This window comes from Gossypium hirsutum, chromosome D06 (genome assembly GCF_007990345.1).
Source record: "Gossypium hirsutum isolate 1008001.06 chromosome D06, Gossypium_hirsutum_v2.1, whole genome shotgun sequence".
Classification (NCBI taxonomy): domain Eukaryota; kingdom Viridiplantae; phylum Streptophyta; class Magnoliopsida; order Malvales; family Malvaceae; genus Gossypium; species Gossypium hirsutum.
Genome location: NC_053442.1, coordinates 52,395,261 through 52,467,349, shown reverse-complemented (window position 1 = coordinate 52,467,349; position 72,089 = coordinate 52,395,261). Strand labels below are relative to the sequence as shown.

General features: G+C 33.7%; 3 protein-coding genes and 2 non-coding genes across 5 annotated transcripts in view; 2 read left to right on the top strand and 3 right to left on the bottom strand.

Moving 5' to 3' along the window:
- Positions 1–959, bottom strand: part of LOC107900396 (uncharacterized) — a 1,341-nt gene extending 382 nt beyond the window's left edge. The window contains exon 1 of the mRNA XM_016826010.2: positions 1–959. This exon is cut by the window's left edge and continues 382 nt beyond it. Within this exon, the coding sequence (XP_016681499.1) occupies positions 353–811 (459 nt within the window). The 5' untranslated portion in view covers positions 812–959 and the 3' untranslated portion in view covers positions 1–352.
- A 6,117-nt stretch (positions 960–7,076) lies between these two features.
- Positions 7,077–7,182, top strand: LOC121218875 (small nucleolar RNA R71). Its single transcript, XR_005915356.1, has one exon. It is a non-coding gene; the product is annotated as a small nucleolar RNA R71 (small nucleolar RNA).
- Positions 7,183–17,461: 10,279 nt separating this feature from the next.
- On the top strand, positions 17,462–17,567 carry LOC121218944 (small nucleolar RNA R71). The gene has a single exon (XR_005915425.1). It is a non-coding gene; the product is annotated as a small nucleolar RNA R71 (small nucleolar RNA).
- Positions 17,568–28,230: 10,663 nt separating this feature from the next.
- Positions 28,231–30,842, bottom strand: LOC107901877 (F-box protein At5g46170). Its single transcript, XM_041095486.1, has 2 exons — positions 29,328–30,842; positions 28,231–28,982 (listed from the first exon to the last, which is right to left on the bottom strand). Exon 1 carries the CDS (start codon positions 30,516–30,518, stop codon positions 29,340–29,342), a length of 1,179 nt encoding a protein of 392 aa, XP_040951420.1. The 5' UTR covers positions 30,519–30,842; the 3' UTR covers positions 28,231–28,982; positions 29,328–29,339.
- Positions 30,843–58,011: 27,169 nt separating this feature from the next.
- Positions 58,012–65,375, bottom strand: LOC107901879 (ornithine aminotransferase, mitochondrial). Its single transcript, XM_016828046.2, has 11 exons — positions 65,188–65,375; positions 64,578–65,088; positions 63,832–63,940; positions 63,384–63,614; positions 62,812–62,971; positions 62,589–62,644; positions 61,798–61,950; positions 60,671–60,768; positions 60,362–60,442; positions 59,636–59,869; positions 58,012–58,379 (listed from the first exon to the last, which is right to left on the bottom strand). Exons 2-11 carry the CDS (start codon positions 64,730–64,732, stop codon positions 58,220–58,222), a joined length of 1,437 nt encoding a protein of 478 aa, XP_016683535.2. The 5' UTR covers positions 64,733–65,088; positions 65,188–65,375; the 3' UTR covers positions 58,012–58,219.
- Positions 65,376–72,089: the final 6,714 nt, after the last annotated feature.

Sequence of the window (72,089 nt, the reverse complement as noted above, 5' to 3'; positions counted from 1 at the left end):
ATTTAGTCACACAAAATACAAATCGACCATTATGTCGTTAAATGGTAAAAGAAAACTAATGGTGCATTTGTACGAAAATATTTTAAGATGGTCGAAAGAAGAACAATTCTTATTTAGAGTGACTAATGTAGAAATACACGGTTAGTCTTTTGTTACTATTTAATGGTAGAGTGACCAATTTGATCAATTTCTATTCTGCGTGACCAAATTAAAAAAAAACAATTTTGAGTGATCAAAATAGGAAAGAACCATATTTAGAGTGACTAATGAGATACTTTACCTTAAATCATTTCATACCTCACGAACCATCGATCTCTCATTTCAGTGATTCAATAGACGAAGAATGTTTAGTTTAACACCCGAAAATTCTTCCCCAAGCACCACCTAAAGTGCAAGCAAAAAACTGATAAATCGGCTGAAAGCAAGCCTTTAAAGGCTCCCTAATGTAAACATTGCAACATGAATAAGATGTTTCAACGTTGTTCTTAAGCTTTCCCCACAAGTTCAAGAGCCAACCCTCATCCCGGTTAATCAGAATCGCCGCTGATTGAAGGTAAGCGGAGGCTGCAGACTTGACCAATCGGTTCTTAATGACGATCTTGGAAGAATCGAATTCATTGTTTCCTTCTTGAGATATGGATGAGCGGCCGGGTAATATTGAGGATGACGATGAGCGTAGAATAAGGTCTTTTAAGCTGGTATAACGGTGTTCATCTTCATCGATTTCAGGGTCAGTAATATTTGAGGACGAGTTTGTAGTTGATTTCAGTAAAGGAAGTTTTTCTGGCTTTTGCAAGTCTGTATTGTCCATTATTAGCCATGAGAGGTTGATGAGGAAGATATGGGGGGCATGTTTTAGCAAGAAAAAGAATAGTTTATTTGTCAAAGGTGACGAAATCTTTTTTCTTTTTCGTTTCTGGTTTTCTCGATCAATATGAACATGGAAAAGATGAAGGATGAAAACAAGGCAGCTTCAGAAAGATTTTATGTTGGCAACAAACATTTATGGGTCAATCCTTTTTTGTAGGAAATTGACACGGACAACTTTATATTGGGTTGCTTTCTTTGAGCTCCTATGCAGTTTCTTCTCCACAAGAACATTGGAAGGGTAAACCACAAATTTAATCACTTAAAAAAAGTCTAAATTACTTGAATTTTAAAAAATAATTATTTGATGAATAATATTATAGTTTTTTTTATATTTTTATTATCGAGTAATTAACTTTCATTATAATAAATTGACGTCGCTTATTATATCATTATTTTAGACAAAAATATTAGGTCAAACTATTCAACTTGCCTCTATATTCTTTTTAGCAATTTAATTTACTTAATTATTTTTTTCCCTGCTTTCGTCTCATTTTCTTTATTTCTCTTCTCGTTATCATAAACCTAGCCATTACTTGTATCTGAGATTCTTTTTGAAATAACAAATTGTTACCTTCTTGGTTTTATGCATTTTTGCATGCCGTTTTTGGTCACTCCATTCGAGGGAATATGCAGAGCTAAATATGCTTCCAAGTTAGGAAGCACTGACATGGCTCATCCCTCCTTATATCGGTATCGTACGTGTGTTCGACATGGACACTCGTCGGACACACCCGAATACATATGGGACATACCAGAATACGTAAAAATAAATAGGTTGGACATGGTCCCTGTCCAAAAATCGACACATGACAGACGCAAGAAAAGTTGATGATGGCTGACGGACGGTGGCTGAAATTTTGGCTTTCAGAAGTAGCAGATGCAGAGTCAGCAGCGGAACGACATGCCTTAAACCCTTTACCATCTAATGTCAAAGCTATTAGATCCGTGAAGAGGGAGTTGAAGCATTGGTTTAAGTTTTCGGACTTTTAAGAGGTGACTTGAAAAATCTAAACCATCGATGTTAAAGTGAAGAAGTTGGGCTATCGTTTGGTGACGTCATTGGTATGAGAGAAGTCAGAGTATGGTGGAGCGGCGACAATGGCTTGTGAAAACTTTTTAATTACCTTTTTCCATATTTGTAAAATAAAAAAGTAGAAAAAGAAGGAAACGTTTTAATGGGATAAAAGGATTTTGCCAAAGATGAAGTGGTTAGGGATCGAAGATGAAAGGCTTTCTGTTTTCTTCTTTTGAATTAGTGTGGGGAGGTTTGGAAGGGAAGAATCTGGAAATGTGACTGAGGTAGGAGATGAAAGGGTTGAAGGCAAATGGAAAAGGAAATATCGGTTACTGAGGGGCCTTAACTACTGTTGTTGCTTTTCAGGAGAATTAATTCTTTATTTTAATTGGCTGAAGCGTCGGTTGCTTCTAGAGCTGTTCTCTGTTTTTGTTGCTGGTTTGAAGGTGTACCTAGGCTCAATTTGATAAACATGTTGTAATTGGGTTTTATTTTGTTATATTTTAATAAAAAGCCTAGAGTTTTTTAAAAAGGTATTTTAAAATAAAAAATACATAAAAATATTTTTTTATCGTGTATCCTACTGTATCCGGGTCCTCATTTTTTAAAAATTATTGTATCATCACATCCGTACCGTATCATTTCGTACCCGTATTGTGTGTTCGTGTCCATGCTTTATAGCATCCAAGACTATATACATATCTCCCTTCTTTCTTTTCTTTATAACTTGCTGCAACCATTCCAGTGCTTCGTGTTTTTCCAGTTGTTTGCCTCAGTTTCTAAAAACCAAATCCCTTGTTAATAAGATTCTTGCAAGAAACATGTACAATGTTAAGCCATCACCTTGCAAAATTTAGTCATTTGAACTACCACTTTGTGATCTCGTTCTCTCTTTCATCTTTTCATGCTGCTATCCCTCGCATTTTTCTTTCTTTTTGTCTAACTTTCTAGTGCTCATTGACATATAATATTTTACTTTAAATCAACAAGTTAGTGGAAATTGTTTGTTCTATAGAAAATGCCTCACATTGATAAACCATAAAGAGAACTATGTGGTGTCACTCAAAGGAACCTCTAAAGTGGTCTATGAATCAGAAGAAATCACCCAAACCATCATCAAAAGTGAGGATAGATTTGGGGATGGAAAAAAGAGTTTAGGAAGGAGAAGAGGTAGAGGGTATAAAGTAGATAGGTTTCAAGCTGGAAAGCTTAGTTGAAACATTTTTAAATATTTATACTATTTCATTAACTATAAATAAAAGGGTGTAATGTTTTTTGGTTATTGATCAAGAGTTATATCACTAGATTTTTGACAAAGAATTATAACTATACAAATAATATTACTTGAATAGTTATGTCACATCCCAAAACCCGACCTAGTAGTTTTGGGTTAGTAGAATCAGGTTATTATCGAAGAGTGGAGTCAAATATCAGAAAATAGGGTCGTGGGTGAGTATTTAGGGATGTGAGTGTCTTAATCAAAATTTTATTTTATTTGTTAACTCAAACAAGATTCAAATTTAGGTTTAATTTGAAAATGATGGATTTCAATTGATTTTGCGCCTAATTGGAAAAAGGACAAATTAGGAGTGACCAAAGGGCAAATTGCCCAGTTTTTTTAAAGTTGGTCTTCTACATCAAGCCATTCACATCTTCTTCTTGTTTAAAAACACCCAATCATCCAAAATTTCTCAAAACCTAAATCAAAGAATTTCTTTAAAAATGATTGATTCCCTCAAATTTACTAACTCCCTAAACACCAAAACAACCCTCTATTTCATGCGAAAAACATGTTTTGTTCCCCAAATTCTCATTGTTCTTCTTGAGTTCAAATCCTGAATTAGAGTTGTAGATTTTTGTTTTCATCAAATCAAGGTAATATTTGACTTTCTATGATTAAATAAAGAGTACTATTAATTCAAATTATGTTTTAAAAAATTATATTTAGATTTGATGTTTTTAAAGTCTATTTGGGTTTAAAAATGGCAAATCTCATAATCTGGAGTAAACCCGTGTTTTCAAAGTTTTGTTTTATTCATTTTAATCCAATTAGAAGGTATTTCATTTTAATTTGATAGTTCATAATCGAATTTCCAAGAATCAAACGTTTCCCCCTTTTTCATGTTCTTGAAAGCTTGAAATTTTTGAAAATTTTAGGACCACGGTTTTAGGTGAAATTAGTGATTTAGATATGAAATTAAATGTTATTAGGATGTTTGCAATCATAATTGAGGATTAAAAATGAGATTAGGATGTCAAAACTTCAATTTCGACAAAACTAGCTAGTTTTTGGTAATTGAAAAGGAAAGGCTTGAATTGTGTTTTCTTTGTTGTTTGGTTGTGTTCAAGGTAATTTTTAAAGAGGTTGGAATGTGTTTGTTATGTGTGTAAAGTGTCGAATTATTCGGGAGCCACTACGACCAAGTCTAAGGGCAATGAAAAGCTAGTTTGAGCTTTTGGCTAGTAAGTAGAAGCATAATTGGTGAGTGCCTAGAGCCATTACTGGTATGCGTGATTCATAGTGCTAAATGGAAGCTTAAGAATAACCTAAACCTCTATCCTAAGTTCCAAGTGTAAGCCTTTCTTATACTTTTTGCCTTCTGAAAATATGTTTAATGTATAATAGGTTGTGGAATATGATGCTATTATGACAGGTAATGTTTGTGTGAATACTTATATGTGATATGTGATAATCTGATTTTAATGCACACATATGTGGTAAAATATGTGATGGCTCAATGAGCATAGTTGTGGCACTTAAAGTGCAATTTTATGTGAATCTGATAAGCATGTATTGTGTACAAGTTGTGATGTGAATTGATGTTTACGAACAGGAATTGTGTGCATTAAAATAGTAATTAAATGTGTGAAATTTGCAGATATTTTGGCCTTGTGATCTATTGAAATCGTTGGATATAGTTGGCATGCCATAGGATTGTGAGTACTCACCTTTGTGTTTTGTGACTTGGGCACTGAGGCCCCGGGATAGATTGGAGAGATAAGGGAATGTCGAGCTAGGCTCTATTCATCGAGACAGGTTGGTGTGTTGGAAAGTGTTAGCTTTATTCTATGCTTATGAGATATGTTAGACTCTTTAAATCATTGGGGTGATGGAGATCCGTGTATCCAATATGTGGTGATAGAGCCCACTTTTATGTTTCATGTTACCAAGTTGCCAAATTACCATTAATTGATTAATACATGAAAATGTTGTGTATAAATGCATGTGAATATGTAAGTTAGACTTGTGGGTCATTAAAGCATGAATACATTGTCTTGTTTTCATGAATTATCGATAAATAAATCATATAGATGAGTTGTATGTAATTGCATGTGAGATTATTTATTGGATTTATGAATTAATAAAGCATGAATTTATTATTTGGACTCGTAGTAAATATGGTTGTGCATGTATCTAGTTGCTCTTGCTTAGCATGCGACATTATGTATGCTTGTGGTAATTTCGAACATCCACTGAGCTTGTTTAAGCTAACTCTCCTCACTAAATCTTTGTAGATAAGTAGTGTTTTCGGTGTGAGTGGTGTGGCCAAGGAAGTGATCTAAGGAAGGCAATAAACTCTTGAGTAGGTGGCTTTATAATTATTTTTGGATTCTTTGAATAAATGCAATTTGGGTTAGAATTTCGTTTGGCTATCATTATTTTTTTTTGTTTAATGTTATGATTTTGGATTTTGGATTTTTGGTATTGCTTGGAATTATATTTATGAATGAGTTGATGATTGCTTTTGGACTTGATTATGGATATTTGAATGCATGAGATTGTGATTTAGAATACATGTGAGGAAGATAAATTTTTTAAGCATGAATACTTCTTTGTTTTACATTGTTTTTGCAAGTCTTAGCAAAGGTATCAATATTCTGGGCATAAGTATCAATGCCTCGGTGTTGAGTCGTTTTTATAAGAAGTCAGTAGCTCAATTCAGTATCGATACCCATTCACAAGTATTGATACTCGGGGTTAAAAATACTGATACCTTGCTCATGTATTGGTAAAAATGGTTTTTAACAAAATTTGGTAGAATGCTTGTTTGGTATTGATTTTCTGACATGTATCGATACCTATCTAAAAAAATATTGATATCTACGAACTTGTATCGATACCTACGTTGTTTTCTTTGGAATGTTAAAGAACGAACTTTAATTACGAATAAATTTATTCCTATTTTCGTTTAAATTTTTAAATTAGTCACAGACTTTTCTTTAAATGTTAATTTTAGTAGTCATTGCTCTTATTCAAAATCGTATATGTATGTGATTAACTTCTGTTGGTTGATGTAGTATCCTGTAACTCGGGTCTGGTGACCTGTATAGCTGAGGGGTGTTACAGTTGGGTTTGACATTACCGGATCAAACATCGGTTTGGCTACCTCTTCAATTGGCTCGTGGTGCTTGGCTTGCTCCTCTTCTATGGATTTGTCACCCTCTTCACGAACCTCCTCCTCCTCATGGATAGGCGTGGTTGGTGGCTTTAATGATTTGTCTAATCGTAATGTGATCGTCTTTGCATGCTCTTTTCTATCTTTTTGAGGGTTGTTCTCCGTGTTACTAGGGAGATTTTAACCATTTTGTTTTTGAAACATTGTTATGAGCTGGCTCATTTTGTCGCAAAGGTTGTCCATTTGAGATTCAATTCGTCTGCATGTTGCTTGGACTTGTCAAATATTCGTCTTCCTTGTTTGCATCCCCGGCTCTAGTCGGTCGAATCTTTGACCACATGCAGCATGGTTGTTTCCTAGGGCTTGATTTATGACTCTTTGGTTATCTCCCCACTTAAGGTTTGGATGATCCCTCCAACTGGGATTATAGGTATTAGAATAAGGATTTCCACCCCTATTATTTACATAGCTTGCTTCCTCCGGTTAGTTCTCAATAGTGTGGCTCCGTTCTCGTCGGCTTGACTGATGTCTCCAAATAGTTAAGCTTTTCAAGGATTCTTTTGAATCTATCATCGTCGTTCTCTTCACTTACCACTGTCACCATTGGAGGCTTGGATTGGTACATAAATCTCTCATTAGGCCACATGTACGAATTCATGGCCATGTCCTTTATAATTTTATAGGCTCATTCGTACGTATGAAACATGAGAGATCCACTAGATGTTCTGTCTAAGTTAGATCTAATATGTCTTTTAACACCATTGTAAAAAAATTGTATCTGCAACCAGGCTTACAATCTGTGATGTGGGCACTTCCTTAGCATCGTTTTGAAATGTTCCCACGCCTCATACAAGGATTCACCTTCAAATTGTTTAAAATTGGCAATTTCTTGCCTCAATTGAATGTTTAGACTAATTGGGAAAATTTTATAGATAAAATTCTTCACCTGATCATTTCAGGTGGTAATGGAACCTAATTCTAATCAGTCTAACCAATCGGTCATGTTATCACATAATGAAAATAAGAATAACCGAAGACGCATGGCATCATCAGATACCACGTTCTATTTAAAGGTGTTGCATAGTTGAAGGAATCACTTTAAGTGTTGATTCGAGTCTTCAACCATGTTCCATTTGAATGGCAGTGTGTTTTGGATCATTTGAATTGTGTTCATCTTTATCTTAAAATTATTTGTATTAATTGCTAGTCATTCTATGCTTCCTCGCATCGCATCTAATGTGGGTAGGGCATACTCGCGCAACATACGTTGAGCCATTAGGACTTCTCCTCGATTATTTCCTTGTTGCTCTCATGGCTCTCTAAATAATGGATTTCCCCAAGGTAAGTTAATTACTACAGGTGGATTGGTGTTCATCATTTGACGATTGTGCCTAATAATTTGCTCTAGATTTGGGTAAGGTTCAATTGGAGTGCTGGAGCTTCGGGTCATAAATGACCTGAAAAGAAAATAAAAATAAATAAATAAAATTAAAAATCGTATCTATATGTCCTAATGTTCCTACTTTTCTTATTAATTGTAAAAAAATATATATTTTTACAATTTATTGTCAAAACCTCCCTGACAATGGCGCCATCAACTTGATCACCTATAAACATGTTATCATTTTAGTTAAATATAACACCAAAAATATAAGAGATAAGAACAACGATGTCCGCAAGTGCACGGGTCAAATTGTAATATAGTTGTACAACAAAATACCGGGAAGTATTCCGAGGATCGTACCCAATGGAGGATAGAATAAACTATGAAAATGTTTTTACAATAATAAGTCTAAATAGTACTAATTAATTCCTATATTACGATTAACCAAAAATAATTTAAGAAAAGAAAAAATAAAGAAAAAAGAAGAAGAAAAAAAATGAATTAAATTGATAAACCAATCAAGAAGATTAACTCATTCTAGGGTTTGTAATTAACTTTGGATTAGAGTTTTATGATGGATTAGCTATCGATTAACCAATTATTACCTCCTGGTCTCTAAATAACTAATCGATTCGTTGATACCCACTTATCTCCCAACCTCACTTTCTCAATTACGATAAATTACGATTTAGTCAGTTCGACTTATCTCCTGACCTTATCTAGCCTATGATAACTTCCTAGGGTTGTCCAAACTAGTGGTTTAAGCACACGTAATTCATACCAACTAATCCCTTTCAGGAAACCCTAAATTCTCCGTTAATCACGACCCTATCCACTCATTAATCTCCCCTAAGGGATTTAGCCACTCATGTTATTCATAATCTCAACTTTGATTGAATAAATCATGTGAGGAACACGATCGATTCGAAAGAGAAAAGAGAATTGAATAATTGCGGATGTAATATCGAATGGGGAAAAAGTACAAAAGAAAATAAACTTAAATACTTTGATAATATAAATAAACTCTTGAATCAAAACTAATTTCAAGAGGAAAAACAAAAGAGTTAAGAAAAACCGAAAATAAAATATAAAAATTTACTCCTAAACTACTAGGGTTTTTTTGAATCCTTCTAGGACGACTTAGTTACATCAAACCCTAACAAATTATTTATAGAGGTGTTGGTAGCCCAAATTAGGTCTTCAGCACATCCTAACAAGTTTGATTGCGCGGACAAGATTAACCTTGATAAATTTGGGTAGGACATCCTCGTGTGTCGTGTCACACCCATTGCGTGGTGCGACACGACACGCACTTCCGACCTTCTGTTGTTTGTTTTGTGCCTTAACATCCTTGGAAGCTTGTGCATTACTAGTCCCTTGCTTCCACGTCAATTGGGCATTTATATCTTTATCCTACACACTCAATTGAACCTATTAGCACAACCTAAGGATCGTGTCGACCTTTTGGGTCACAACATCTACAAAATCTATTAAAAATACTTATTTTTATTAACTTTTAATACTACGACCTAAATACCAAAAACGTAAATTAAAATACTAAATTGCTTAGAAAATAAACTCCTTAAGTTCAGAATTAATCTGAATTGACAACTACATTTGACAGTAGGTCAATGTGCAATTAGTACCTCTTTGCCCCGAACAGTAACACAAGTGATCGTCTCACCCAGTTGCTTGCGGTTCTCCCTATCCTTCAGGGAGGCATAAAATTCATAAACGATGGCATCAATCGCCGATTCAGTCAAGGTTGCGTATAAAATTGTTCCAACTGTGGGATCGTACCAAATCTTAAATATCATCGCAAGCGGACATGGTTGCATCGAACCCACATTCCTAGATAAACGAACGCCCACTCATTTGGAGGTAGAACCTCTCGACTTTCAAGTTATAAAATCGATTGGCATCGAAATTTCTCAATGGTGCGTTAGTTTTTCCTTGGTGCCATTTTTCAATTTAAAGCAAAATAACAACAACCCAAACAATAAAATTGATGAAAAACAAAGTTAGAACACAAAACCTCATTTAGTTGCCGACAAAATTCATTTCTTAATCGATATGGACTATAAATATGAAATAAAAGATGAGAACTAGAAAACTGTGACGATATGAGGATAAGAGAACTTACATATGGAAATCAGAGGTGGGGATTGTGAAAATTTGAAGCTAGATCTTGGGGAAGAGGTGCGGCGGCTAGAGTAGGGTGTTTTATCTTCTTTGAATGTTTGAGATGTGCGTTTTCATGGCTAGAACCAGTGGGTATAGATAGACTTTCAATGGTTTTTAAGCCTGAAATGGCCCAATTTTGGCTGAAAAACACAAGCGTGTCGCACCATAACTTATGCATGGCGTGACATGACGCTCTAACACCCCCCATTTTGGCTTTAAAGTACTAGTGTCGCACCATAGCTTATGCATGGCGCAACATGACACCTTAACATCAGGTAATTTGGCTTCGAAGTTCGAGATGTATCGAAGTCCTCCGGTCATCTGTTTTTTCCCCACTTAGCTTCTCTTTGCCCCATTGTGTTCGGAAACCTATTTGCTCCTAATATTAATAGGAAATTACATGTTAATTATCTAAAATCTAACTACAAACGAAAAATTGAAACTAATTTATACTATTTACAAGTTAATTAAAGTTCATTGGTTTAACAACTATGTCATGTTACCAGACTTGTCCCACAATTCTTTAAACTTCACCATTAACTTCAATTGTTGTTCACGACCATTATAGTCCTTTCAATCAATCCCATTCCTATTGGGATCTCGCCATTTGTCTCATTCTTTTGCATTACGAGTACCTACACTTGCAACGACCATTATAGTCCTTTCAATCAATCCCATTCCTATTGGGATCTCGCCATTTGTCTCATTCTTTTGCATTACGAGTACCTACACTTGCACAACTCGAAAAATACCTTTGATCGACTATTATAGATTAAATTGAATAAAACGTAACAATCTTACCTAAGTAATACCTCACTTTGGGAATCGTGGCCACATTTGAACACTTTTATCTCGTCATCGATTTTTATAATTAGCTCATTACACTAGAGATTGATTTTCAATTTAGAAGTAGCCATGAATGGCCTACCTAACAAAACGAGATTTCTTGATCTTCCTCAAAATCGAGGACTACAAAGTCGACAAGGATTATAATCCCTGTCCTATGACCAATTCATCCTCGAGTACACCTTGTGGGTGTACCAAGGATCTATCAAGTAGCTGTAGCATTATCGAGGTGTTATTTAGTTCACCATGTCTGAGTTTTTGATAGATTGATAAGGGCATTAAATTTATGCTAGCCCTTAAATCGAAAAAGGCCTTGTTAAAATATTGATCCACTATATCTATTGGAATCATAAAACTACCTTGATCTTTCAATTTTAGGGGTATCCTTTTAGCGATTAAAGCGTTACACGAGGCATCAATGTCAATTCACTCACCCTTTTCTATTTTCTTATAATGTGCCATTATTTCTTTTAAGTACTTGGCATATTTAGGGATTTTATCAATTAATTCTAATAGCGGCAAATTGACATTGAGGGATTTAACTAAATTGAGAAAATTATAAAATATACCTTATCCCTCTTTTTCTTTTCCTCTGGTCATGTCGAGAATGGTACCTTTGTTGTGCTCAGATTGGTGATTACCAAATTAGACACTGGTTCGGCTGACTTTTAGACTGGTTCGTCATGCTCGACTTCCTCCATAGGTTCGTTAACAATTTCAGATTCTTCCCCCTCTTCATGGATGGGCTCTTTTGGCTTTTCAAGTGTCTTCCCCTATAGCAAGGCAATCGCCTTTACATGTTCCTTCCCATCTCTCCGAGGATTATTTTCCGTGTGATTGGGAAGACTATAGTTAGTTTTCTTTTGAAACATAGTCATTAACTGACTCATTTGGTTGAAAAGGTTGTCTATTCGAGATTCGAATCCACAAATAGTTTGGACTTGTCGAATGTCTGTCCTCATTATTTGCATCCCCTTCTTTAGCCAATCAAATCGTTGACTATATGCAGTATGTTCATTCCCCACGGGTTTTTTTGTACATGCGAAGGTTGGTAAGAAGGGTTTGGTCAGTTTTGCACTTGATTTATGTAACACCCCTAACCCGTCTCCGTAGCTAGATTAGGGTTATAGAGAATTACTATACAAAGCAGAAACTTTAATTTTAAGACACAAAAATAATACAATTTAATACTTATTAAAAATAACTCCATGCAATCATAACAAATATGCACATCTAGGCCTTAAATTGAGCCTTCGAGACCCTAAAAGCAATTTGGGAATAATCAGGGGTCAATTTGAAACAAATCAAAAAGTTTGGAAAAGTTTGAAAAATTGGGAAACAGGGGTCACACAGCTATGTGGCCAGGCCGTTTGACATAGCCCAGACCGTGTTGATATTTAAAGTTAGGACACATGACCGTGTCCCAGCCCGTGTGTCCGCTCGTGTGGGTATTCGAAATAGGGTCATACGGCCGTGTCACCAGGCCATGTAACACTTTGAGTCTGTGTGGTTCATTCTGCACCTAGTATTTTAAATGACACACAATTGTGTAGGGTGACCGTGTGAGGGACATGGCCGTGTGACAGCCCGTGTGCTCCTTTAACAACCCTTACAACAAGCCATTTCTTACCCGTTAAGCCATACTATCTATAACTACTATTACATGCATAAATCACATTCAAAGGCACCTAAAACATGTAAAAAATCCTTCAATATAAACTTAACCAATGTGCCTTCATAAGACACCACAGTTCATTTACCTAAAACACATCAATTTCAACACCATAAGTCCATGACCAAAACATACATCACATACACATCATTTAGTTACTTCATTCTCAAATCATACCTCTTAGCTATACTTTTTCATAAGACATATTTAAGTGACCAAATTCACCTATTAACTCAAGCATATACCAACTAATGTCAAGACATATACATATGCAAATAAGTTAAGCCTAAGCTTAAAACATATCACATGGTCAAGTTAGCAACACATTCCTATTACTTTCAAAACATACCAATCAACCATCCAAAAACATATCAATCAACCATTTCTTTCCTAATCTCAAAGGACCATTCACAACTATTAAGAAAATGTATTAAGGCATACCGGAGCTTGGCACAATCCAAACATACCAATTTAATATACAACCCTATACATGCCATATGACACCTTATACTTGACCCATTTGTTGGATCCGAATATAAAATGCCACATTTCATTGCTGAAGCAACTCACTTTTCTATTTTTTTTAAACAAAGGAAACGTATTGGTAAATTATTTTATAAAAATTTTGGCAGAATTTCCGTTTATTTTACATAAAACTCCCTACAAAATTTAGATTTTCAAAAAATATCCACATTCAAATTATCTCTCAAATCAATTCCCAGCACTACGATTTCTCAAAACATATCAATAAACTAGATTTCTACACTTTACTATTTTATCAAAACATTAGTTATAGACTACTAGCAAAGAAAACATAATGAAAATATTTAAATTCAATTTACGACATAATATTATATATATACAAGCCTAGGTACATGCCATTTACATCAATTATAAAGTAAACTCTTCACCAACATTGTTTGAGCTAAACTTTGGTTCTTCGGATGCTGCTAGAACGATCTCGTGAATCTAACTACCTGCGCATGGAAAAATAGACAAACCTTACACTGAGCAATTTTTATGCTCAATGGTGCTAATATCATATAAATCATTACATAAGTATTGGACACAAATTAATTGATAAAAATAAACTAAAACATAATTATAAATATCATTAATAACTTTAGAATAAAAGAAAATACTAATATTAATAAACTTTAATATTTTGATATTGACAAATCAAATAAAGAAAATAAGTTTTTTAATTAAATTCAAAATCGAGTAATTAATTTAATTTGCACAATATGAAAATTCAAATAGATTCAAGTTTTGTTTTTGCTATTCTTTCAATTTAGACCCCGTGCTAAAGTTTAGACTCATAACCAGATATAGGAATCTGCCAACCCGAGTTGTTCGAGAACAATGGCTATCAAAGTAGTCCACGACCCTCTGGAAATTGGAATTGCCCACGACCCTTTGGGAATTGGGGCTAATAATAATAACAACTGATCGACTTGGCCTTTTCTCGCTCGACCCTCTGGGAATTAGGGAGATTTAAATTCTCTGATACAAAGACTTTATGGCATGCCAACTATATCTGATTTAGTCTAACTTAGAAAAAACGGAGTAAAATCCAAACTTCATGATCCATTTCAATTACATTTTCATATAATTCTCATTTCAATTCCATTTCATGTTCAAATCACATATTTCCTAATGTAAAATAGGCTTCCAATTTGAAATATATTTAATATTTTCTTGCTTAATTATCTAAAATCATAATACAAAAATCCAAATCATAACCATGAATTTTCTAATTTGATCATATGAAAAACATAGTATTCATCTCGAAATATAATTTTATAAATATTAACTAAATCATTCTAACTCATCCAAAACTCATAAAAATAAAATAAAATAAATATACTTAGTCATATTAAACTAAATATTCTAAGGCTTTATGTAATGAAAATAAGATATTAGCACAAACCGAAGTTTTAATCGCTTTACTCATTTTCTTCACCTCACTTCGTTTTTAGCTTATACTTGAATTTGATGGAAAATAATGGAAGCAATTTTTTTTTCTTTCCACCCTTTCTTTGATGTGAAAAAGAAAGAAATATGAGAAAGATGTTATCTTTCTCTCTTTTTTTTTCTTTTTTTATATATTATAATATTAATTATTTAAATATTATTACTTAATAAAAAACCATTTAAAAGCCATCATGAAATTATTGATTTTTTTAAGTAATGGTAAAATTGCCATTAAGTCATTTCCACCAAAATAAAATAGGATAATTGCACTTTAGTCTCTATACTTTTCTAACTTATTCAATTTAATCCTTGAACTCGATACCGAATTTTTAACTTAATCACATATCCCTACTAATAATTCTCTATGTTTTCATGTTTGACAGTTTTCTCTAAAAACGATCACAATTTCTTATACTACTATTTATTTATAGATCACTTATTCAAGGACTTCTACCATAAATATTCTTCTTCTCCTTTTTTTTTTTAAAGTGGGAATGTTACACGCCATAACCATTTCAATATATTCAAAAGCTACCAAAGTGGATTGATGGATAGTGTGATCATGCTCTAACAAAGATTCCAACCGTTTAAGCTTTCTGATGATCTACAAAACATAGAAAAGCAACTACACAAGCAACTAGTGCTCAATAAGCTTGTATAAAGGAAACTTAAACTTACCGTACATATTGAATTAGGCAATCAAGCATAATTTCATTTAGTCATAAGCCAATTTTCCTTTCCTATACATAACACTTCACATGGTTAGTTGTTGAAGCAATGCATATAAAAATCCAACCAAAACATAATATATAACATGTCAACATTTCCCTTTCATAATTCATCACTCATACATGTACAATGAACCATCTTTTCCTTTTAATTATACATAACATTATAATTCATTTCATTATCCAAAATCATGGTTCATTTCATATATCTATATACTCATTTAAGTTTTATTTACCCTTTGAATCAAATAGAATAACATCGGATACCCGGGAATTGCTCACACATAGTGTGCTTTTTCATGTAACTATAATCATATCATTTAGTGCTCACACGAGTTGTGGGTCGAGATGTTAGCTACTCGATGCTGCTCACACGAGTTGTGGAGTATCCGCAACAAATGCAAGACCTCAGCCATCCGTAAGACATCCAGGACCAGTACCTAGAACCATATAATCCCTAATGACATGTCATTTGTATCCTAAGTATTCACAAACGAAACCACTTTGCATATCCAAATCCTTAATTTGCATTTAATTTTATCCTTTTCAAAAATACATTTCCTTCATCATAATACCATTTTGAATATCTCATTCAAACCAAAGCATTATATTAATCAAATTCATTAGCATCAAAGCATTATATCACTCAAATTGATTAATATCCAATTTTGATCCATTTTACCAAAATATTATACAATTACTAATCTAATCTATTTGTAACATAAATATTCATTAACATTACGTACAAACATTATATAATATTTTAATCCTTATACGAACTTACCTCGATTGAAACAGCTACTAAAACAGAGTTGACAACTAGTCCGAAACTTTAGCTTTTCCTCGATTTAAATCCGATTACGGTGTTTCTTGATCTAAATAATAATTCAACCCAATTCATACATTTTTAGCATTCTAACAAGTAGTTTTATGCAATTAAACCCTTCCATTATCAATTTACAAATTTTCCCCCAACATGTTAACTCTTATACAATTTAGTCCTTAAACCCGTAACATGAAAATTTACCATTTTTAGCTAAAATTCATGTTATCCAATTTTTACCTAGTCTCATAGTAGCCCATATTTATCATCAATTCACAATATTTTCCTAGAATTTTACCATTTTCATAAATAAGTCCATAAAGCTTAAAATCATCAAAAATTACTTAACAAAATACTTATATTTAACTACCAACTTTAACAGTCTATCAATTAAAATAAAGAACACCTTAAAATTATTCATGGAAAGTCCCTAAATTTTTAACAGTTTAACAAATTGACCCCCGGGCTAGCTAGACTAAGCTTATACGAACTCAAAAACATAAAAATTACAAAAAATGGGGTTAGAATCACTCCCATGCAAGCTTAATTGAAATGGCTGAATATCAAGCTTCTTCCACAGTTGCCTTCTTTTCGAATTTCAGTGAGAAGAAATTAAAGAAGATGATAGTGTTTTTGCTTTATTTTTTTATTATGTTAATTTATTATTTAATTATCCTTTTGCCCTTATAACTATTAACTTAATACTTATCAAAACATGTCTATAATTGTCCACCAACCATCTATATGATTATTTACCCACTAAGTCCACTACCTTACTTTAACATAACTATTTAATCTCTTTTACTAATAGAAACTCACTTTTGCAACCTTTATGATTTAGTCCTTTTATTTAATTAACTATCTACACATTAAAATTTCTTAACCAAAATTTAATATGACCCTAATAACACTCTGTAAATATTTATAGGCTCAATTTATAGAAATGAGGTCCCTACTTGACTTTAGGAAATAACCACTTAAACTTGATTATACGACTAATTAGCATAATTTATTAAATCAAAACTTCAATAATGTAATACTTGACTCATAAATATTAATTAATAACATTTACAAATTCACTTGTCGGATTTGTGGTCATGAAACCACTGTTTCCGACACTACTGAAAAATGGGTTGTTACAATTTGCACCTCCTTGGTTGCCTTCCCACTTTAGGTTTGAATGATCCTTCCAATTGGGATTGTAGGTGTTTGAATAGGGATCTCGACCCTTATTACCTATGTAGCTCACTTCTTCCGATTGGTTTTCGTAACATGGCTCTGCTTTCGTCGGTTTGACAGTCGACCCCAAAACGATTAAACTTCTCTAAAATTTGTTGATATCGATCATCTTCGTTATCTTCATTCACATATTTTACTTTTGGTGGCTTCAATTTGTACATTATCTTTATTTAGGCCACATGTACCAATTCATAGCCATAACATTAATGATTTTATAGGCTCGTTCATAAGTGTGGAACATGAGAGATCCTCTAAGTCCTCTATTTAGGTTGGATTTAATATTGCTGTCAACACCGTTATAGAAAATTTTTATCTGGAGCCATGCTTGCAATTCATGGTGTGGGCACTTTCTTAGAATTGACTTGAAATGTTCCCACGCCTCGTACAAGGACTCACCTTCAAATTACTTAAAATTGGCGATTTTTCGCCTCAACTAAATGGTTCGACTAATCGGGAAATTTTAATTTTTTCGCTAAATCATGCTATGTTGTAATGGAACCCAATTCTAATGATTCTAGCCAATCATCTGTGTTATCACATAAAGAGAATGAAAATAATCGAAGACGCATAACTTCATCGGATACCCTATTGTACTTAAAGGTGTTGAAGAGTTCTAAGAACCGCTTCAAATGTTGGTCCGGGTCTTCCACCATATTTCCTATAAATTGCAGTATATTTTGGATCATCTGGATCATGGCCATATTTATCTCAAAATTATTATCATTAATCACCGGTTGTTCTATGCTGCCTCATACCGCATCTAGTGTAGGTAAGGCATACTCGTGCAGCGTTTGTTGATCCATTGAGACTTCTTCCCGGATATTCACTTGTCACTCTTGTGGATCTTCAAATAACGAATTCTTCTAGGGTAAATTAATCACCATGGGTGGATCAGTGTTCATTGACTAACGATTGCACCTAATGATCTACTTTAGATATGGGTATGGCTCGATTGGGGTATCACAACTTCAGGTCATAAATAACTTGAAAAATTAAAAAGAAATTAAACAGATAAAATAAATAATTAAAATTTAAAAATATCGTATCTATAGGCTTTAACGTTCCTATTTATCTTATTAATTGTAAAACTATTTTCAGATTTAATGTCGAAACCTCCCCAGCAACGACGCCATCAACTTGACAGCTTATAAATGTGTTATCGTTTATAGTAAAAATATCACACCAAAAATATAAGAAACTAAATTGGCGGTGCCCGCAAGTATACGAGTCAAATTGTAATATAGTGCTTGTGTTTACAGCGAAGCGCATGAAGTATTCTGAGGATCATACCCAAGGGGGGATGAAATAAATCAATTAAAAATCTCTTTACAATAGTAAGTCTAAATAGAAATAATTAAATCATATACTATGTGTTAAAGTATGCCCAAAAGATCAATCATGAGATGGTTGTAATAACATACTTAATTTATCATGTTTATTAATATAAGGTGTTACCATTATTATTTCAGTTTCTTTTCTGTATGTATAAATAAAATGTTTTATATTAATGTCCTAAGAATAATATGATTATTCTTAAAAGGTTCTTAGTCAAGTATTATTTTTGGCTAGGACAACAATAATGCATTAAGACTAACATGTAGTTGATTGATGATAAAGAGTTGTCATTGATATGGAGTGTCAAAATCAATGCATGAATATGTATGTTAGAGAACAACATATTGGACTGACATGTTATGAGTATGTTTTTTGGATTATTATGTAATTGTCACAACATTACTCATAGTGATTAATATGTATATAATCCTCAGGCTTGATATCATCATTATCCCAACATCGTGAGTTGTATATTTTGATATAGTCAAACGTACACCGTAACTAGTTGTTTTATAAAGGCTGATGTTGGATATACCACGATCTATCTAGATCGATAAGGTTGATCGATATAGGATAAGTCCCTCCTACATAATGGGAGTAATATCTTAGGCCACTTAATTCAGTGAGACTAGAAATGCATGGCCATGCTCAAATAAGCTGATATGAGATGTCATACTTATTTGTATATCATAGTCTACTCAAGATATCAAGGAACATGAGATGGACTATGCAAGTGTGACTATTCCATGACTTGTGTCCAACCCAGAGATAAAGGACTTAAGGATTAATGCATGAAAGGTTAATCGCAAAAATGTTATGTCGAATCATGATTTCTTGTAACTTAGGTAGTAATGATGCATTGCTAGATGCCACTCATTGTTTGTAACATTAGAATCATTCTAGTATTACTACTAACGTTACAAGAACCTACAGGGTCACACCTTATGGTTGAAATGAACGGAATAAAATATAGTTGGTATTGTGTTTAGTTGTCACATGAATTAAATTAATTGTAGAATTTATTTAATTGGGTAATCAAATATCGAACATATTATATGTACAAGGTTGTTGTACACATATTGAGAACATAGTTCTATTAATATATGAATTTGGTTCGTATATAAATTCAAATAGATATAGTTTACCGAAATCATTATTATAATTAATGTAATTATAATTTTCAGTTTAAAACATTGTTATATTTATTTAATTTCAATTATGATTATTATGTTCGAATAAATATTTAATGAATTATGATTCATTATATATAGATATCAATTATAAGAGGGTTAAAAAAATGTGTTTTAAAAAAACCTAAAAAAATTAAAAATCCCGTTTTTCCTTTGTTTAAAAAAAAAAGGTCTAGCAGCCATCAAGAAAAGTCTTCTCAAAACAGTTTTGGGGATTTCTTCTGTTCATTGTCAACTAGGTGGATTACGTAGAGGCTGGAGTCATCAAAGGTTACGGCTTGGTTTGATAGTAGATCAGAATACTCGTTGCCGAAGCATCACTGTCTACTCAGTTTAAAGATTCGGTAATTTTGAAACTTTTATTTCACCCCGATTCGTTGCTCGCACATGGATCCATGGTTTGGATCGTCGGATGAATTAATTTTTGCTGCGCCGTGGAGGTGTCGGTGTTCCAAAAATATGACAAATCATAAAAGGGATGAGTAATAGAAATTAAATAACTAAAATAAATAAACAATAAAATAGACAAACGACTAAATCGATAAAACCAATCAGGAAAATTAACTCATTTCAGGGTTTGTAATTAACTTCATATTAGGGTTTTATGGTGGATTAGCTATCAATTAAAAAAATTATTACCTCTTTTCCTCTAACTGATTAATTGATTGGTTAATATTCGCTTATCCTTCGACCTTACTTTCTCAACCAGGATAAACTACGATTTTCTCGGCATAACTTATCTCCCGATCTCATTTAACCCATGATTACTTCCTAAGGTTGTCAAGCTCAGGGTTTAGGAGAGAGTAATCTATACCAACTAATCCTTTCAGGAAACCCTAAATCCTTCATTAATCACGTCCTTATCCATTCGTTAATCTCCCCTAAGGGATTTAGCCACTCGTGTTATTCATAATCTTAATCTCAATTGAACAAAAAATGTAAAGAACACGATTGAATTGAAAGAGAAAATAGATTAGAATAATCTTGATTTGATATCGAGTAGAGCACCGAGTAACTAATCTCTCGATTGGAATAAACGAATATCATCGCTTATGAAAGAGAAATAACTGAAATACTTCAATTAAATAAAAGAACTTTTGGATCGAAACCGATTCCAAGAGAGAAGAACAAAGAGTTTATGAAAAATGAATGAAAACTAAGTTTAACCCTCTTCCTAAACTACGAGGGTTTTTTAAGGCATCTAAGATAACTTAGTTACATCAAACCTCTAAGGTTTTATTTATAGGAGTGTTGGCAGCCCGAATTAGGTCTTCGACATGTCCTAGGTCTTTGTATAAAGTTAATTGTAAGGATGAAAATATCCTTCATATACTTGGGCATCACATTGACCTATGTCGCACCATACAATGTCTATAGCTTGACATGACATACAAATTATGCCTCCTTGGTTTCGTTTCATGCTTTGACTACTTAGGAAGCTTGTACGTCACTCATCCATTGCTCAGATGTTAATTGGGTCTATAAATCATCATCCTACACACTCAATTACACAAATTAGCACTATCTAAGGCCTATATCAGCCTAATAGGTCACAACACTCACAAAATATGTTAAAAACACTTTTTTATGAACTTTTACTACTGACTGCTAAATACCAATGTAATAATAAATACTAAAATGGCTAGAAAATAAATTCCTTGAGTGTGAAAATGGACCGAAATTACTACTACATTTGACATCAGGTCAAATATAATAAGAATATTATTAGCCTTAGTAGCACAAAAAAAGTTGGAAAATATTTCAAATTCATGTTAAATAAACATTTTTCAATGGCATCAACTCATTGTTGTTAAGAAGATTAATTAGTAGGGGAGGTTGCACTATGAGTGTGAGTGTGATTCCTATTCCTTTGATAAAGTGAGTTTGCCATATTTTTCTTTTTCGCAACATGTATAAGAATTCTCCCCTACTTACGAAGTAGAGATCTTTTATATTTTAAAAAGGTTCAAGTTGATGTCTATGGGTTTTCGGAAACTGCTAGTTCCAATCCTATTCAACTTTCATTGAATCTCTCTTTAATGATTGATCGCAACATGAGCTTTCAAGTACAACTACTCCGATCTCTAGAGAGAATAATAAGTCTACATGATACTTGAGGAAAACAGGCGAATCTAGATGTTTTGGATGAAAGAAGCTTTGTTTCAATCTTATATGCGTAATTCTCGCTTCATGTTGCAGACATGTCTTTTGCTTGTGACGAGTACGTGGTGGACCTTGCTTTTAAAACTATTAATGACGTAACCTCTGGCTTCATGTTCCACAGGCTATGCACAAGCACTAAAAAGTCGATTAGTGGCGAAGATTATCCTTCACAAAGTATATAAAGAGGGTATTCATGCCTTTACATAGGAGGCATTCCAAATAAAATGGAAGCATTTACTAATACTTGAATTAATAGGTCTTAGGCCTCTCTCTATATATAAGCCATAGGTAAGGCAGAAGAGGTAGGAGGCGCTATCATGAGATCGCCTTTGTATTGAAATAAATGCTTCCAAGCACTACGACCATGATGCTACTCAATTGATTTTTTATCCTTTTTCATGTCTCACAATTGACCTTGGGAAATCCTTTCCTTCTTTTAGGAACCAGTTAAGATGGAGATCAAATTATTTCTTAATAATTTCCTATTAATTCCCTTCCTGCTCATTCCTACATACAACTGAACTTAATTAGAAGAATTTGAATTCAAGACAAAAGAAAGATGAACCCATCAGTCTTTGTTGAAACATTTCTTAAATCTAGACCTAACTTTGGAGCTTACAAGTACTCATTCCACAATAAGACCAAAAATGTTGCCCTTGGGATTTCCAAAAGGAAAGTTTTGTCTCTTTTGTGAATTGAATGGGTCAACAAGTGTCTACTCACAATGAAATTTCTGTTGATCCTTTTGAAACTGAAGTTCATTTATTCTGAACTTTAGACAATTCTTCTCCACATGTAGAACAGATACAATTTTGGAGTTCAGAGTGGGCAGCTAGTAAACTCGCCCTTTTGTGAGCCCTTCATTAATCACGTATTTAATCCTGCTCTTGCAATCGATTATCTTTATGAGGAGATCTACATTGAAAAACCTGAAGGTTTCGTCCCTAAAGGGAAAAAATACAATTTTTCTTCTAAAAATGCTTTATATAGATTGAAACAAGCCCTAAGAGCTTGGTATTCTAGAATAGGTGAACATTTGTTGAGTTTGGGTTTCAAGAAAAGTCCTAGTGAGTGTACATTGTCTTCCAAGACTACTAATAACAATGACTTATTGGTTGTCTCTCTATATGTTGATAACTTACTAATAGTAGGGAGCAACTTTGCAACAATTCAAAGATCAAATGATAGTCTTTGAAATTATGAACTTTGGAGAGATGTCCTACTTTCTTAGGATCAAGATTTCTCAATCCAAACAAAGAATTTTCATTTCTCAACAAAACTATGCTAAGTAAATGCCAAAAAAATATGAGGAGTTGCAAAATTGTTAGAACCCTATTAGCTCAAAATGAAAAACTCAACTAAGGCAGTAGCTTTACTAAGGTTGATAAAATCAATTACAGAAGACTAATTAGTTGGTTGTTGTATTTGAAAGTAACTAGACTGGACATAATGTTTATTATTAGTCTTCTTTCTAGATTTATGCAAAACGGTCATATGTTTTTCCCTCCTATGAGCAAGTTGCCTCCGCTCCAAACGAGTTGACTTAGACTCCATAACGAATGAGGGATGTCTGGTTTCACCGGTCACTGTAGAACCTTCTAGAATATAAATACTATTGATCCTTTTTACCTTTTTACCTTTCAAGTCTAAAATACTCAATGAGATGAGATTATTTCATAAATCAGGTACATGTTTGACATCTGAAAGTGTATTAATCATCCCATCATGCATTCTAATTTTAACAGTACCAATACCGATTATCTTACTGGATGAATTGTTTCTCATGCACACGACTCCACCCTCAATCAAATTGTATGTGGAGAACCATTCTCTGTTGGGACACATATGGAAAGAACATCCTGAATCTAGGATCCACTCAGATGTAAGCTTAGAGCTATCCTTCGTTGACACTAACAAGAAATCATCACCGCTTTCATCGGCCAAATTAGCACCAACTACATCTTCCTCGTTACTCTCAGCAGCCCTTTTTTTCGCAGTTTATAAAAATATACTTTGACGTGACCTAACTTCTTACAATAGCGACACATTTTGTCTCATTTCTTTGATGCTACCAAAATAAAAGCTTGCCTATATACCTTGCTATCTGAACCAAACTCGTTATCGAGTTTGTATTTACTTAACAAATGACCCTTCACATCCTCGAATGAGAGTTTGTCTCTGCCATAAATCAGGGTCTTCCAAAAAGACTTGTATGAATGGGGTAAAAAGCATAATAATAGCATAGCTTGATCTTTATCGTCAATCTAAACGTCAATGTTCTTTAAATCATTCAAAAGAGTAATAAATTGAATAATGCGATTTCTAAAAAGCTCACATTCGTTCTTGCAAAACGTAAATAGACGTTGTTTCAATACTAAACGGTTAGCCAGAGACTTAGTCGCATAAAGAGTTTCTAACTCTTTCCACAAGGCGGATGAGGTTTTCTCCATCAATACTCCAACAATATCCTATTCATGAGGCACAACTGGATTGTAAACAGGGCATTTTTATCAAGCTTTTCTCATTCTGTCTGATCTAGATTCTTAGGCTTTTTCCCGGTAACAACCTTTTTCAGGCCGGTCTGAACTAAAATTGTCATCATCTAAACTTGCCATAGATTGAAATTTGTGACACCATTGAACTTCTCAATGTCAAACCTTGTTGTCATCTCTAAATGGGCTAGTCTATGAAAATTGAGCTAGCCCTGATACCACTTATTAGAGATTGACCCAATTAAGAAACAAACAAGTAAAAATAGCGAAAAAAATTTGAAAAATTTAACACACAAATTTAACATGGATAAACCCCTCCAAAGAGGATAAAAAACCATAGGCGAATATAATTTCTTTATAATGTTAAAAGAACAAAGAATACAAAAGATGGAGATTAAATACTAAACTCCTAAACCCAAAAACAAAGAACCCTCAAAACGTAAACACAAAATCCTCAAAAAGTGTTATGAGTTCTAATCTTTAATGGATGTTTTTCTAAGGTTGTAAAAGAGCCTATTTATAGGCTAGATTCGTAGGTCAAATAATAATAAAATAATCTAGACTAATCAAAGTTCGACTGAAATAAATAAATAAATAGAGTTTAATTGGGAGATGATCTCTCAATTTTGACTGAAATATGAGTCATACTCAACAATAACTATGGCACAACCGCCAGCAAAAAGCAAAAAATATTGCAGTTGCAACCACTGTGAATCAAACAATTTGGTTGAGGAAATTGTTGAACGATTTGAGCTTGACTCAAAATCAGGCAACTAAGATCAAGTGTGACAATCAATCAATTATGGCAATGGCAAAAAATCCTATTTGCAATGAAAAAACCAAGCATATAAAAATCAAGTATCATTTTGTTCGAGAAGTTATATCAGAAAATAAAGTTGGTCCATTGCAGCTCAGAAGACCAACTTGCAAATATTTTGACTAAAGTTTTTCTTATGGCAAAGTTTGAAGTCTTAAGAAAAAATCTTGATGTTTCCATTAAAAATAACAAGGAGGAATGTTGATGATAATGCTATTTTTAATGTTTAAAATATTGTTACTTTTAATTTATGTTAACTAGGTTTGTTTTTTTTTTTTAGTGATCAATTATAGTTACTTTAATTGATTTTGGATAGGCCTTAGGATAAGGAGGATGACTATGATTTGGATGAAGGTTATGTTTTGAATAAGAATGATCAAAATAGAGTTTAGATAATATTTTTTTCACTGTAAATATGTGTAAGATGCTTTGCATCCAAGTAAAGAACAACAAAGCTTATTCTTACTTTAAAATTCTTGGGAAACTAGAAAAGCTTCCTGTGATTAAAGGAGTATTCTTCTAGCTTTGACAAACTAAAAAGATTATTATCGCCACAAATTAAAGTCATATACAATTAACTAATCAAAAAACATAAATAAACTAGACCAAAAATGACTAGTGCTAGCTTTTGGCATCACTTAAACTCTGAAACTTTGTAGGGGAGAGTGGAATTTGAGCCTATGTAGAAGCTTTTCAGATATATCAATGTTCTTGATTGCCAATTACTCATTTTCATATATGCTTTAAGATATATTATTCTTGACATTCACTAGGAAAGTAAATTTTCATGTCTTGTATGTATTTCACTTGGACCAGATGCTCAAGATCTTAACATACAAGAAATAAACCAGAAAAAAAATTTTAAAAAGGAAAGGGATTTCTTGTTATCTTATCCTTTTGGATTTATGAACTCAACAAATGTTAGACCATACAATAAATCCAAGAGCTTCCAAACCAAACACTACTGGCTCTTGAAAATACTAGCTGAAGTCAGGCAGGGTCAATGGAATTAACAATTGTACATGCAAAAGAAAACCTCTCCATTATGTTATCAAAATTTGGTTTCTCATAGCTAGAGGAACCTTAGTAGATGTAGTTTGAGAACACCATTGAGTAAGATTAGCATAATATTTGTATATAGATGTATAGTTTGTTCTTAATAAGTTTGTAAAAGCTGATTTTTCTGTATTTTGCGTGTATGTTTATCCAATTTGTTTATAGATATGTGCTTTGTTATCAAAATTAATGTACAACATACTAAGTTTTTGGTTTCTTTCACTTACATCACAAAAATGGGCAAGTTAAGGTTTGCTTGGTATTTTCGATCAAATGCCAATGTATTTAAACTCCCATTATTTTAGGCATATGTTATGGTTAATTTGCTTAATGCATAAGCTTATCAGAGGTTGGTTCATTCACCCCATTTTAGTTTATGGGTATGACAAGCAATGCCACTTACAAGTAAGCAGAACTTCAATCTGAACTGACTTTTAAGTTCTCAGAAAATGAATTACAGATTTCAATCTTATATCTATTGGATTTCATCTTCTAAATATAACATTGTATTAGACACTTGTAGATATTTCAAAGATTGTGATGATAGTGAGGCAATAAAAGCAGTACATCCCCCCATGATTTGGATTGTGAATGACCTTCTCAGCCTGCTAAATTTATATACCCATTTCAAACCAATTTTCTTGATTGGGGTTCACGTGATGAGATTGTTCTAAATTTGGGAGCTTACATCATTTCCACTTGTTGAGTTTCACGTGAGCCCACTGGCCACGACTTCCATTTGCTATAAGAGTTTTTCATGTTTTTGTTTTTTTTTTCCTTTCTGAGATAATGGCCTTTGGTTGGTAATGTAAGTAGTTGCTTTTCATAATAAAGAAAAACTTGTTTTTTTATAAGTTGCAAAAGTGCTTCAAAAAAATGAAGCGGACAAATGTGTAATTATAGATTCTTTCTTATTATTATCCCGCAACAGAGCTTCCAAAAGACGTGCCCTCTCTCTCTCTGTTATTGTGGATTTGGTAATGAGCATAAGGAAGAAAATGGTAGACATTGAAGCCCATTTTCTTGCATGTTGTAAAAAGGATACCTTAAACACTAAACGAGTGGCAGCATGAATGAAGAGAGAAAAACTGAAATCAGGACTGGTTTGATGATGATGATGATAAGGGTCCAGTTTTCATAAGTATATCTTAAGAACTACTTAAATATTATTTTATAAAACACCTGCATTTAAATGGATTATTTTACTGAATTTAGAAAGAAAAAAAAAGGGAGAATAATTCATTAGTATACGTATTTTAAAAGCTTAATCATTGTCTAATGATACCGATTAAATTTTAATAGTGATCATAAGAGCCCACCTCCAGTTTAGTGAGAAACAATGATTAAAAATGCTCACTTTAGATATTAGTTTAGTAGAAAAGTTACAGTGCATTTTTCTTTTTATGGAATAGGTGAGGTTTTTTTTTTTTAATAACCTTTCCATATAAGCATGTGGGCCTTCATTTCCTCATATGTTCCGTAATCTTAAATAAAATAAACAATCAAGGCGGAAGTTAAAGCGAGTATTTGAGATACTCTTCAATACCTGATTAAGCGTAATTTCTTTTTGAAGGACGATTGATTCACGCAAGTATGAAATGGAAGAAAGGAGCAGAGCCAGCTAATTGAATCTTAATTATATTATTGTAAATAAATAAATAAAACAAAAACTTGGCCAATCAATCAATATTTTAAAACAAGAGGATGAAAATGGCTACTCATATTTTTGGTACAGCCTCTGCCAGATCCCCACAATCTTTTATTGCCAAATGTCATGCCAACACTCCCCAACAGTATGAAATATATATGAAAATTTTAAAAAATAAAAATAAAAATCAAAGAAATTGATTCATCTGTCTCTCTCTCTCATGTATGATGAGGAAAATCAAATGCGGGAACTCTACTGGTTGTTTCCACGCCCATAAACATATAATATACATCTAAGTCTAACATAGAAGACAATTTATTCACCGCATATAATAATCAATCTTTAATCACATTGGGCAGGACAGGCTTCACTGGAACATGAATCAATGAACCAGAACTCGATCAAAATGCACATTTTATATATTGCAAATTGAATTCACTTTTAAACACATAATGAGCTAAACAATATACAAGACTCAAAAATCCAGTTTGACTAATACCACACCAAGATCCCTTTCACCACCTAAGTTTTTCAAAGTGGCACATATCGATTTATCATCACCTGGATTTGTATCACAACTAATGTAATGGAATAACAGCCGCAGCAACATCCACGTTCCAACCTCTACCAGGCGTCTGCAGCATCTGCTTAAACTGAATTTGCCAAGATTGTGACCATAAAGTATCCATTAACTTTGAAAAAATTACAATAAGTTTATCCAACGAAAGCTAAAAGCTAAGTTGCAAACTACATTTCTTTATGAACTTCATAAGCATATAACATAAAGCATCACATCTTCATACCTACAATATACACATAAAAGAGGGATCAGAGTTAAAAAGGCTACAAATTCAAAGCTCTTACAACATCAATCTGATCACAGGTGTGCTCTCGTACAAGCATATGCCGGAAATAAAAACAAGCAGCAAGTGCATTAGGCTATCAGTTGAAGCACAAAAGCCGAAACGCTTGCAGTGCATTATCAACATTCATGGATTGCTTTCACAGGTGGTCCCAAGCAAGGTTTTGCTTCCATGGGACACAGCACCGAGATTAAGCTGCAACATGTAACAAAATTGTTGTTTGGTCATCAGCTTTCAAAAAGCATGCTATCTTCTTCCCCTTGACCATTGTGCTTGACTGCTCTCCCTGATCAATGCAAAATGAACTTTGAATTCAGAATAGATGAATAGATAAACCATATGAATGCAGATCCAAAACTCAAAAAAGGAATGAAGATGCTAAGGTATGCTAGTTAGATTTCAGGCAGCGCATGCATTCCGAGATGCTTCCTAGCATAATCATGTTTGCTCTCCCCTCTAATTCACAATGAATTATACAAATCAAAACGATCATAATAGAACCAGAAGACATCAAGATTCAACAGCATATTTATATTTTAAAACCATATATCTAAAGGACTAATGGTGAACATAAAGTCATGTAACAAATTAATCAGCATAGACAAGTATTTCAAGCATATGAGAGTTTTACCGTTGCAGGGTATCAAAAGGAGTTCATCTCCAAACAATACGTCCTTCTCTTAATCAGCATCTTCGCAGCAGTCCCATAAGGCTCTTCGAAAGCAGTTGATAACCAAGAAGCATCGGAGACCTCTTTTCTAGAAGCAGATTGCTCACTGGGCCTAATTGCAACTAAAGTAGCACCTTTTAATACAACCCCGTTTGGCAATTCCAAATGAGGGGCATACCAAAGCCTCATATTCAATGCCGGCACCTGCGTCCTTTTGGAAGCTGAAGAAGCCGATAATGGCTTGACTCTCAACTCCTCAAGCTGATCCCTGTTCATACGAAGCACCCCTTGTCCATCCGCATCGGTTAAAACCAAGGTATCCAGCGTCCTATGCTCAGCAATTATCGGTTGAAGTAAGTAATGCCTTGCTGATGCTGCGATTAACGAACTAATCGTCCAAACAACCCTTAATTTCAAGCCTCCATTGGTATAAAACGACTCTGGAATACTCCCATTATCATCACCGTTGCCGGTAATGCTATTGTTGCTGCAAAACCCATCGTTGCCATACTCCGATACTTGCGAATGCACGTCATTAATAACGGAGGCAGCTCCAAGGATGATGCAGTTATCAAGGGTTGATCCGAAATCTGCTCTCCATTTCAACAGAACTCCATCGTCAATTCCTAACTCGCCGCTGGGTAATTCGATTCGGAGGAAACGAATCTCGCTGAAATTTCTAAGCACTTGAGTAGGGGAATGGTGGGTGACACCAGCTTGGCCCATTTCGGCATCATCATCATCAGCGCCGCGACCGACGGATGAGGAAGAGGAAGGGGCGTTAACCGTTTCATTGAGAAGGGAGCGTTTAGGGCCGAGGAATTGACCCAAAGCTTGAAGGGGTTTAACAATGCCTCCGAAGACGAGACGCAAGAAGTTGGAGAAGGGACCGGCGGGACGTGACTTGTCGGAGGATGAGGAAGAGGGGGAAGAATCGTCGTCGGAGATGACACAATCGACACGAACGAGAACGTTATCAACTTGAGGGACGAGGGAATGGAAACGACGGGAGACAAGGCAGCATCGGCCGAGAGCTTTAACGTCGCCGATCTTGTTGAAGATTAAAAGAAGGAGAGAGTCGGGAAGACGGTCGAAGTGATCGAGTGGCAGGGAGTGGAATCTGTGGATGGGATCTGAACGAACCGGACACATTTTTCGTTTCTCTAAATGGGATTATCTGGTTGGGAGAAGAAAAGGGGTTAGATCTGGGGATGGGCTGAGGGTAAACCTATCGTTTTTAAGGGAAGGGAAGGGAGATAGGGCGGAGTAGGATGGAAATGGAAGGATGAGATACTTCCAAGGTTTTTGTCTTTTTCACAGAGAGAGAGAGAGAGGGTTCGCGTTACAGAAAGAGAAGAAAGGTGTGAACGGGACCGGAAAAAAGAATACTCACAACGTTAACTTTATCCATTTTAGCCTCCATACCATCGTTGTTTCGATTGCGCGGAAGCAATTGAAACCAATAACACTAATTCATCATCAAATTTTTATTAATTTTTTTATCAAATAAATAATAAAGACAACAAAAGAAATCAATAGGATGTTGTAAAACTTCCCCAAAATCTATATTATAAACATAAAAAGTATAGAAGATATAAAATTTTATTTCTAATGGACATTAGAGTCCTAAAATTTCATAATATTCCCTCTTGAATGTTTATTGGTAGATAATATATCTCGATAAAATTTTATTAAGATAAAAACCTTGTGGAAAAAAATTCTTAGCGAAGGGAAAAAGAATAATGTTATGAGTGAGGAAAAACTTTGAAAAAATATATTTTGATCTTTTTAGGAGTTTTAACAATAATAAGCAAACTTTGATCATGGTCCTTTTATAAAAATGCATATGGGTATTTTTGATCATTTTATAATCTTCCTTCAACTATTATCCATTGAGTTGAATTTACCATATATGTTCAAATCATTTCAATTTATATAAATATTTATGCAAACATATTGAACAATTTTTCGAATTTTTTTATATGCTTTTAACATTCTAAATCTTCCCAAGATTTTAATATAATTTTTACTATATGGTGGTTGTAACACCCCTAACCCATATCTGTAGCCGAAATAGGGTTACGGAGCATTACTGTACAATCCTAACATAAAACATTCATTTCCAAACATTAGATAAATCATATCATAATTCAATCAAATACATGCATATCGTCCTTTATTCGAGCCCTTGAGGCCTTAGATTCACTTTAGAAATGATTCGGGACTAAATCGAAAACAATTAGAGGGTTTAGAAAAAAGCCAAAAAATTTGAACTATAGGGGTTACACGGCCGTGTGGCCAAGCCATGTGACTCACACGGCTGAGACACACACCCATGTCTCAGGCCGAGTAATAGTCGAAATAGGGACACACGGCCGTATTCCAACCCGTGTTTGTGCTCGTGTAACTCTCTGACTTGGGTCACACGGCCAAGCTACACGCCCGTGTGTCAGGCCGTGTATCTCTCAGAATATCCTCACACGCTCATATGTTAGGTCGTGTACTAGGCCGTGTAACTTTCAAAAAGCAACCATTAACAACCTACAGGGGACACACGATCGTGTCACCTAGTCGTGTGTCATACACGACTGAGACACATGCCCGTGTCTTAGGCCGTGTGGACAAGAAATAGGCCAAAATCAAGCCTTTTCTTTCACCCAATTTCAACAAGTACCTACAAGCCAAGTGAATTTATGATCAAGGCATCAAAACATGCCAAAATATGCATAATAAGACCATTTCAATATACCATAAGTCCATTTAACCAATATGTCATTTAGGCACCTCAAACACAACCAAACATTCATATTTATGTTTGCATCAAAATGATCATGTCTCATCCAAACAACCTTAACTAAATTCCATATCAACACATAACCTAATTGACCACATTTCAACCATGCCAACACATACCACTTTGGCCATTTAAACCATGAATCAATTTGAAAATAAAAACACCAACCATATTACCATATTTACAAGCCAAACATAACAACTAGTTCATCAAACACAAGTTCACCTATACATGTCATTATAACCTTGATCAAGACATCAAAAACTACCGATATAATCATTGGATAGTGTGATAAATCCTTGATGAGTTTCCAACCCAATTGAGCTTTCGATAATCTGAAACGTAAGAGAAAGATAACCACATAAGTAATGAATGCTTAGTAAGTTCGCAAATATTTGAAACATAACTTATTATTTCAATATTATAATACATAGATTAACACCAATACTTTAAACTTGGTATAAACCTATTGAACACCATTCAACTCACATTTAAGTATATTTATAAACATCACATACACCTTTCATTCATAACATAATAAAGTCTCATAGGTAGACTTACATATTTATCAACCTTCCCTTAAAACGATGAACCATTTCATTTAACATTCTTACCATTCCATTTTCTTAGCAGAGGCTTAATTACTTTATTAACTCACGAATTAGTATATTTATTCATGACATAAGTGAACTCACATATAGCATAAGTAACTTTCTTCCTTATAAGCAAGTCCTTTAATTCAACAATCATTTTATTTCATCACATTACATCACAACTACGAACTTATCATTTCATTACCTATTCTCACCCATTTCATTTACATAACATACAAGATATAAACATAACATTAACCATAGCCACAAGCTAGTGCATTTAAGCATAACTCTTTTAAATTCGACTGCACATTAAGCCATTTCATGATAAATTACATATATTGATTCTTACCACTCTTTAATGCACATAAGCATCTTTCTATTTGGTCACTTACCATTTCAATGCATATCTTTAAAGCTAACATAATACAATCCAACCAATAGCTTGGCACAAGCTTAAGCATCATCAACAACACATGTTAATGCATCAATTCATAATCCACTTGAATTAACATAAGATAAGTCATTAAACATGAAATACCTCACTTGAAATCATCAATTTCATGAACATAGACATACCTTCAATTAACATTTTCTTTTCGTTCCTTTTTCATAATTTTCATTATATAAGTCATTTGAATACTTATCGTTCCTTTCATTTTCTTACTCATCTCATTTCCATAGTACAAAATATAAACATAAGATTTACCTTACGTATTCCTGTCATCCAAAATATCACTAGGTGAATTGAAATATTCAATTCAAACTTAAATATAAGACAATTCCATCAAAATCACCAAACAAGTTACCTTACCGAGATTTACAATCAGATGAACAACTTACGGATAAGAGTACATCGTCAACAGAAGCTCATAAGAGTTGGTCCACCCGAACACGCTAACAGAAGCTCAAAAGAGCTGAACAGAAGCTCACAAGAGCTTAATAGAAGCTCACAAAAGCTGATGCACCCGAATCACACCAAACAGAAAGTATAACACGAAAGTTCGCAAAAAATGTTGAACCTCGATTTACTTGGATAATATACCGATATCTCCCTCCAATACCATCTCCAATCCAAACCCCCATAATATACCAAAGCACGAATGTATTCTAATTTCGTGTTCAATCCAAACCAAGTATCAAAATCAATAATATATCTTAATTTACTATTCATTATCCACGATTAAAAATAAATATATAAGTTTTTCAACGATAATCTACTCAAAAATTCATATTGATATTAAATTCTAAATCGTACGGGCTTACTTGGCCAAATCGCAAAAATGTCAAAGTATAGGGACTTTTTGGTAAATTTCTATTCTCCTCGAATTTTCACTCAATCTGATCTAAATTAATAATTTTATTCAATTTATTAATTTAGATGGTAAAAAAATTTATTCAATGCAATTTAGTTATTTTTGAAATTTTTACAAAATTACCCCTAACATTTTGCTTTTATTCAATTTAGTCACTAAGCCTAAAACATGGAAATTAACCATTTTTACCCTAATTTAAGCTTAGCCGAATGTTCATAGCTTCCAATACCGCTCATATTTATAAAAATTTCACATCAAATCCTTGTACTTTTATTATTTTAACACTTTAGCCCCTAATCGATAAATTTATCAAAAATCACTTAACAAAATACTTTTAAATAATAATTAATATCTCAAATTCATCATTTAACATAAAAATCACTAGATTCATCAATGGCAATATTCAAAATCTTTAACAGTTTCAACATCGAAGGTACGAGCTAGTTGGATCTAGTTGCAACGATCTCAAAAACATAAAAATTAAAGTTCTCTCCCAAATATGGTTTCGGCAAGGTTGAAATTTTCTATCATTTTTAATTCTAATTGCCATTCCACACATTTATTATGGCTTATTTATTAAATAAATCCTCTCTCAATTACTGGTTGAGCCATATGATCACCTAATTGCTTTAATTAGCAAGTTTTCACCTTTTACAATTTAGTCATTTTTCTTTAATTAACAATCGAAACATTAAAATTTCTTAACGGAACTTTAATAACACCTTAATGAAACTCTGTAAATATTTATAAAAATATTTACGGCTCAGTTTATAGAAACGAGGTTCCGATACCTCATTTTCTAAAACCACTTGACTTTAGGGTCTTACCACTTGAACTTAATTAATCATTCATAAAACAAAAATTACCATATTAAAAACCTTTTTAAAATCAAAAGTGAATTTAATATTTATGAACTTACTCGTCGATTGGTGGCCATTGAAAAACGGGTTGTTATAGTGATTCATATAAAAGGTTATAACAACAATCATTAGACACATGTCAAATCTTTCATGAACTACCTAACTAATGAAATATCTAAAGGTTTATTGCATCCACCACAAAAGAATATTATATCTTCTTATGATCAATGCTAAGACTTAGCAAAAAACTTTATTTTTCTTATTTCGTTTTTCCAAAACTTACTCATTTATACCCCTACTAGCTTTGTACCTTTAAAAGTTTAGATTGTTGGTCCAAAAATTTCTCAAATTTAATTTTACTTCAATTATTTCTTTCTATTTTGGCTAATCTATTCCATGTCTGTATTTCACAATAAATTTATTCAAGACCATCATTTTCTTTCATTATTTGAATAATACTATTGCATGCAAAATCGTTGTCGACAACTTTATATTTTTCACGGTTCCATATTTTCTCATATTGACATAACTTATTAAGATCTCTTTATTTTCATTATTTTCATCTTCAGGTACCTGAATCTCTTCTGTAGTTTTAATGATTAGTTATGTCTTGGGTCTTCTTAGGAGCTTTCGCCTTAACTATATAACCATCTAGATTTATTGTTTTCTTTTACAAGCCAATCGATTTATCACACTTTAGGCATGCATTACTTTCAATTTATTCTAACAGGTTGTCCTACTAGGACTTCAACATATCAGCTAGTATTCTCATTAGGTTAAAAAATAAATCTAACAGTTAACTTACAAAAAAGCAAATTATCCTTTTGAACTTATGGTTCAAATTACTTTCTACGAGGATCTAAATAATGATAATTCATTCCAAGTAATTATTTTATCCAATTATTATTTCTCTCCCCTTAATGTTGGGAAAAGTATGAAATCAAAATAGTAACCACAACATTATATCATAATTGAATCTCTAATTCATTCAGGAAATCAAATAATACAAGGAGACTCATGCTTAATATATATTCTCAACTTTCTTTTAAATACCCATTTTGTGCTTTATGGTGAAGCAACTTGAACATATATCACACATTCATAAATTCTAAAATGGATTGTATTTGGCTCTTAACCAAAAGCCAATTGTAATAGAGAGTATTTATACAACTTATTGGCATGATGCATACAAGTGCCAATTCATGTAAAATATAATATCATTGTACATATACAAAAAATTTTATTCTCAAAAGTAATGGTTTAGCTACTAACTAGAGACATTTAATCATTAATTCTGTCAAACCATCTTATATGTATATGCAACAAGCTTTGCAATAGTTATTTACTTTGACAATCTAACAATAATCATTTAAAGCTTGAGAAATAAACTCACAAACATTAGTAAGAATTGTCTAAATTACATAATCTAAAAGTTTTGTTCTTGCAATAATCATTAAACAAGTAACCTCACAAATGACAGGTTGCGATTAATAACTCACATGTGATTATCTTATAGATGCATCTACCAAAATAATATCAAAACATCAACTTATTGGATAAATGAGCCCATATTTCTTTCAGAAATACAAGAGATTCGATCTCAACTTTTGCTAGTAAGGTTTAATCTTCTTTAAGAGCAAACAACATTAGATAAATGAAGAATCTTCATGTTTCTTTAATAAATATTCATGCCAATTCTTATTTTGTCGCATCATTATTGATCGGGATGGTCTAACTAATTATGCCAACTAATTAGTATATTTGGACTAGTAAACTTCCAGTTTACTATGTACATGATTCAACAATACTAATGTAAACTTCTAGTTTACCATCTCATATGATTTAACCATACCTATATATACATAGTACCAACTAGAGTAAAAGACGATAACTTTCCAATACAATAGATTTAATTAATCATCTCCTCATCCACATTCTCAATATGATATTCGTTACAATGTATATTCTTTTAAAACAAAATAATTCATTTGAGACTGACTAGAACATAGTGCATTAATTATTGCTTTGCTTCTTTTGATAACAATGTATTAGCTTTTCTGGAGCATTGAATTAATTTTGTATTGTGAAATATTAACATGTTCCATTACCACATTAAACATAGGGTAACAATATATTAGCTCTTCTGGAGCCTTAAATTAATTTTGTACAACCAAAAATTGGTTCATTTATTATCAAACAAGAAATATGCTTATTATCCCTAAGGATAGTATGCACTGTTGTATTGTCTACGGGACATATATGTCCTTTCCTTAAATAAATATTAATTGAATAATAAAATTTCTAGATGAACGAAAAGTAGTAACTAATGATTTTTCATAAATTACCTCTCTTTTTTGAAGGGTTATATTGAGAACTCTTATTTTATTATTTATATATATCTCCACTTCTAGTGCTGAGAAGAATTATTAATAGTAAAAATTCCAATAATTAAGCAAAATCCACATAAAGTGCAATTAATACTTAATGTTTAGATATACAACAAACATGTAACCAATGACCTTCCATACCATATTGATAATGTAAGTTATATTCACTCATTAAAGAGTTATCTTAGGAATTCTTGCTATTTTTCTTATTTATCTTCATTTTTCCACTTCTGGTGGAGAGAAGAATTATTACCATAATCCCTTTTACGATATTAAATAGTCACTTACTATATCCACGTCAAATATTACGTCTTTATATATTACTACATTCGCTCCTGGGAATAGAGCAAATCTAATACGTCAGGCTTTATGATTTTTTATTTAATAGGTTGTTATTTTATTTAATCATAAGTAACAAACTATTAATTTCTTTAAAAAATCACAATATTGTTACTGTAGGATCATATTTGAAGCATAAAAAGTTGAAACATTTTCTCTAACAAGGTCTCATCAATAATATTCTCCAATATAATTTTAATTGATAACTTATCCTAAATATCGCAATGTTATATTCACTCACAATTTTAAAATCTTGCAACTTCAAGTGCAATTTTAATTGAGAATATTACATGGTTATTTTGGTTAACAGATTTTGATTATGGGGGCTGGGTAAGTTGAATTCTAAGTTGATAATTAGATGAGTGGTCTTAGAAGCTTTTTGGCCTGGATATAGGATTTTATGAAAGTTTATTGCTTTTTTAAATTAGGATGAAATTATATGTAATGTGAATCAAAGATTGAGAAAAGAACCCCTTATTTTGAGATAATTGGAAACTTGTCAACCTTTACCATTTTATATGGATGGAATGAAGGCATTACGCACATTGAAAATTTTAGGCATAATTATCGAAATTACCTTCAACATTTAGGGGTTTTTGGGTTTGAGCCCTTAACCTCTTTTTTTGGATTGATGCCTTCAACGTTACAATTTTCCTAGAAATCATCCCAGTTTCAATGGTAGACATGAGTTGACCATTAGTCAAGCCCCGGTTAACAAAATAGCCTATGTGGCATGCAAGGATGAAGATGACTTGTCAAAAAAAAGAATTAAATATGAAACTAAAAAAGAAATAAATAATTTGTAAAAAATAATTTTAGGTAAAATTAAAACATATTATTAAATCCCTAACCCTTATTCCCAAATCGTGAAATCCTTAAAATTATTACGATTAAAATCCTTCAGTGATCTCCAATCTTCAAGAAACCATTATCTCTTAATAAACTCGGATTGAAATCCCTCTCCTCTAATTATCTCAATTTACCATAAACCCTAGGAAATTGTTCTTCCTCCTTTTCATCCGAAATCATGGATTCAGGAAATTTGTTCAAATCAGAATCACATAGTTCAAATAGCTAGCTTAGAGAATGGGTATCGCGTGGTTCGAGGGGAAAATCGAGGTATTCAAATATTGTTACTTCATCGCAGAGGGAGTATGTATACGATGGGGAAGTAATAAAATGTTACTGTAAGAAGTTAACTTCAAGAGACACTTCATGGAGCGATTTAAATCCAGGGAGGAGATTTTATGGTTGTTCAGACTTTTGGGTAAGTGAAGAATTTTATTTGCTACTTCAGTTCAATTTGGATTATTTCAAAAATTTCCCTAGGTTAAGGGTTTATGATTTAAAATTTTTTGTTGTCACCCATTTGGGGTTTGTTTGTAGGGCGGCGGTTGTGATTTTTTCAAGTGGTACAATAGGCAAATGTGTGACTGTGCGACTAAATTACTATACCGTGCGACTGAATTACTAAGTCTATTGCGTGACAATGAATGAAATCTTTCAAATAAGAATTTAACACTTGGAAAAAGGTTATGGATTTGGTTACATTTGATGGTAGCCATAATGGTGGTAGTAATGGTGTTGATAGTGAGGTTAAAGAAGGCATACCAATTAGTGGTGTTGAAGGAGAACTAGCATTAAGGAACAAAATGATGACCATGATGCAAAAAATAAAATTTATCAAGAAGGAGAAGTTAGTGTATAAGATATTATTTTCTTGCTCCATGTTATGTATTATATGCATTGCCATAGGTTTCTTTGTTGGCAGTAGTGGCAAGAGGCATATGCAGTTGCCAATTGGAAATGTTGATTGAATGTAAAGTTTTCCAACATACCTTCATGTTATGTTGTTTATGTAATTTGGAACCTTGATATACATTTTGCTTGGAATTAATGACAAATTTTGGTTGTTGTCTATGTAATTTATTTTAGCATAGTAAATAATGCAATGAAAATAAACATAAGATAGAAAAACATCCCACATATAATCATATAATTTCCCCATTGAATTTAGGATATAATGTACTTTACAAAAACATCAACAAGTAATGATTTAGCCTATACACCATTTATACTATACCAGCCAAAAACAAGTTTGATGTAACAGATATAACATACTACTGTAAGTGAGCTATACCTAGCTACATCAATAAAAAACCAACATATTGGTTATTAGTATAACAAAATAACAATCACCCCTGGTGTATTCCAAAATCGAAAGGTTGTAGGCTCAAAATGTGACAAAGCAGGGGAGATTGTAGCAATTGGCAACTATTTCTTTGATGAATTACTCATGTTTCCTGCAACCGATTCTTGTGTTCCAGATGGTTGAAAAAAAGCCTTTATTTTATTCTTTGGAAACTTGGGTATCAAAGAAGATTGTCCACTACCATCCTTACGTGAACTTGTCACCATACTCCTTATGGTTATACCAGACTACAAGACTATTTTAAGTTGATCAGAACAATATAGAATGTTGTTTGTTAGGAGATCAATAGTAAAAGGAAGAAAACTCATATAAAATGTTTGATTCCCGATATTTAAGTCTGTATACAACCCTATTCTATGGATTTTGCCTTTCTTGGGTTGTTTTCCCTTCTATTTGGGTGGTTGTGCAGCTTGCTGCAAAACATGGACCAGTGGACCATAATGAAAGTGATTAGACAGAATAAATTTAATCAATTCATATAAGTGAAGAACAACATTGTATTTTTTAGTATGTTTATTTCCTTGTATGCAAACATTGAGCACATATCATGATTAGACCTTTCCTACTTAAATGGCCAAGCTTCAATATCTTCGATTTATCTTTGGTCATCCTCCTATTCTTTTTGGGCCTCCCATACATTTTCCTTTCAATAGAAGGTAACACTGGTTCAATACCAGTTTTTTTTGTCAATCATGTGGTCCATTTATGGGCTACATTGGAAATGAGTAAGCTTTCTTGTAGGTTTCTATGTGATAATATTCATACAGATAGTCATTTGGCAGAAGCCCTAGGTGATACATGGCAACACATGCATGGGCACATGGAATCCCACTAATTTGCTAACTTCTACAACTACATTGCCTTTGACTAAGGTCCACTATATATTGATAACATCCTTTTCTCATCTCACATCTATTTTCACCATTCCATATCAATTTTCGCTCTACACAATCCTTCTTGTTGGCATCAAACTTAACTTTTACCAGTAGACCATAATTTTGCTTCCATCCATTAGATAACATCTTTTTTTTTACTATTCTAGTCATCATTTTGGTCCTAATATCCTCAAGCATTTTGATAATACTTTTAAACCTAGTTTCAACAATGCTTGAATCAAAAGTTTCACATAAATTGTTGCCAACTAGGTTTGATTTACAACTAGTCCCCAAAAAAGCCCTAGTCCACATCTTTTGAGGCTTTCTCATCAAATTATCGTAAGCATCCTTATCTTTCTTCTCCAGTGCTACACATAGTTCCTTCCACTCCCTCTCAGTTGTGGACTTCATAATCTGCCAGAAATTAAACTTAAAAGATTTCCCTAGCTTCCTCTTTGACAAATTTGCAAACTTGTGCCTCGCACAATTCCTATGCTCCACCCTTAGAAGTATCTCAAAAATCACAATCTCAATACCCTACTTGTGTCATAATGAACCAGATAGATTGTTCAAAAAATCTGGTTAATTATAATTAACAAAATAATAAGATAATACCAAGCCCAAATGAGTTAACTAACTAACCTTTTGTTGGTCACTAATAATTGTGTACCCATACCCATCTTCCAAGCCCAAATCAACCGATAGAATATTGAGAAACCAGGCCCATGAATCAATGCACTCCACTTTAACCATAGCCCATGTAATAAAGAACATCTGGTTGTTTGCGTCCCTTCTAACAGTTGCGAGAAATTCACTCTTAAATGGGCCTTTTAGAAAGCAACCATCTAGCCCAATGAGTGGCCTACACCCTGCTTTCTAACCTCTCTTTAGTGCATCAAAGCACACATAAAACCTCTTAAGATGAGGAGGGGAGCCTTCTGTAACATTTTAAACAACCATTTTTATTGTGCTCCTAACATCCTTGACCTTAACTCTTGAGCATAGTCCCATAACATGCCAAATTCTTTCTTGGAATTCCCAACCATTTTCTCCTTCATTATTTTCTTGGCTTTATAGAAATAGTCAATGCTCACATTTACATGCATCTCTGAAGCACATATTCTTTGAATTTCCCCCAGCTTCATTTTAGGGTGATCCTTAATAGTTGCTAAATGTTAGGCAATCATATCAGTAGTTACCATTTTACTCTTAAAACTAACTGAACAATGGTGCTCATCCTGAAAAGTCTTAATCTGCAAACACTTGGCAACAAGAGTGTAGCTAGCCAAAATTCTCCACAGACAATTAGGGGAAGCAATGCACTTCACAACAACCCTTTTTGGTTCATTATTAAGAAAATTTAGTTGTCTTCAACAATCTTTGGAGTAATTTCAAGTTGTAGTCCTAAACTGTTTGTTATCCTTAAACAACATTCCCAAAATAATTTTTTTCATATTTGACTGATCATTGTATAAGGGAAACTTGCTTCTCTTTCTCTCACCATCTTCACATTTTTCATCTTCATCTGACCCAACCATGCTTTCATGTTCATCCGAGTCCCTACCTCAATTTCATTCTCATCCAACACTGCCTCCGACTCCTTTTCTCCATTAATTGCAGCATTAACATTATCCTTTCCAACTGATGTTGCAAAATCAGTAACATTTTCATGACCAATAGATGATCCGAAACCATTATCATTATCTTTTCCAACTGTTGATCTTAAACTCATATGCCCACCACTTTACTCACCACCATACTCATCTGCCTCAAACTACGCAGTAGTCACACCCTCTCTATTAGCTTCTACCCTTTAAACATCACCCTCTTTAAAAGCTTTTACCCCTTCAACATCACCTTCCCCAGTAGCTTCTACACCTTCAACATCACCCTTTCCAGCAGCTTCTACCCATTCAACATCATCCTCCCCATCAAATTCTTTATCATCACCAAATGTGCTCCCTTCTCCTTAATTATCAATTTTATCTAAATAGGGGGCAGTCATTGGTAACATATCATATACAATGACAGGGTTGTCCACCTCATGTTCAACATATAGGTTAATCTCCTTAAACTTAACCCAAAAGTCTAACATAACTATTGTGATAGTGTCATCATAAATCACCTTTAAATTATTTTGCAACCCTACTGTAATAGACTCATGAAAATATATTAACAAGATAGTGTGAAACCCTAACCCAATTTTAAATATTTTATATAATTCAAAATAGAATATTGTGTTTGGGTCCTCTTTAAGCCTAATCACTTCCCCACCTATATATCTAACATATGATCTTTTACAAAGTGCCCACCCACATACAAAATAAGGTAATATTCCTCATCACACGACATCTACAAGCACAAACAAACAATTTACTTAGCAAAAAATCCAAAACAACGTAGGGACCACTTCTTTAAATACAACAACAAATAGTTAGACATTAATAAAAGTAAACAACACAACATAGTAGTCATCCACCTTTTCTGGTATTCAAACATTTTTCAAAAGCTTTTTGGTTGGAATTATTGTTTTTTTATGCAGCTCGGTCCCTATATCTTCTACCCCACTATCCCACCGAAAATCGACAGCACTAACAAATTTCAACCACCATTATAGGCTAAAAAAACCCATTTTTTGGCCATTAAAACTATGATTAACAACCCTAGATTGCCATCGTAAACCATTCGTTTTTGGGTATCTAAACTATACCAAATTTTTTTTAAAAATCCAAAAATCATAACATTTTCCCAAAAAAACTCAATCAGAAGTCACCAACCTTTGAATCTTGATTACGGAGTCTACCCTAATCATATCAATCTTTGGGTCCCCCTCATTTTCCCGAGATTTCTTTTGCAATCGAACTCTTTTGTTGTTGTAGATTGGAGATTGCTAAAGGATTTTGATCGTAATAGTTTTAGGGATTTAACAATATGTTTTAATCTTACCTATAGTTTTTTATAGATTGTTTATTTCTTTTTTAATTTCATATTTAATTCTTTTTTTGACACATCATCTTCATCCTCGCATGCACATAGGTTACTGATTGGCGATCAACTCCGTCTACTGTTAAAATTAGGATAATTTCTGAAAAAATTGTAACGTTGAGGGCATCAATCCAAAAAAAAAATCAAGGGCTCAAACCCAAAAACCCCTAAATATTGAGTGTATTTTAGATAATTATGCCAAAATTTTAAGGAAATCAAGAATTTATTGTGTTGAATTAGCTATAATAAATTATGATTGGAGAGATCAGTTGTTTAATGCACTTATTAGAGAATTTGATCTGTATAGAGTACCTGTGCTGATGGTTCTGTTTTGATAAGAAAATTGATGGTTCTATTTCTCTTCCCTATGTTTTTATTTGATTATGTATGAAATGGCTCAGTAAGATAACCTTGTTGAATGATCAAATTTTAATGAAACAAGTTCAAAAGCTAACCTAGATTTTTCTTTAATCATGTTGAACTAGAATAAAACAAATGACCAAGCATTTGTCCTAGTTAGATTATTGACTTCCTTTAAGGTTTTCCTTTTTTTTCCTTAAATTTTGGTTACTTGTTGATTTGATTAATTTGGGCACTATTGAATCATCAAGAGTTTGCAATTCTAGTTGGAAGAAAAGGAGATAGATGGAGTGCGTGTAATTGACATGGCCCGTAGATCGAAGCATGTGATAAAATCACGTAAAACATCCCATGAAGGTCAACTAATTAAATGGGACTCACTTGACCCACTTATTGAGTATGACTCTTATTTCAGTCAAATTTGAGAAATAATCTTTTAGTTAAACTTTTTTTATTTGTTTCAATCAAACTCTTATTAGTCTAGATCATTTTATTATTATTTGACCTATGAAGTTAGCCTATAAATAGGCTCTTTTACAACCTTAGAAAACACACCCATTAGAGATTAGAAATCATAACACATTTTGAGAATTTTGTGTTTACGTTTTGAGGGTTCTTTGTTTTCAGGTTTTTGGAGTTTAGTTTTTATCTCCATCTTTTGTACTCTTCATTCTTTTGCCATTATAATAAAATTATCTTTGCCCGTGGTTTTTTTGTCCTCTTTGGAGGGGTTCTTTCACGTTAAATTTGTGTGTTCAATTTCTCAATTTATTCCGCTATTTTTTTCTTGTTACTTAATCGGGTCAATCCCAAAAACTGGTATCAAAGCTAGTTCAATTTTCATAGATTAGCCTGTTCAGAAATGACAACAAGGTTTAAAATTGAGAAGTTTGATGGTGAGATAAACTGTGGCAAGTTCGGATGATGGCAATTTTAGTTCAAACTGGCTTGAAAAAGGTTGTTATCGAGAAAAAGCTTGAGAATCTAAATCAAACAGAATGGAAAGAGCTTGATGAAAATGCATTGTCTGCAATCTAGTTGTGCCTCACGAATATGGTATTACAGGAGGTATTGATGAAGAAGACCTCATCAGCATTGTGGAAAAGGTTAGAAACTCTTTATGCGACTAAGTCTCTAGCTAACCGTTTAGTGTTGAAACAACGTCTATTTACGTTTTGTATGAACGGATGTGAGCTTCTTAGAGATCACATCAGTCAATTCATTACTCTTTTAAATTATTTAAAAAATGTTGAGGTTCATATTGATGATAAAGATCAAGCTATGCTATTAATGTGCTCTTTACCCCATTTATACAAGTCTTTCAAGGAGACCGTGATTTATGACAAAGACAAACTCTCGTTCGAAGATGTGAAGGGTCATTTGTTGAATAGAAATAAACTCGACAATGAGTTTGGTTTGGATAGTAAGGTAGATAAGCAAGCTTCTATTTTGGTAGCATCAAAGAAATGAGACAAAAGGTGCCGCTATTGTAAAAAGTTAGGTCATGTCAAAGTAGATTGTTATAAACTGTGAAATAAAAGAGCTATTGAGAGTAACGAGGAAGATGTAGCTGATGCTAATTTGGCCGATAAAAGAGGTGATGATTTCTTGTTAGTGTCAACGAGCGATAACTCTAAGCTCATGTCTGAGTTGATCTTAGATTCGGGATGTTTTTTCCACATGTGTCCTAATAGAAAATGATTCTCCACATACAGTTCGGTTGAAGGTGGAGTTGTGCGCATGAGAAATGATTCATCTAGTAAGATAATTAGTATTGAGACTATTAAAATTAGGATACACAATAGGACGATTAGGACACTCTCAGATGTCAAATATGTACTTGATTTACGAAAGAATCTCATCTCCTTGAGTATTTAGACTTGAAAAGATGCAGAATACATCGAGTCGAGCGACATTAAAGTATCTCGTGGAGCTCTCATTTTGTTAAAAGGTAAAAGAACCGACAGTCTTTATATTTTGGAAGGTTCTATAGTGACCGGTGAAATCAGACGTCCTTCATCCGTTACGGAGTCGAATTCAACACGTTTGGAGCGGAGGCAACTTGGTCATAGGAGGGAAAATGATATGACTGTTTCGTTGAAGAGAGGTTCTTTTTTGGATGCAAGTTTTGAAAAGTTAGGGCATTGTGTTCGTGAAAATTAGACTCGGGTTAATTTTAATTCGGCAGTGTACAAGTCGAAGGCTAGAAGTCTTCCAGTTTCTAAGCACAAATTTGACTCAATTAATTCTCTGCATAGTTCAAGATAGGCCCGTGGCGGGTTTTTGCAAAGATGGCATTGTGGAAATATGAATCAAGGTGGAGATTTGTTGAGTATGACTCTTATTTCAGTGAAATTTGAGAAATAATCTTTCAGTTAAACTTTGTTTATTTGTTTCAATCAAACTCTGATTAGTCTAAATTATTTTATTATTATTTGACCTATGAAGTTAGCCTATAAATAGGCTCTTTATAACATTAGAAAACACACCCAGTAGAGATTAAAACTCATAACACATTTAAAGAATTTTTTGTTTACGTTTTGAGGGTTATTTGTTTTCAGGTTTTTAGGGTTTAGTTTTTACCTCTATCTTTTATACTCTTCATTCTTTTGCCATTATAATAAAATTATCTTTGCCTGTGGTTTTTTTATCCTCTTTGGAGGGATTTTTGTACGTTAAATTTGTGTGTTTAATTTCTCAATTTATTTTGCTTTTTTTTTTACTTGTTACTTAATCGGGTCGATCCCAATACCACTTGAATTGATCGGATTCATGGAACATATAGATAATCCCATTTATTTAAAGCCTTAGTAGCCTAGTGAAACAAGTAATGTTACCATGATTAATATTTGTAATTCTAAGGGATAAGATTTGTAGAGTTTAAATCCTTTAGGACTTTCATCTTGTAGATAGGTTTTAATGTTAAAAGCATTTATTCAAACATTTTACTTGGTTTTCTTGTGGCTTTTCTATTTGTTTTTTGCTTCTTCGTTTAGGGGTTTGCTTTCACTTTATTTTGGTACATTAGAGAATTTCTGTTATGAAATCTCATCTTTTGATAAATTAAAACAAGACCTCAATTATCTTTTTTCTTTTATAAAGAAAAACACCAATTGAGAGATTTTATTGTTACTTAGCTATATCTTTATAGTTTGTACTTCTAATGATTGCTTCTCCAACTTCTTGTTATAACTTGAATTGAAAGCAAGATTAAATATTCATAAATTATTTATTTGTAGGTTGATGGAGATTCTATTTCTTTTTATAATGAAAAAGTGATGTCTATGAGATGGAGTTACTAATTTTTATTATCAATGTACGAGTTTGAAGCCCAAAAAATAAGAAGCATAAGAAAATTTAACTTTAACAGTTCGCCCAAATTAATGATACTATGGTTAGAATGCTCCAACAAAAAAAAAACATGTTTGAGACTCTATTTGGTTGAGTTTGCAGTGGGTGTGAATTCCATGACCTTGAATGGTGGCATTGGAAGGGTTACAAAAAAGGTAAGATGGTGACCAAAGTTATCTATGGAGGCAAATGACCCGATTGTAGATGGGAAAGGACAGACGGTGATGAGAGGAACATGACCAAGGTTTCGTACAAGGCTAAGTTGTTGGGTGATGAAACGGGTTCTAGTAGGAATGTAAGTATGAAAAAGGATTTCGAATTAAAAGATGAGAATGTAGTGACAGAGATGGTAAATGGAATTCCATCAATAACATTTTCAGATTGTGTTCAATGATTTATTGAGAAGGGAATAGCTTTGTCAATTGTGATCAAACTAATAGGAAGGAAAATATCATTCAGTACTTTACTCAATAAGGTGCCTAACTTATTGAACATCAATGGCCGATTTTAGTTAATGGATCTAGAAAATGATTTCTACCTTGCTCGTTTTCAGGATAAAGATGAGTTTGATGGGGTGTTGTTAAGTAGCCCTTTGATGGTTTTTGGGAATTACCTATCAGTGAAAGCTTAGACTGTTGATTTTTTTATGACCAATAGTGAGGTGGACACTCAGGTGGTATGGATTTGTCTACCGAGGTTGTTAGAGGGTGTCTACTCGAAATCTCTACTTTGGGCTATCAGCAGTATGATCGGACCAGTGTTCCGTATTGACGCTCGAACTGATACGACAGTTAGAGGGAGATTTGCTAGACTAGTTGTTAGTGTAAATCTGAAAAAACCTTTGATTTCGAAAATAAGAGTCAATTACAGAATTCAAAGGGTCAAGCATGAATGTTTACCTAATGTTTTTTTCTCATGTGAACTTTATGGCCATAGTTCAACTTTATGCTTTAGGGGAAAACCGGATACGATGTTTGATGTAGCGGTGGCCTACGACTCGGGGGTTGAAAAAGTGACCGATTTTGAAGGTTCAGGGGTTTGGTCCTTAGATGCTGATTGAATGATGGCTAAGGGGGAAAGAACATGGTTCATCGGAAGGAAAAACCATCGGTGGCACTAATTGACTTAGAAGCTCTAAATTTTCCATATTGGGGGCTGTAATGAAGGAGACAAGGGTCGAAAGTTATGATGGAGTAAGGGCTGATGTTATGAAGGAAATTTTGTTGGTGTCTTCGATTGGAAAAGAAATGACCAGAAAAATAAGAAACGTAGCATCTTTATCGAGAAGAAAATTAATTAAGGTGGTGTTGGGTGATGTTGAGATTAGAAGAAAAGAGGCTAGGGTTAAGGGTAAAAGAATTAGTGGATTAATTGGGCTTAAAACTAATGAGGGAGTGTTGAAGCCCAATAACGGAAGAGTTGGATCTATCTTTGAAAAAAATCCTAGTGGGTCTGATAAAGATGACATGTTGGGTCGAATAGGTAATAAAGGTGTTTTAGGCTAGGAAAATTTCAAAAGTGTTGTTTTAAAGGCCAATTTAGATAAATCTAAGCATATGGTTTTCCAGGCTATTCAGAATGTTTCACTTAATTTCGAGATTAGGAAGGAAAATATATTTTTTTTTCAGTTTGGAGCTACATGGAAAGAAGTTGTGGAAGATAAATCGAATGTAGATATTATTATTAGAAGGAAACTTCCTGATTATAATATGGGACATGTTGAACAACCTACCTTGGAACTTTCGTCAGCCATGGAGGGTATTGTTAAAAACCTTCATCAGGATAGGGAATGGTTTAATGTGGAGAGTTCATCCTTGAAGGAGGGAAAAAGTTTGGAAGTGGGCTTTAACCGTGGTGTTGGGGTAAGTTGTTAGCACTCGTTCTTACATTGCCTGTGATAGTCCATTCTAATTTTATGGATTTGAATTTGATTTTTTAGAATTCTGAAGGAGTGGGCCACCCCCGTTTCTATAAATTTATCTCTGAATATAGACGTGAGTTTAGTCCTAATGTATTTTGTTTATTTGAAACCTAGATAAGTGGTTCTCGTGCTAATGAAGTTAGAAGCAAATTGGGGTATCCAAATTCTTGTCAAATTGAAGCAAATGGTTTTTCTGGTGGATTTTAGGTACTATGGAATGATAAAATTAATGTTAGAATCTTGGGTTTACACTTTCAGCCTGTAACCATGTGGATTAGAAATTGCCAAAATTTGTCGGGTTTCTTATGTTTGGCTGTGTATGTTAGCCCTCAAAGGAACAATAGGCATATGGTGTGGGAGTATTTGAATTCCGTGGCTGATACAAGTAATGAACCTTGGCTTATTGTTGGGGATTTTAATTTGATTTTAGATGGATCTGAAAGGAGCGGTGGGGCAGCTACATCAAGAACTGGTTGTGTTTATTTTCAGAAATTCTTGTTCAATAATGGGATTCGTGATTTTGGATGTTGTGCATCTCATTTTACATGGAGTAGAGGAAGGTTATCTCAACGATTAGACTGAGCTCTAGGGAATTCCTACTTTGATCAATTTGACGTGGGTGTTTGATTCGAAATCTACATCATTTAAAATCTGACCACCGTCTGGTTTTAAGATCCCTTAAACCTCATCGGGTTGGAGGGACTAGACCTTTTCGGTGTCTTAATAGTTGGATACTACACCCTGAATTTAGGATGTTGGTTAGTAGTAACTGAAACTATGATGATTCTATGGTGAATATTGCAATTTTGGGTTAAGGTTTAGGATTGGAATAAGTGGGTTTACGGTAATATTTTCAGTCAGAAAAGATAATTGGTTTATAAATTGAAGAAAATTCAGAAGGTGCTAGAATTAAGGTCGTCTAACAGGCTTCGAACTCGAGAAATGGGCTTGAGGCAGGAGATGGAAGAGGTCTTGAAGCATGAAAAGTTATTATGGTTTTAGAAATCTCAATCAACTTGACTTCTGAATGGTGACAGGAATACCAAATATTTCCATGGTAGGACCCTTGCTAGGCATAGAAGGAACAAGATTGAGGGCCTTAAGGTGGATGGAGTTAATTGGTGTTTTTATCCTGGAACCCTAAAACATCATGTTATTAACTTTTACAAGAGTCTTTTCGCTTTGGACTATTCAATTGATAGGGTGTTGCCTTGTAGAGGATAATTTTCGGTTTTGTCACAAGTGGAGAAATGCGGCCTTGAAATGGAGGTGGCTGATTTAGAGATCTATAATGGAGTATTTAGCATGGCCCCACTTAAAGCTCTAGGAATTGATACTTTTCATGCAAAGCTTTATCAATCTCAATGGGAAACTGTTAAGAATTTCTGTTTGTTCGCTAGTACGACAGGTCTTTAAATGTTGTCTAATGGATCATAGAATTAATAAAACTCTACTTGTTTTAATCCCTAAGGTCGATAGTCCAAAAAGTATCACTCAATTTGTTGGAATCCCTATAATTAAGGATAGAAATATTACCTTATTACTATTAGTTCTCTTGTAAATAGAAACTAATCTCAGTTACTGATTCTTAGGAAATTAGGATATCAATTACTGATTCTTAGGAATTAGGATTTATTTCCTTTAAAATGATTATTTCTCTATTTATAAATCTGTAAACTAAAGCAGCAGAAATTGAACTGAATTTTTTCCTCTGAGTTTTTTCATGGCATCAGGGCTTTAGGATTCATTCGATCCTAATTTTTTTCTCTAATTTCCCTTCCTAAAAATTCCTTCGGTTTAGTCCTCCAATGGGTGATATCAATTAAAATTTCTCTGAAACTGAGACATCACAAATAACTCAGAATATCAATCAGGGAATCACTCAAGGTGAAATTAATTCCTCCACTACTGCTGATGATGTTCTTGATGTTCGCTTAACCAAAACACAACTTGAGACTCTCCATAAGATACTTGGTACTCCCACTACTCATGGATCTCTAGCCACTCAAGGTACTGCCCTCAACATTGCTTTTGAATCTAATAATCAATCCCCTTGGATACTCGATTTGGGCACCTCCGATCACATGACAGGTGACTCCACGTTGTTTCACACCTACACTCCTTGTCATAACAAATCCGGAATCCACATAGCTGACGGTTCTTACTCACCTGTGGCTGGAATAGGAGAAGTACAAATGACAGAAAGTTTTTCTCTCGATAAAGTCCTACATGTCCCAAACTTGTCCTGTAATTTACTTTTAATTAGTAAACTTACTAAGGATAAAAATTTTCTTGTTGAATTTTCTACAATTGGTTGTGTGATACAGGAACAGAAATCAGGGAGAATGATTGGCATTGCTAAAGTTGATGATGGACTATATATTTGGAATAAAAACAGTAGACAATGGGGATTGGCTCTATCCACTTCAAAAGAGGACATTATTATGTTATGGCACCGTAGGTTAGGACATCCAAACTTTGTGTATTTGAAAAAACATCTTCTGCTGTTATTTCGAAATAAAAGTATTAGTTCCTTGAAGTGTGAAATTTGCCAATTATCTAAACATACCCGTATGCCATACCCATTAAAACCACATATTCAGTCCCAACCTTTTTCGTTAATCCATAGTGACCTATGGGGAGCTAGCCGAGTGAAAAATATTACAGGGCCTAGATGGTTTATAACATTCATTTATGATCATACTAGGGTCTGTTGGATCTATCTACTCAAAGAAAAATCTGAAACACCCAAAGTATTCCAAAATTTTCACTCAATGGTTCGAACCCAATTCAACTCTACCATACATACCCTCCGTACTGACAATGGGAGAGAATACTTCAACTCTGTCTTAAGTCCATACCTTTCTGACCAAGGCATTATACACCAAAGCTCTTGTTCTGACACTCTTCAACAAAACGGGATCTCTAAGAGAAAAAATCGTCATCTCCTTGCTGTGACTCGAGCCATAATGTTCACTATGAATGTTCCAAAATACTTGTGGGGAGAAGCTGTCCTCACTGCCTGTTATCTCATAAACCGAATGCCATCAAAGATCCTCAATTTCCAAACACCTCTAAATACTCTTTTAAAGGCCTTCCCTCTATTTCATGTTCCTAATCTTCCAGCCAAAATATTTGGCTGTAAAGCTTTTGTCCATAACCATCAACCAAATCAATCCAAACTTGATCCTCGAGCCCACACCTGCATCTTCATTGGATATTCCCCTATACAAAAAGGCTATAAGTGTTACTCACCAACATTGCGCCGAATGTTTGTCTCTCGGGATGTTACCTTTTTTGAAAATGAACCATACTTTGCAGCATCTCATCTTCAGGGGAGATTTTTAATGAAGATGAGACCTTAATACTCTCCTCATTATACCTCCTGGTCCTACTACTACTATCACAAACAAACCTATCCCAGATTTAGTTGTTGTTTCCCCTGTGCAGCAAGAATTTAACACATTCCTTCCCAATAACAATACCTCCACCGAAGTACAACAGCCACCTGATCAAGGAAAACAACAAATACAGGTTTACTCCCGACGGAATCGTTCTCTTAAAACTGATACAGTAGTGCCAATTAAATCTCCAACCGAGGACTATTCTGAAACAGAAGTCCCACCTCCGTCACCATCCATCTATCTTCCAATTGCAGTTCGAAAGGGTACAAGGAGCTGCACTCAACATCTTATTTCTCGGTTTGTATCCTATGGAAATTTATCTAAGTCTTACAAAGCTTTTGTGACTAATGTTGATTCTGTAAAAACTCCAAAAAATATAGAAGAGGCTCTTGAATCAGCTGAGTGGAGACAAGCCGTGATGGAAGAAATGAAAGCCCTAAAAAAATGAAACATGGGAAGTCTCGAATCTACCTAAAGGAAAAAAACCGTAGGGTGCAAATGGATTTTCACTACGAAATTTAAACCCGATGGCCGTATAGACCGATACAAAGCTCGACTTGTGGCTAAGGGATTCACCAAAACTTATGGTCTCGACTACAACGAGACATTTGCACCGGTTGCCAAGCTAAACACCGTTTGAGTCCTGCTATCTCTTGCTGCCAACCTTGATTGGCACTTGACTCAATTGGATGTAAAAAATGCTTTTCTCAACGGGGAATTAAATGAGGAGGTATACATGGATTTCCCACCCGGGTTTGAAGAAAACAAGGGCCAAGTGTGTAAGTTGAAGAAGTCCTTGTATGGGCTGAAACAATCTCCACGAGCGTGGTTCAGCCGATTTGCAAAAGCTATGACTAGCAGAAATTACATTCAAGGACAGGCAGACCACACCTTGTTCTACAAGTACTCGAAAGAGGGTAAATGGTGCATCCTTATCGTTTATGTCGACGATATAATATTAACAGGAAATGACTCGAGCGAAATTTTGAGATTGAAAGAATTTCTTGGTACAGAGTTTGAACTTAAAGACTTGGGGAGTCTTAAATATTTTCTTGGTATGGAGGTAGCAAGGTCGAAAAAAGGTATCTTCATTTTCCAAAGGAAATATGTTCTTGATCTACTGTCGGAAGTTGGTTTGATGGGCAGCAAACCAGCTGAAACTCCTATGGAGTTTAACCTTAAATTGGGAACTAATGAGGATAGAGAAGAAATCGACAGGGGGAGATATCAACGTTTAGTAGGAAGGCTCATCTACCTATCTCACACCCGTCCTGACATAGCCTTCAGTGTGAGTGTTATTAGTCAGTATATGCATGCCCCGAGGGAGAAGCACTTGGAAGCCGCATATAGAATACTAAGATATCTAAAAGGAACTCCTGGTAAAGGCCTGTACTTCAAGAAGACTGTCAACCGAAGCGTGGAAGTCTACACTGATGCAGACTGGGCAGGTTCTGTTAATGATAGACGGTCTACAAGCGGCTATTGTAGTTATGCTTGGGGTAATCTCGTGACGTGGAGGAGCAAAAAACAGTCTGTGGTAGCACGCAGCAGTGCAGAGGCAGAGTATCAAGCACTATCTCATGGTATATGCGAAGGAGTTTGGATACAAAGACTTATGAGAGAACTAAAAGTGCCTTATACCAGACCTATGAAGATGTACTGTGACAACCAAGCTGTTGTCAGCATAGCACATAATCCTGTGCATCATGATCGAACCAAACATGTAGAAATAAATCGTCACTTTATAAAAGAAAAAATACACTCAGGAGAAGTATGCATCACCTACCTACCTACTAGACAACAAATTGCAGACATGTTAACTAAGAGTTTGAACAGAAACATGTTTGAAGAACTTATTGGCAAGCTGGGTTTGATTAACATTTACACTCCAGCTTGAGGGGGACTGTTGGAATCCCTATAATTAAGGATAGAAATCTTACCTTATTACTATTAGTTCTCTTGTAAATAGAAACTAATCTCAGTTACTGATTCTTAGAAAATTAGGATATTAATTACTGATTCTTAGGAATTAGGATTTATTTCCTTTAAAATGATTATTTCTCTTTATAAATCTGTAAACTAAAGCAGCAGAAATTGAACTGAATTTTTTCCTCTGAGTTTTTTCACAATTTCATCCGATTAGTCTCTATACAGTATTATACAAGATTATTACCAAGTCAATTGTTAATAGATTGTGTCTGTTAATGTCAAGATTTACTAAACAAAATCAAGCTAGTTTTGTAATAGGTAGAAACATCTTGAATAATATTATCATTGCTCAGGAGGTAGTCCATTCTTTAAGGAACTTTAAAGGAAAAAAATCGGGGATGATCCTAAAAATTGATCTCAAGAAGGCGTATGATAGAATTCATTGGGACTTTTTGAGGGATACTCTTTCAGATGCAGGGTTCTCATCCATTTTGATCATGATTATTATGAATAGTGTGTCTTTGGCTACATTTCAGGTTCTTTGGAATGGTGGAGTGATGGAAGAATTCAAGTTTTCTAGGGGGCTGCGACAAGGGAACCCTCTATCTCCTTACTTATTTGTTTTATGCACGGAGAGATTGAGGGCACTTAATTAATGAAGCAGTGAGTAATGGAAGGTGGAAGCCTTTGATTATGGCTAGGGGAGGTCTAGCCTTATCATATATTTTTTTGTTGTTGTTGATGGTTTCATGCTTTTTGGGGAAGTGGATCCAAAGCAAGCTAAAGTGATTATTGATATTTTGAGTACCTTCTGTCATTTTTTGAGACAAAAAGTGAATAAAAATAAATCTCAGGTGTTCTTTTCGCCTAATGTTTCGAAAATTATTGCATCAGATATCTGCATGAAGGTAGGATATGGTCGAGTAGATGACCTGGGAATCTATCTTGGACTTCCAATTATCCATAAGAGAGTTGGAACTAACACTTTTAAATTTTTTTAATCGATAAAGTTCGTTGTAGGCTTAATGGATGGGAGGCTTAGAAGCTATCACTGACAAGTAGAAATACGTTGCTAAGTCAGTGTTGTTATCAATTCCTAATTATTTTATGTCTATAGTTCGCATTCTTGTAACGGTGTGTGTTGAGATTGAAAAGCTAGCTCGTAATTTTGTTTGGAGATCTTCTTCTGATGATAGGAAGTCGGCTCTCTTAAAATGGGATGACTACTATCATCCGATTGACGTTAGGGATTTAGGTATAAGAAATCTAGCTATTTAGAAAAAGTTATTTCTTTTGAAACTTGGTTTCCTTTTGTTAACCAAGATTGATGACTTATGGGTTAGGGTTGTAAGGAATAAGTACAAGATTTGTGGGGTGCTTCCGAATTCTATTGCTAGAAGTAATTGCTTCTATAAATGGGGGGTCCTTAATGCGAGTTTGGCAAGATGTGGTGGATAATGTTTATTAGACTATTGGAAATGGATATCTGATGAATTTTTGGAATGATAATTGGATTCCTCAAGTGGGTCCTCTAAGGAATTTCTATATGGGATCCGAGCAGTTAGATGAAACTTTATGAGTCTACGATTTAGTTGATAAATTTGGGAACTGGGATTGGACTCATCTTAAAAATTTCCTACCAGATCTAATTGTGATGCAAATAGCCTTGGTATTGCCTCTTTAGCTGGGTACAGGGAATGATCGACTATTGTGGAGATGAACGACTAGAAATTCCTTTTCCAAGGGAGATACATATAAAAGGTATGTACCAATTTTAGTTGACAAATAATTCTAACATTTGGAAATTGTTTTGGAAAGCCAAGGTACCGCAGCGGGTTAGAGTGTTCATTTGGCTATTATTGAAGAACAAACTTTTGACGAGTGAGAGAGTTAGGAGACATATGGCTTATGAAAGTAATTTTTTGAGATAAAATTTTACTAATGAATTTAAGTTACATGCTGTCAAAGATTGTTCATTCCTATGGGCAGTTTGGAATTCGATTGTACCACCGTAAAAACATGTATTAATTTTCTCCCTAACTTTTGATAAATGGATTATCTGGAACTTGCAAAATGTAGGGAGTAGTGGTAGTCAGGAGTTGGATTCACAAATGTTGTTTCCTATTGTTTATTGGTTACTATGGAAAAATAGGAATATGTTTGTATTTTTTGGAAATCACAGCTCTGTCCAGGATGTAGTAGATACATTTATCAATTGGACTATAAGTTACTCACTAACCTCAAACTCTAGGATTTATAGGGGACATGGTGTCTGGTATGAATTGGTCTGTGCCGAAAAGGGGATGGGTCAAACTCAATACTGATGGTGTAGCTTCACTTAGTTTTTACTCGGCTGTAATTGGAGGAGTAATTAGAGATGAGGATGATAATTGGTTATGTGGCTATTCGATGATATTGGGGAGAGATGAAGTTTTTAGGATAGAAGCAAGGTCTATGCTTGAAGGGTTATGTCTGACTTGGGAAAAAAGGATACCAACAAGTTGAACTTGAATTTGATAATGTTTTTTTGGTGAAATGAATTTTGCCTGGCAAAATTATTGATAGCCCTCTTATGGAAATTCGGGCCATCCATTCATTATTACAAAGGAATGGGGAAGTTTGTATCCGTTATATTCTTAGAGATCATAATGCAGTTGTGGATTTCATGGCTAAGCAAGCTGGTATAAATTTTACTAGTCTACATGTGTTTTTTGAATCTCCTCAAGCTATACGAGAGTTAATCCAATTGTGCTTTTAATTTCTGCTTATTTCTGAAATCGCTGTTTTTTTTAAGTACTATGCTTTGTATATTGAATAATTTGTGCTCGTGGACAATTTGGTAATTAATTGCTCAATTTATGCATTTGATTTTTTTCTTGACCATACAAGGGAATAATATCCGTCGAGCTTTAAAGTTAGAGAGTTAATTTTCTCATAACAAAGTGTATTTTACAATAATGCTGTTGCCTAAGTTTTCAACTAATGTATTATTAATTTAATTTATTTTTTTTTAAAAATTATTAGGAAAAAAGAACTTTTGAAAATAATGTTTATCAAACATAAATTTTTAGAAAAATTATAATAAAAAACTTTATATGTTTGTTTCGTTAAAAAAGGTTTTGGAAAAAAAAATGAATTCAAAAAATTTACTAAATAATAAAAAATGTTTTACCTAAACGTTCATAATATAAATTAATTTTCTGATTTCCAATAAAAATGAATTTTATTAGACTTTTTGCAACGGATTGTTCAATTGTATTTTACCATCTCAAGAAGTACTTAAAAACTATATCAATCATCCATTTATGAACAACTTAAGTTAAAGGAGCATAATGTTTAATTTAATTTTAGGTATAACAATATAAGCATAGAGTTTGTGTGTATTAGTAGTGTTCTTGCCTTGCTGCTGAGCAGCAAAAGATAAAAATAACATAAGAGATATCAATGTCTAGTTTATTTAGAGGAAAAAAGAGAGAATCCATGTCCAAGGATGAATCATATATAAACTCTCTCATTTAACAAATGATTTAGAGAGCTCTATCTAAAGGATCATACAAGTTCCTCCCACATCGATCGCAAATTGTAGCGGTGGTCGGAGAATCTTTCGGCTTGGCCTTCTGCATATTTGGTAGATCAAGTTCCAGAACATCATGCAGCACCTTTGATCCTTCTTTGACCTCATCCCGACTGCAAACACATTTATCATACGCATAAAATTAGACAACACCAAATGCAGATTAAAGGATGATCATGTCTTAAACCAATGCAAGTAACTAGACAAGCAGCACGCATCATCAAGAATATCTGCTTCTATATTGTTTTCCTAGCAACAGCATCTGTGATTGCAAGGGTTAAATATAAATGGAGATATACATAGGCGACTCCCCAGAAAAATGACAAAAGGAGACAATGACATACAGTGCACCAAAGATAGCTCTTAGTTCAAGCATGGATCTACATAAAATGTGTAAGATCATTAATTTCAACACTGCATATAATCCTGAATAATATCTGGACCCCTGATCAGGTAACAAAATATTTCCAAAGAATCCCAATTTGTAAATACAATTATAAGAGAAAAAGGATAAAGGAAAGCTTCAGCAGACAGCCACAACTTCCAGACGAATATTGTCGAGATCACATAATGATAGAAATAGTTCCTCAATTCAAAGGGCAAAGATAATCATTAACTCATGAGAAATAACAACACAACATCTAGAGTCATTTGGATACATTTTTTTCTTGCTCCTCCTATAGGAAGTATTAGAGGTGATTGGAGCAAGTTTTTGGGGCAGTGTTTGATGGCTGGGAGTAGGCTACGACTAAGTACGAGAAAATTTAACAAATAGAAGCTAAAACAGTGCAGCAAAAGCTAAAGGACAAAAGCTTTAGATGAGAATGGCCAGAAGACACATAAATGTCTAGAGTGATCCTAGTTCCCTACTTCTAAAAGCAGAAATTAACTAAAATCACCACCAAAAGCAAGGGGTATGGTCAATAACTTGTATAGAAAAAGGGGGAAATATGACAGAGGAGTAACAAAGTAACAGACATAACTCCAGTTTGTCACACGATACCAAATGTAACCTGTTCAATGAAGTTTGATAATGCCATATAAATTTAATAGAGAACATAGGGAGGAACATGAGTGAGCTCTTCCCAGCAGCCCCATATTGTTAGGCCAAAACAAGCAAATGTGTGAACTAGTACTAACCAAATTTAGCACCAAGATGGATCAGCACCGCTCAACCCATCAACCTTGTTAAAAAGTATTATCTCCATTCACACACGTTAAGATGTTCTACAGAATCACAAATAAATATAAACATTTTCTAGACATTTGTTTTCCTTGATTTGGTGGTGTAGGATGCTAGCAAAAATTTGAACCTTCAAGGGACAGTGGACAGAAAACTTTAAGGTTGTCATCAAGCATTTCCCCTTACCTCATGCAAAGTGGAGGAGTCAACCGTACAATGGTGTCATGTGTGGGTTTGGCAAGAACTCCCCTTTCTTTCATCTTTAGACAGATATCATATGCTGAAACAGGGAATAAACTCTTGCTATTGAACTCTACAGCAGTGAATAAACCTCTTCCCCGAACTTCCTTAACGTAGTTTGGAAATTCCTCCTTAATCTTAACCAGCTGACACAAAAGTTCTTCTCCTAAATGGGCAGATCTACGAAATAGGAAATAAACCAGCAAATGAATATATACATCTCTGGGCAGAAAAAGGGCAGTGAAAGGGGAGGGCAGGAAGAAATAGATAAATTGCAGCAAGCCAGATGATACTTCAAGCAAGCTTTAAATCCAATTTTAATCAAATAATTATTATTTTTAACCCTTCACATTGATCCTTTTGGGAATTGATAATGTCAAGAAAACTTTACCCTGCAGAGTGTTACCATGTCTTCTCTCAGATTATGCATTTGACAAGACACCCTAGGGTAAATATGCACATCAATCAGAAAGTTAAGATTTATACATTGTATGAGATTCAATTACTTCTTTTAAGATGTTGAATTCTCTCTACATTTTTATCTTGCCTAAATTTTCATTTACACCAAACTGTAAAAAGATCAAGTAGTTTCCCAGAAAACAGCATAATTTCCAACTTTTCTTCTTCATATTTAATCTTGATAATGCAACACTCAGCAAGAATTTTCAATACCTCTCAGCAAGTTTCTCCTCCTGGATTACATCTAGTGAGGCAATGGCCACCGCACTGGCCAAAGGATTCCCCCCAAAAGTGCTGATGACAAACATCAATAAAAGTGCAGTGAGCTTTCACATAAACAAAGTGATACTGTAAAACAATTGTATCACAAATAGCAGAGAGAGAAGAAAAGCACTTCAGGCACTGGAGAGAGTCATGCGCATAAAATGGAAGAAGAACTACCAAGTTTCCTTGAAAGCTAAGTTGTTCATCAATGATGGAAGAAACATCATTAACCAGAGATTACTAGGGATAACTACAAACCTTCCATGTTCTCCAGGTCGAATACAAAGCATTACATCTTTGTCAGCAAGCACTGCACTAACAGGTATTACGCCACCACCCAAAGCTTTTCCTAGTATCTGAGCAAGTCAATAAATATTAAATATTTACAAGAGAAGTTTCTAAATCTGTGGCATACATTGATTTAAGAAGAAAGAAAGCTTGAAATAAAGCATAATATAGAGCATGTTGAATGCATGAATTTAGCAGGCTGAGCAGTTCTAGACCAGGATGCTATCATTCAACTGTTTCAGTGCTGATCTCACAATGCGAATTGAACTTCAAGATTTTTATTTTAAATGCCGAACTCCAATACAAGGGCTACATGAAACATGATCAGCAAATATAAATTTGTATTGATGCTCAAAGCAGAGAATAAGCAATGTAAGATTTCTATTTTTTAAATGCTTAACTATAATACGGGGGAAGAAAAGAATTAGCTACATAAAACAATGGATCCATAAATAGAAGTGAATATGACTTTCTATTGATCCTGTAAGCAGATAACAAAAAATGTAGAAATAAACAATATAAAGAACTGAAAATAATACTCTACTCTCTGAATCATCTCTTTAGAATAACCAAAAGCAAATTATGAGTTATGTATTTCTATTTTCACAATCTGTATATCAGATACATTTCAGGTATGCGATCCATGCTTGGAAAGTAAAATTGAGGGGAGAACAGTACAACAATCCTGACTCACATTGAAGCAAATTACAGAAACTATTAAAATAAAAAACACCAAGTACAAGAATATATTTGATTTGTGCAGATCAAAGTCTCAGTCGGTATTTCATTATTTTTGTAGCAACTCAACCCCCTCCCCCCCTCTTACACATTTCAATATCCAGTTTTACATTTTTCTTACAAGAATGAGAAAAAGGATCATATATACTTGATGCATTATTAATGGCTACTTTACTAGAATATCTGCAGAAATCAAAGGGCATAAAGTTGTAGACCAACAATCACAAATTTATTATATACAGTTTTAGCATATTCGGTCAGCAGAATTTATTACCTACATTTTAGAACTAAACACTAGTTTATACGCATGAAATAGTACAGGAATTTCACCAAAACTTTGAAGTTGAAAACAGCCTTACCACAACATCTGGACGAACACCTTCCCAATCGCAAGCCAACATTTTTCCTGACCGTGCTAGGCCACTTTGTATCTCGTCAGCAATCATTAAAACATTATATTTTGAGCAAAGATCTCTGACAGCTTTTAGATAACCTTTTGGAGGTATTATAACCTTAAATGGAAAGGGATAATATATAACACATTGTCAAAAGAATGGACAAAAGCAATAACCACTTTACAATTCTTGATTTGATGAAAAAGTCCCCCCTCCCCCCCCCCAACATATAATTTGAGAAAGGAAACAAAAAAAGCCCCCTTTTTTTTTTCTTTTCTCTGTGTGTGAATCTTCTGTGATCTCTCATATTTAAAGATTGGTTGTAATTCTGTATATTATGTAAAACTCTATTTCTAAAAAGGACTTGCACTTGGTGGAAGTGCTAAATTGTTAATGACTATCTGCATCAATGGGACACCTAATTGGTAGAGAAAACTATCCATCAAAAAGATCTCTAGTTCAAATCTCCCTTAATTTATCAATCCCTGTACTAATCATGTAACCATATAAGATAGTTTCCTTATAATGGGGTGGGGATAAAGAAGCTCCCATAACTACCAAGTTATAGCTACGAAGACCAAAAACACTCTAGCATTACACACACACACACACACACATCAACCATGGAAAAGATGAACAAACTGCTGGCTCAATAAAAGTTCCCATATCCACAACTAAAGGAAGCAAAACCACAAAAGAACAATCAAGTCCATTGAAACTACTTAACAGCCTATAATGTTTGATAATAAACTTACACCAGCCTCTCCTTGAATAGGTTCAAAGAGAAATCCTGCTATTCTGTCTCCATGTTCTGCACTCAAAAGGAATAAGTAATGTGTTAGAATAGAAGAAAAGTACCTTTTTTCTGCATATATCAAGACATTGAAGATAAATTATTGAGATAGATCATCCAGAATAATTGATGCCTCTTAAGCACCAAATAAAAAATAAACTAACAAGTATTGGGACTATTCAAACCTTTAAAGATCTTCTCAAGGGCAACAGCATCACCAAAATCAACTTTAATATGACCAGGCAATAATGGCCCGAATCCACGAGTAGCCTCATTGTCACAGCTCATAGAGATGACAGCCAATGTGCGACCATGGAAGCAACCACAACAAGAGACGATAATAGCCTGCATATGCACAATTATTTAATCAAACATATAAACAAATAAAAATTTACTAGATTATATATATGCATATATATAATACCAAGCCAGAAAGAAGATAAACAATATAGAACATCAGCTGCCATCCAAAATCATAAGTGCCTTGCTACTAAATTAAATAAAAAAGGAACACCACAAGTTTTCTGTTTCCTGAACTACTATTTTCCCCTTGTATACAACTCCAGTATTTGTATCTATCTCCAATTAAGGTCATTGGACGAAGCAAAATAGTAATTACATAAAATCAGAAGTACCCCATCCACCTCTCGCCCCCAAAACCACCTTACAATACTTTCCCAGCTAATGGCCTCACATCAGGTAAGAGGAACTATTAGACACAACAAAAGATCAGTTAGCAAAGCTTGAAAAGATTTACCTCGTTTTTGGGAATTTTTTTCTTCTCATAACCCCATTTCCTTGCCAACTTCAGAGCAGTTTCCACTCCTTCAGCACCTGTGTTCATAGGAAGCACCATCTCATAACCAAACATGCTTGTCAAACGCTCAGCAAAAACTGGAAACCTGTCATTGTAGAAGGCTCTGGAACTGAGAGTGAGTCTTTCTGCCTGTTCTTGAAATGCTTTGATGATCTTTGGATGGCAATGTCCCTACAGTGGCAAGCAATGACATAAACTACAGATAAAACTGAATTCAAATTGCCAAGAAAAATGCAAATGGTGGATTTCTTTTCTTTCCCTCTGCCCCCCCCCCCCCGGATCCCCTGAATTCTAGTGAAAACAGAAGGAACAAATGGATTAATAAGACAAAGTAAAGAGGCACCTACAGGTGTAGGGATTACTACAACACAAATTACACTGTTTATACCTGATTAACAGCTGAGTAAGCTGATAGAAAATCCAGATATTTCTTGCCTTCTGGATCCCATATGATTGATCCCTTTGCTTCAGAGAATACAACAGGAACTGGGTGGTAACTGTACTTGAACAAGAAAAGTAATTTTGCTTACTCTATCCTTGAAAAAAATAAAGGCAATGGAATCAAATTAAAAATGAAAAGGCAACTACAGAGACCATAAAAAATATCCTCCATGGAAAAGTGTCGTGATTTCCAATTCTCCACATTGAAACTCAATCAAAGGTCCTCAACAAAATCCATTAATCTAATAGGTTGAGTCTACATATTAGGGCATGGTCTAATTATATCAACAAAACCTGAATACAGAAATTAAAAAATTTCACCCTATTGAACTTGGACACAGCAACAGATACTCCATCATTCTAACAGGAAAGATCAATTGAACCCATTTATATTATCAAAGAAAAATTCTCACATAATCCATCATTCTAACAGGAGCGATCAACAAAGACTAAAGCTTGAAGCTAACAAAGCAAAACGAAAACCACAAATACTAATTATAATAAATATGTTTCCGATAAACGTAAGCAAAACCGAAAACATGAATACAAGTGATAGTAGATGCTTTTCAGATCAAAGAACCGAAACCCAGAACCCAAAACAAGAAGAAAAAAACTGAATTGCCAGAAGAAGAGAAAGATTAAGCCCAGAGATTAAGGATGAATCAAATGAAAAAAAGAGAGAAAAGAACTAACTTGTGGGCACTATATTCGTATTCAAGGTTGATGAGATGGTTAGAAGAGGAAGAAGAAGAAGAAGAGCTGCCTTCAGCCAGAACACCATAGGTCCTCTTGCTTGTTCGGCTCACTCTGCTTAGCAAAGACAGTAAGGGTTTCCTCGTTGCCGCCATTTCCGGGTGACACCAACAGGTTTGTTATCTTTTTTCTCTCTCCTTCGGACTTGGAGGGTTATATTAGATAATGATTTTTATATTACGGTGCACAGAAAAATGGGAAGTTTTTTCTCCTCTGTTTTCCGGCATAAATTCTTTTGTATCCGCAAGCTGAGTGTGTCAACCGCACGCATGTCTCTTCCAAATCCAAATCCAAATCCAAATCCCAATGTCTCAATTATCTAATAATACCCCGAGCTTTGCACGAAACCGACAAAAACTTCCCATTCTTTTGTTTAGAAAAACTCAATTACACTTTTCAAGATAATTTCTCCTTTTTTCGTGTTCCAGATGGTAGAAGATCATACAAACAACTGAATAAAAGAAATAAAAACTTGTATTATTATAATCATGGCATTAACGAGTTATTATTATATTTAGAAAGGAAACGAAGATAAGGGAAATATGCCAACCTTGGAGTCGATTACACGTAAGATTCCATCCAATTCCAAAACAATCCGATTGGCCGCACCTATCAAACTCTTTTATTGATACAAGTAACCGGTAGAGTTAACCAATCATATAATACTGTGCTGAGTGGCTGACCCCTCAACTTATGGCTTTGAGATCTGGGTCGGGAGTTGTTCATGGTACGGAAATCATAAAATATTTTAAATTGTAATAGTTTTAGTTTATATTTTTATAATTTTTAAAAAATTAAATTAAATTTTTATTATTTTAGAAAGATTTAAAATATAATTTTATTTTTACTATTTTAAAACTTTTAAAATGCCTAAATGAAAATTTTTTATTTTAAAAGGGCCGACCCCCTGCTAGCCCCTTAGTTATGTCATTGTTTATGTTTAACCAAAAAAATTACACCAAATAATTTATTCTACCAAAAGATAATTATACAATGAATGTTATTATCCATAAATTAAATCACTAAACTACAGCGACAAAAGAGTTAATTCATGCAAAAGGCAAAAGTGAGAGAAAAAATATTAGTGCTAAAGACAATGATATTTGAATTGGATTGGATCGAAAACCCATTGAATTATCGATTCAGAGAATGATATTGGACTAGTTATAGTGGGCATTGATACAAACCAACTAAATTAGCTAAAAAATAGGGTTTTTCTTTTCAATATTTTCATTTTAAATTTTTTAATCAAAGTACCCTGACCAATCTATAAACATTGGCTAAATGTGTCAACCATAGGGACTGAAAATTTGCACGCTGATAAAAGATGCATATAGTGATGAAATTCAATTCATCGATAAAACATCTACCAAAAGTGACGCAAGTTTACTCATTGAAAAAAAGGGCTTCACTGACATAAATTAATTCACCACAAGAAAGTAAAGTGACGTAAAGATGAATTCCTAAATAAAAAGTTTTACAATGATGAATCGTTATTTATCACCAAATTGTTGACTATAGTGACAACAATTTAATCATACCACTAAAAAGTAATTGCAAAGACAAAACAAGGACATATTTAGTCCTTGAACTTGACAACTTTTTTCATCTTGTGTGGAGTGTGCCTCGCATTTTGGACAAATCAAGAGCCAAAACAGAGGCGCCGTCACAACGAAGATCCACGTGACGTTGCAATGACACGAAGCCAATTGGAGACACGAAGTAGACGACGTCTTGATGACTCGACACCTGACGTCATGACAATGACGATGTCACGACGAGAAGTGTTGGGACGTTGCGACGTGATGACGTGTTCCCACGATAATCGGGTTTCTTCTCCTAGTTAAACTCTAATTGTTTTCCCTAATCGAATTTTGATTAATCTAGGGTATTTTAGTCATATTTGACCTCCGAATTTGGTCTACAAAATGGCCTTTAGTAATCCTAGAATAGGTGATGAAAAATATAACATAACACAATTAAGAAATAACTTTAACAGAGTTTTAAGAGAATTTTGTGTTTTAGTCGGAGGGTTTTGTATTCGGCATTCAGGGTTTGTTTTTTATTATCTCTATCTTGTACTTTTCAGATTACTTTCTCATTAGTGAAGTCTCCTTTTGCCCTTGATTTTTTATCTTGTTATTTGAGAGTTTTCCACGTAAATATTTGTTTGTTTGATTTTCTCTATTTTGTTGTTCATTATTTATACGGGTCGATCCCCAACATCTTGGTCCTAAAAAAAAATTTGGTCTATATTGGTACTTGAACTAAGATTTCATCAAACAATTTAGTCCTTTTCTTGTAGCGTCGTTAAGTGGTGATGATGTGACACTTTAAGATTATATCATGTCATCATTTGGATTTTTTTTTTAAAAAGCTATCGGAAAACTACAAAATTATAAAAAAAACTATTAAAGATTATAAAATAAAAAGAGTTATAAATGAATTACAAAAAAAGAAGAAGAAGTTAGATTGTTAGATTTCCTAGTTTAGGGGTTTTTAATGTGCGGGTGATGAAATGTAACCTAATTAGACTACCTAAATTAAATTTGATTTTCATAGTAGAAAGAATGAATGGAAGCTTACTGAATATGATACAATTTATGAAAAATTATTCATAATCATCACTTTTTTATAATATACACTACAAAGGGCTTGCTACATGTTGAGTTAAGTTCAAAATAGGCTGCACCAAGGATTTTGCAAGTGTTGCGGAATGACAATGAAACCCAAACTTAACTATTTAAGGATACTTGATGGACTAAGGACTTACTTGAATTTATGACCGAATGTTGAAGGGATGCTTAAATTTTCTTTCTTTCCTTCTTTAATAGAAAATGGTGGAAGAAGAAGATGAATGAATTTCCTCTTTCCATCCACTTAAAATTATATATATAGAATAAATAGTTAATTAAACGTAATTAATTATCATTACTTTTTTTATCTAATCTTATTTACATCTCTTTAATCATAATTTTATTAAATAAATGGTTATTATCATCATTCTCCACTAACTTTATAATAACGATGGTTTAATAATGATTTTGGTCCTTTGGATAATTGCTATCTAGGGCCTTAAGCTTTTTCCAAATTAAAATTTCATAGTGATTGGACATTTACAATTTCATCCCCGAGCTTTAATTAGCTAACTTCTTGGTTAAATTACTTAACTGAACTTCAATATATTTTCATACCAACTTCATAAATCCTTATATTTTGTCCTTATGGACACAGTTTACAAAAATAAGATTCTGAAACCGTATTTCTTAACACAACTGAAATCTGGGTTTTTACATAAGTCCTTTAGGCCACCTAAAGTTGAAAGGAAGATAACCAAGAAGTCTAAAGACTTATCTAAGTCTAAGTGTTTTTTCTGCAATAAGAAAAAGACACTTCAAGGCTAACTGCAAAGAGTGGAAGGATTACTTAGCAATTAAAGGCAAATGTTTCAATTTTTTTTATTTTTTTAGAGTTTTTTTTTTTGTGTTTTTTTTAAAAGAGAAATTCAACAATACAAATGATGAAACATAGTTAGGCGATCGACAAAAAGGGAGTCAATAAAATGTGTGATTTACAAAATTAATACAGTTTTCGAGTTAACATAAATGGGTGAAAAGTATACAAAAATGGAATAGGATCAACAGAGTTTACTAGGGGATAATACAACAGGAAAGTTGTGTTAAAGGTTAGGCGGGTTAAATCCTAAGTGCCTCTATCATCTTAGTATATCAAATCGATAATATGGTCTCGGCATGGATATCCGAAGCAAGATCTAGAATAACAAATCAAGTTGACATGCTCACAACCAAAAATAAAATGAGCACGAAACAGTAAATGTTCTAAATGCTCTATAAGCTCAAAAGCTCATAAAAATTATGGTTTTGATATCAAACTTGTAAATATAAAATTTCAAGATAATGCTTCAGTTTAGGGAGACAATCTAAAACAATAGTTTCTTAAAACGATTTATCATGCTTGACTCTCTCGTGTCTTAAAGTATAAATAAACCAATGCATAAAAATTCACCAATTAATCCCAAACAGAACCAATAAAAACTCCAAATTTAGAAAAATTAACTCTAATGTTATGTTTGAGAAAATTACTTAAACACAAACAACAATTCAGGGGCTATATCGCATAAACATATAAAATCCTCCCTACACTTAAGATGTACATTGCCCTTAATGTACAAACAAATATAATCACAATAAGCAAAGTATCATAAGAAAGGGAGGAAGAGAATTGAAACTTCCTTGGATTGGGATGATTGTGTTGGAATAGAGAAATCTGGAAAATGTAGGAGATCCTAAATTAAGTACATGGTTTCGTACACACTAATAAGAAAACAAACAAAAATAAAATAAGATAAAGAGGTGACAAAACAAATAGAAAAAAGTAGAAAAAGCAATAACAGTAAAATACATTAGAAATATATAAATCCAAAAAAGAAAAACAAATAACAATAAAAATAAAATAAAAATAAAAATAAATAAAACATAAAACTAAATAAAAATAACTAATCGACGACATGTGGGATGTCAGGATTGAGAGGCGTAGAGACAATAGGGGGATTGGGTGAAGTGATATGAAAATTCTGGCACAACTGCTCTAGATAGGCCTCAATGCAATCCTGCTGGCGCTAAAGCTGGTCGAAGTGCTCTAAATGTTGCTGCTCAAGGCTTCTGATCCGATCTAAGTGCTGCTACTGAAGGAATTCAATCTACTCTGAATGTTGTTGTTGTGTGTGATAGATGTCCTTAATCATTAATGCAATTGTAATTGAAAATTAATTTAACCACTTATATTAATTACCTAGCTTTATAGCACCTATTTTCAAATATCTATAAATAGGAGTCCTTCGGAACTAGTGAGGGGACTTTTAACATTTTGGCATTCTGATTCTCAAAGCTCTCTCTTCGCCTTAAAGTTCTTTCAACTTATTTTCTTTGTTGAGCCTTATTGTCAACCACATATTTTCTTTCTCCACCTTACCAACCACCACATGTCGATGCGTTTAGTGATACCGAATCTACTCCAGTCTTCCTCTTCACCTTCTTTCGGTACATCCCAATCACTTATTTGCAATACTTCCCCTCTCCATCAAAGAACCTCTACAATGAGCATCTTGAGTAGTAGCACATAATGGTCTTTTGTCATTCAATGTATCATCTTACTCAACTTCTGTTGTATATAATATACATATACATTTTTATACAATATCTATAGCTACCCATTACCCCTTCTCAACCCTTAAACCGAAGAATAACTATGATTACGCGCATTCAAATTTATGTTTTCCTCGTTGTTATAATAGCAGCGATGCCCGCTGAGCTAAGAGTCAATAGAAAATTATATATATAACAAGGTGTGGGCACTAAAATTGCGACGATTGACACATTTGTGTTTTTTTATTTAAATTTTATAGATTTTTAAGATATTTTTTTATAAACTTTCATTTAGTTTTAGAAAGCACATTTACGTTAAAATAATTAAAAGCAATCTTCAAAATTTTAGTAGATAATGATAAAAGTTTTAAATTTGAAGTTACAATAATAAATATTAAGTTATAATTTTGATTAAATAATTGGAAATTTTAAAGTTTAGATAATATTTTATTCATTTGATTTAAATTAAAATTTTTTTAATATGATCTATAATAAAAAGTAGAAAACGCATATATTCACATTTTCTTTCGCATTTCATGTTTAGAAAAAGGCGATTGTTTTCTTGAACTATTCTTCTCTCATGTTTATCTTAACCGTCACCATTTAGAACTTAATTCCAATTTCCAATAATTTTAATTTTTTCTTTTTAATTTGTAATTGATTTTTTTCTTGTTATTACTATACTGTTCTTCCTAAATTTTTTTATTCTTCCGCTTTGTTTTATAAAGAATTTGTATTTCCAGATTTGGCTTATATTTTGTTGAATTGTTAATGTCTGGTTTTTATGCTGATTAGGTAATAGGTAAATATAGAAATTAAGTAAATTTTGTTGACCTGAACTACTTGCGAACCGGCAAGAAATGGAGTATGAGAAAAAACCGATAGCGAAAGTGGGATTTCTGCTAAAACTATGACAACCACAATAAAACAAGGGACAATTAATTGTTTGCATAGTTCAATTTTTTTACGTTTGCGGAACCTAATACAGTGAGAAGAATTCACTAAAATAAATATATTAAATTAATTTAAATAAATTAGATAATTTTCTCAACCCAATTCTAATTCTATTAAAATCACGATGACTTTACCGTAAAAGAATTTGTGAAAAATATATTTAATATTTCTACCTTCAATGGATTCACTTGTTACTAAATGATATATTTTCATTTTCGAACTCCATTTAATTCGAATAAATTCATTTTCAAGTCATTTTCAATTTGGAGAAAACCACATGCATTTCCAAATGTTTCTCATTTCTTCATTTTTACCATTTATGTTCATTTGATTCAACATGTAGTTCATTTATGTTTTCAATGAGCTAGCGGAAAGACCGTTTGGACATATGTGATTAGTGCTCAAATAATTTATAATTAAGTTTCAACTTTTCGCCTATTAATTATAAACTCAAGTCATTCCACTATAGTATCATGTCTGAGCTCTCCCCAACGGCATACCATTACGAAAGCATCTTGATTAGTGCTTGTCCAATGACCTTGCCATAAGTTTGTTACCCTCATAGGATACCCTTAATCTCTTTGTGATAAATCCGTTCTCCCAATATGATTTTATTTTATCTAATGGTAACTATTACATCTTCTTTAATGAAAAGTCAATTACTATCAAACAGTAATCAAGTCATTTATCAGAAAGACAAACGACCCGTGGCCACCTTTACTTTTCATCAATCAAGTAATGCCAATGAGAGGATATCATTTCCTCATGTATCGAGCTATGAATTCCACTATTGTGAATGGCGCTACATACTACAGAAGTCGGGTTGGAACGAATTATAAAGTACTGGGTTAAAAGTCCATAAATTACTTGTAATTGGACCCGAATGGGAGCGACCTAAAAATCCCTCATGATAATGCTAGGGATGACAAATCCTTGTATAATTATCTAGGGTTGTTGCCTCTATACTCTTAGTTAGACTAGGAGTTCTTTTTATTATTATTTGAAATAGACTTCTACAATTCAACTAGGATTTCACCTCTTCTCCATATAAATAAATGGCACCGATAGGGCTAAATACACATACTTTGAGATATTGTTACTGCCCAAAAATAGTGAGAGTTTAATTCTCTGAGTTTAAAATCTATTTTCTAGAATAATAATTCTACTAGTTTCTATTGAAAAAGATTTTGCTTTCACACTAAAAGTAAAAGAAAACTATTTCTGGTTCTGTGTTTGATTTGAATTAGTTCGACCCCACACTCGAAGCACTTCTTGGTAGGAGAATAGAGAAGAAAGTTGTTCGGTTGAAAGCCCGGAATGATAAGGATCCATC

Coding starts and splice junctions, on each gene's coding strand:
- LOC107901877 (XM_041095486.1), bottom strand. CDS start 30,518: ATGTGTCCGGTTCGTTCAGATCCCATCCACAGATTCCACTCCCTGCCA.
- LOC107901879 (XM_016828046.2), bottom strand. CDS start 64,732: ATGGCGGCAACGAGGAAACCCTTACTGTCTTTGCTAAGCAGAGTGAGC. Junction 62,645..62,811: donor CCTTGAGAAGATCTTTAAAG/GTTTGAATAGTC, acceptor TTTTGAGTGCAG/AACATGGAGACAGAATAGCA. Junction 58,380..59,635: donor ACTCCTCCACTTTGCATGAG/GTAAGGGGAAAT, acceptor ATGTGTTTGCAG/TCGGGATGAGGTCAAAGAAG.